This window comes from Plectropomus leopardus, chromosome 1 (assembly GCF_008729295.1).
Source record: "Plectropomus leopardus isolate mb chromosome 1, YSFRI_Pleo_2.0, whole genome shotgun sequence".
Classification (NCBI taxonomy): Eukaryota; Metazoa; Chordata; class Actinopteri; order Perciformes; family Serranidae; genus Plectropomus; species Plectropomus leopardus.
The window spans coordinates 27,033,222-27,104,978 of record NC_056463.1 but is presented as its reverse complement, the minus strand read 5'-3'; the positions used below and the strand labels follow the sequence as shown (position 1 = coordinate 27,104,978).

General features: G+C 39.1%; 5 protein-coding genes across 6 annotated transcripts in view; 4 read left to right on the top strand and 1 right to left on the bottom strand.

Moving 5' to 3' along the window:
* alpk3b (alpha-kinase 3b) overlaps positions 1 to 10,819 on the top strand; it is a 13,957-nt gene extending 3,138 nt beyond the window's left edge. For both annotated transcript variants that reach the window (XM_042511432.1, XM_042511510.1), the window contains 11 exons: positions 241 to 358; positions 1,164 to 2,382; positions 4,302 to 6,375; positions 7,278 to 7,425; positions 7,550 to 7,677; positions 7,784 to 7,819; positions 7,906 to 8,180; positions 8,395 to 8,483; positions 8,609 to 8,826; positions 9,502 to 9,550; positions 9,658 to 10,819. In XM_042511432.1, coding sequence (XP_042367366.1) covers positions 241 to 358; positions 1,164 to 2,382; positions 4,302 to 6,375; positions 7,278 to 7,425; positions 7,550 to 7,677; positions 7,784 to 7,819; positions 7,906 to 8,180; positions 8,395 to 8,483; positions 8,609 to 8,826; positions 9,502 to 9,550; positions 9,658 to 9,973 — 4,670 coding nt within the window. In that variant the 3' untranslated portion in view covers positions 9,974 to 10,819. The remainder of the gene's footprint in view (positions 1 to 240; positions 359 to 1,163; positions 2,383 to 4,301; positions 6,376 to 7,277; positions 7,426 to 7,549; positions 7,678 to 7,783; positions 7,820 to 7,905; positions 8,181 to 8,394; positions 8,484 to 8,608; positions 8,827 to 9,501; positions 9,551 to 9,657) is intronic.
* Positions 10,820 to 19,400: 8,581 nt separating this feature from the next.
* Positions 19,401 to 24,818, top strand: sec11a (SEC11 homolog A, signal peptidase complex subunit). Its single transcript, XM_042511314.1, has 6 exons — positions 19,401 to 19,580; positions 20,066 to 20,175; positions 21,656 to 21,805; positions 22,051 to 22,170; positions 24,220 to 24,277; positions 24,386 to 24,818. The coding sequence occupies exons 1-6, from the start codon at positions 19,530 to 19,532 to the stop codon at positions 24,434 to 24,436; spliced, it is 540 nt and encodes a 179-aa protein (XP_042367248.1). The 5' UTR covers positions 19,401 to 19,529; the 3' UTR covers positions 24,437 to 24,818.
* A 2,455-nt stretch (positions 24,819 to 27,273) lies between these two features.
* On the top strand, positions 27,274 to 28,336 carry nmbb (neuromedin Bb). The gene is given in 3 exon segments (XM_042513878.1): positions 27,274 to 27,595; positions 27,838 to 28,025; positions 28,132 to 28,336. Coding segments are annotated over 3 exon segments (564 nt in total). The 3' UTR covers positions 28,186 to 28,336.
* Positions 28,337 to 33,824: 5,488 nt separating this feature from the next.
* LOC121961244 (tetraspanin-3) lies at positions 33,825 to 42,271 on the top strand. Its single transcript, XM_042511194.1, has 7 exons — positions 33,825 to 33,897; positions 35,654 to 35,845; positions 36,049 to 36,123; positions 36,547 to 36,648; positions 36,858 to 37,010; positions 37,203 to 37,286; positions 38,833 to 42,271. Exons 1-7 carry the CDS (start codon positions 33,835 to 33,837, stop codon positions 38,923 to 38,925), a joined length of 762 nt encoding a protein of 253 aa, XP_042367128.1. The 5' UTR covers positions 33,825 to 33,834; the 3' UTR covers positions 38,926 to 42,271.
* LOC121961158 (proline-serine-threonine phosphatase-interacting protein 1-like) lies at positions 40,014 to 51,353 on the bottom strand. The gene is made up of 15 exons (XM_042511075.1): positions 51,159 to 51,353; positions 50,592 to 50,692; positions 49,697 to 49,771; positions 48,767 to 48,801; positions 48,549 to 48,655; positions 48,009 to 48,071; positions 47,776 to 47,868; positions 46,336 to 46,381; positions 46,102 to 46,181; positions 45,580 to 45,678; positions 44,283 to 44,379; positions 43,955 to 44,048; positions 43,573 to 43,655; positions 42,764 to 42,879; positions 40,014 to 42,535 (listed from the first exon to the last, which is right to left on the bottom strand). Exons 1-15 carry the CDS (start codon positions 51,189 to 51,191, stop codon positions 42,404 to 42,406), a joined length of 1,254 nt encoding a protein of 417 aa, XP_042367009.1. The 5' UTR covers positions 51,192 to 51,353; the 3' UTR covers positions 40,014 to 42,403.
* Positions 51,354 to 71,757: the final 20,404 nt, after the last annotated feature.

The window sequence follows — 71,757 nt, the reverse complement described above, 5'->3', positions numbered from 1 at the left end:
TCCATGTAGTATGCTTAAACAGATCGTAAAAAAAACCCTGAATGCACCAAATTTATCTTCAAAATACACCTGATATATGCCTGGTTTCAAGCATCTTTGGAATCTGAAAAATATTCAGATAGCCTACAAAACAAAGTCTTTATTTAATTGCAATACTGAAGCAGCGAAGCAATTATAAACTAAACTGCTAACTTTTAAAGTGTTTGCCGTGAAGACCACATTTTTTTCTTTTTTCCCCAGGATACCCAACTCCTCATGTTCTTTGGTATAAGGATGATATGCAGTTAGACAGATACTGTGGACTGCCTAAATATGAAGTATTCCGCAATGGACAAAGCCATTCCCTGCACATTTACAAGTATGTATGTTTGGGATCACTGATATGACACCTGACTTTACTTTTTTTTTTTTTTTTACCAAAATCAAACTAAATTAGTATGTAAAAACTTTATATAAAGAAATCTCATGGAACTCGTATAATATTCAGACCATTAATATAGCAGTAAACACTTATTTGCAATGTAAAGATATAGTGGCATGATGGTGCCCTGAATAAAGAATGAAGTTGCTGCCACTGTGTGTGTTGTAAATTTAAGCCTCTCTGTCTTTTGTTGTGGTAGCTGGTCCAGCAGCATGTGCATGTTAGTGCAGTTCAATGTATCCCACTGGCTACCTTATTGCCAATTGTGCTGTGGTTATAGCTAATAATGGGATGGTGTTGTTGCATAAGTGTAGCGCCCACACCATTAACGCCTCTCTCAGCTCTGTCAGCACTCTTGCTGTTGTTAGGACTGTTCAAGCTGTTAGCACTGTTTGTTTTGTTAGCACTGTAGCTTGCTAGCTGCCAGCTCAGCCATGTTGAGAGGTGTATGCAGGCAACTTCTGAATCATGCATGTGCTCAGAATATGGTAAAGAGCTCCTTTAAATGACAGCAAGGGGCACTCTGATGCAACAAAACTTTAGTGTATTATCTTAATCTTTCCGCTCTGAAGTAGTCCACTCTACTGTAACCTACCTTGACATTCTTGCCTAAATTGAGGAAACCTATTAGCCTATTAAGGGGCTTATCCCCGAAGCAGAGTTTAGCTTGTAAGAGGTTTCCTTGTTTTTGTCAGGGATCTATTTGCTCATAATTTGAACATAAATTGACTTTTCTTTGCAGTTGCACTGTGGAGGATGCAGCTATATACCAGGCCTCAGCCAGCAACAGTAAAGGGATTGTGTCCTGCTCTGGGGTTCTGGAGGTGGGTGAAATGAACGAGTTCAAGATCCACCAACGCTACTTCGGCAAGATCAAACAAAAGGCCGAGAACAAACGCAGAGAGGCAGAAGGTAAAGAAAACCAGGAGCCACCACGAACCATCAGTCCAGACCGTACACAGAGGAAGCGCCGCTCCACAATGGAGGCTTTTCTCAGTCCACCAAGCTCCACGGAGGATGAGGGCAAAGAGGAGAGTCATCAGGCTGTTGTTGCAGAGACTGAGGCCAGGTTACAGGTGGCAACTATGGAAAAATCAGAGGAAAGGCAAATTCCCATCACTAATGGAGCAGTGTCTACTGTAACTAATGGACAGACCATCAGTGAGAATGGTATCAAGAGTGGGACATACATGTATGACTCTTCCCAGAAGATGTTCATTGCACAGCAGCCGAAAACTCCCTTTGTGAAAAAGAAGATTAAAATTTCCAATATTACACCTGGAGAGCGGCCATCTGAGGAGAGAAGGGCAAAAAATGAGACTTTAACCATTGTATCTCCAGCCTGCACGGAGTCAGTAAAGTCTAAGGAAAATACAGAAGAGCTTATGGAAGTAGAGAACATTTCTAGCTCATCAATTGTGGATTCAGATTTCAGAAACATTACAGAACACCATCAGAGATCAGAGACAGAGGAAGTATTGCTTGCTGAAAGGCCTTTAAAGGATGAAAACGTATGTAGTGAGGTAACTGTGCCTTCTAAAAGAGAACAGCTCCCTGCCTCAGTATCCAATGTTGCTCTTACATCTACAAGTCTACAAGGTAAGAAAGCTGCAAAGCATGAGAAGGAACCGGGACGCAAACATAAAGAACAAAATTTTGGAACGCAGAACAAAAGTCCTCACATGGCCTCAACAAAGCGACCGTTAGGTGCTGCAGCAGCATCCCAACTACCCCAAAGAATAGTAAAGAAGGACATTTCTAAAACAGAACATGTTACAGTCATGGATGTTGACGAGAAGTCCAATCTTGCCACTGATGGATCTTCGATGAACACACAGTGTAAAAGCAAGACTGCTTCCCCTCAGCGTCCATGTGAACGTTCTCAAGATCTGCTGTCTGGGAGGGAAACAAACCCCTGCCAAAAAAATGTGGCTGTGTCTCGGCCAGCGTTGCTGAGTGAGGTGAGTGTGCCTTCTTGCATGAGCTCATGAGTACTTTGTGCTGCCAACACAAGCCTCATCAGTAACACAAGCATCCTGATGCTATTTATAGCTTTTACAAGTATGCCTCGCAGTGTGACAAGAATTAAATGACGCACATGTTGATAGATGCAACAGGTAGATTAAATCAGTGCATTTCATTTTGTTGGTTCCAAGGCCTGAGAGATGCAGTATTTAGTATCATATAAAGTTGGAGCTGTACTTAGAATTTGGCACTTTGTAATATTGGTAGGGTACGTGGATTATGCAGATTTTCTCTTTGTAAAAGTTTGCCAGTTTAGGAAATATGCTTTTTGCTTTCTTGAGGAGAGTTAGATGAGAAGGTTGATACCACTATCTTGTCTGTCTGATAAATCTAAAGAAATAGCCAACATCTGGTTAGCTTAGCTTAGCACTAAGACTGAGTGAAGACTAAGCTGATCTGGTTACGTTTAAATGTATTTGTTCATCAGCTAAGGTTTGGTATGGATTTAACAAATGTGATATAGCATGTTAATTAAGGGGCTTAACAGGTGTTTGTACCTTAACAGATTCAAGATAGCTGTTTCTTCCCCACTGTTTCAAGTACTTGGGTAAGGTTGCAGCTGCTAACTGAAGCCTTTAAGCAAATAAAGTGCAGACCAAAAAAAGCATTTTCATATCAGATGGACTTTAACAGACAGATTTGTTAGTGGTATTAGTCTTTGTGTAAGTATATTTCCCCAAAAATCCAACTGATTCTTTTAAAAGTGAAAGTGAGTGGAGGGTGTTTTGATAGTGACCTTATTAATGATGTAATATACATGCATAATCGCCAAGTATAACAAGTAAGTCCTACAAGGAACTAATGAGGGGTCATTAGGCAACATCAGAAATTATTACTTGTTTTGCTATTTGGATCGTGATTCTTTATTGTCCATTGCTTATGCAATCGTCCTGTCCTGAATCCCACTGCATGGCTGAATAATGACGGCACTCTGAGCTGAGACTGAACACTGCACAGCTGAAGCACCTCTTAAAATGATTCGCATTCCTTTCTGGCCACACATAAACATAAAATAGCCACCGTATGTGTGAATAGGCCTCCCAGTGTCTGAGATAGAAGGAAACAAAGGAAAGAAAACAAGCAGAAATAGGCAATTAGACATTGCTGTGCATGTTTCTTTTCTAATTACATTATATATTTCATTTTAATTATTTTGAGTTGCTTTTTGAAAAAACAGGGATGAAAAAGAAGATGGCCCTTGAGCTATATCATGGCTTGTCTCATCCATGATACTATGACACATGACACAGGGAACCTCTCGTGCTAATTTAAGCAGGGATTCAGCTCAATTAGACTTTGATGCTCAACAAACATAGTTGTTTGGCACAGACGTATGGAGCAGAGCAGTGGACCATTCTCACGTTTTATTACTGTATATATACCAGTCCAGATATATCTCACTAATGTGCAGTTTTTCACTGTCATGGCAAAAAAAGTGATGTCTAAAACAGGTGTGGATTAATGCACTGGATGTGGATTCTGGGTGAAGATGAATGTCAACATGGATGCCTTTAAATGTAAAGATATATCCTAAGATTTGTTAACAAGTCTCTCTAATCTAGTAACATGAGTTCAAACACTAATATGGCATGTCTTCAAGCTTTTGAACCTCACTGAGAGCCAAGTGCACATTGCAAATAGAACAGCTGAAGGAAAGGCTTTTTGTCCACTATATTTTATCTCTGGTTCATAAATTTCCTTTTGTTCCAAGGTCTTCCCATTCTGTTCCCTGTTTGTTGCTGGCTACGCTGTTGCTGTTTATAAAATTATATGTGTTTATTCATGTCCTGCATAGCCAGGGATAAGACAAAAAGTATTTACAGCATGGAAACCTCTGCTTGTATCTTGCCCCAAGGTTACACAGGCCCGTACAAAGATGAACAGGAATGATGCACCTGTCAGCCTTGAGCTTCCAACCAACCAGACAGACGTGCAACCACCACAAAAGACTCCACCAGAGAAAGAGACCACAACAGATGACATCCAGACCTCTTCTTTGCACTGTGGTCTTCAAGCAGAAATTTGCAAAATGACACAGGACACACCGGATCATTCCAGGGGATCAGATGAGAGCCATACAGTCCTTTTTACAGACCTACAGAAGTCATCCCTCCAAAGCCCCAGCGTTGGTGAGAACTCTCCAGGGTGTAACGTTTCTTCCAGTGCCCAGCAAAGCCAAGTTGATAGAGCAATAAAAACTGTTGGGGGGACAAAAATACAAGTGGATGAGAAGGTAGAGGGTAACGAGGTAGGTAAGTTATTATTGCAGTCTGACAGTGTGGCCCCAAATGAGAAGATATTTGAGATGGAGACCGAAAGTGCTGCTGTACATATCCTTGAGCACAATGAAACAGAAAAGACAAAAGGTGCAGAAGATAAAGACAAAGATGTTATCAATGCGGATGCATCTTCTACAGAAACTGAGAGGAACGATCATATATCAAAAATGGCAGAAGAAGCAAGTACAGCATTACAGAATTTGAAGACAACTATAATTGAACCTGCTATAGCACTCCTGGCAAAAACTCCAGAAAACACAAATGTACCCAAACTCCCGATCAAAGACTTTCAGGAAATTACAAAACCTGTAACGAAAGTCATATCGGTAGCTGAACTTTTGAGATCACAAATAAGGGCTCTTGACTCCACACTTACAAATTTAGTGACAACCATACCAGCTGGCTTTGTACAAGATCCAACCACAAATGTGTCAGAAACACGTGAGGAGTTAAACGAAGGAGTGAAGAAATCAGTACCGGATGAGAAAACTGAGATGCGCATTGAAGATACTCCTCCCAAAAACATAAGGGAAACTCTCATGGAGATCTATCATCAACTAAATAAAAATGACCAGGAACAAAGTCCATCTCAAGGTCCAACTTCACCGCCTGTTCAGACATTACAAAAACCTCTAATCCCACCTATCTCTGTCATAGACACTGGTACCAAAATACACACTGCAGAACTTCATGGCAGTGACAAAAACTATAATGAAGGTGTTGTCGACATTTGCAAGGAACCCAGAGCATCAACTCTGATTCCTCTTAAAGATTATCCTGTTGTTTCCCTTTCTGGGAGTGAAAATTTCACACAATTCAATTCTCCTTCTTTGACTCCAGACGATGAATTGACCAGAAAACCTCAATCTGAAACTGTCAGTCAAGAACTTGGGACTCCACTTTCACTGACGCCCACAAAACTTAGCAGTCAAGAGTTTAATAGTACAGTGTTGGAGCGTGCAAAAGCAGAACCAGTTCAAGGCAAAGATGTGGGAGTTATACAGAAGTTAACCCCAGAAACTAAACTCAACAGGAAAACTGAAAGCAGCATTAGTGAAATTAATGCCACAGCACTAGATCAAAGCAAAATGGAAAAACCTGACACAAAAAGCAGTTCTTTGCAGGATGTGACAAAATTTCCCACCAAAACTGTACCTGTCATAGATACACAGGAGAACGGTTTTCACATTATTCAGCAGGAAATTGTGGAATTTTCAAGGATTGAGTCATTAGGCAGTCTGACTCCTGAGGCAAGTCCATTGTTAAAGAAAAGAAGTGTTTCTCCCATTCCTTCTGCTACCCCACAAGAGCTGGCCTCTGGGGCAAGACGCAAAATCCTAGTGCCCAAACCTGAGGAGGCCTCAGAGGCCACTTCATGGACTGATAACCAAATTCAGAAAAAGGAAGTTCAAACAGAAGGCAGAAAGCTTTCCACAAGTCCTGTGACCCTTTCTACATCTCCAAGCTTGTCACGACGGTCACCTCTACTTCAGCCCCCTGGTGAGCAAGCACCTCCTACAGAAAGGCGTTCTCCACTCTTGAACAGAAGGAAGACAACATCTGAGACCCAAGCATCCAGCCAGTCACCCACTGAGGAGATCAAAACTGAAGGGAAACCAGCAGAGAAAGACAAGCATGACCCATTCAAAGGTAAAATATAGTCTTTGTTTGGAACAGTATTTTTAAATGTTGCTTAAATAATTGTTGCTTTGATAGACATGGTTAATTAATGAGACAACGTGGCAGAAATGTGTACCAGTTGCACACCATAAACAGTGCATTACGCTACAGGATACAATCAAAGGACACTAAAGAAATGACAGCATTCCCACTAAAATCACTACAGTGTGTTGTTGATTGACACTATTCCCTGTTTATTAGGGATGATTATTATTGGAGCTGATCAAGGCCTTTTTTAATTGATCTGTATCACCTAAATTGAGTCCAATCCGATCCTTCATTTCACGCCTGTCAGCTGTCACACAGCTTTCATACACAGCAAGACAGCGAGTGCAGTCATCTCTGCAGCTCTCTGCTGTCTGTCTCCCCTCCACTCTGCTGAGTTCTATGTGTGTGCAAGACCTCTTCCTAACATGCAGCGGATGTAGCGCAAGAAGGTTTTCAGATACACCACAAGCAACAACAATATTCAGGGATCCTATCCAAGCCTATACAACAGCAGGCTGTTATTCTACAAAATTGGTTAGAGGTTCATGAAGCTTCATCAAAATAAACTTGGGACAAGCGATTTTTCAAACAAACGACATGTCGCTTAGCCTGTTTGCTGACACTCGGAGCAGATTAGGACATCTTATAAAGAAAACACTAAAACAATGTGATGTTTGCTCGCTTGCTTGTTTGCATGGTGTCCTATTACTTTTACTATTACATATTTTGTATGCACAGGCTGTAGCTAATAAACCCTTGCTGTGCAGCATACAAAGCACATACAGTTTGTATGAGACTGAATGCATCAAAGTTGCTCAATATTTAGAACACTGAAAAGTGTTTATCTCAACCATGTTGTCTGTGTTGGCTCTCTTTCCTTCCAGCCCCTCAAGTTATTCGTAAGATCAGAGGAGAAAGCTTTGCAGACGCCTCTGGACACTTGAAACTGTGGTGCCAGTTCTTCAATGTTCTTAGTGACTCGACAATTAAATGGTACAAAAATGAAGAGAAGATTGCTCAGATTAAAAAGAAGTAAGTTCCCAGACTGACTCTAATATAAATCTGCCGTTTCACAAGAAATTGGATAGACTTTTAGAAATGTATTACTTCCAATAAAGCAAGAGAAATTTACTTTCATTATTTGTTTGTTTTTCAGTGCAGGGGATGAAACTCAGGTCAATCTTGCCATTGTTCAGGCATCGAGCAAAGACTCCGGTGTTTACGGATGCACAATCACAAATGAATATGGGACGGACTCCACAGACTGTCTTCTCAGTGAAGATCGTATGTACTCTTTTACCTTACATTTTGCTTAAAATAAACTTTTTCTTACCATACATTACTGGGCCATAACGAGTCTCGTTCTGTCTTCTCTCTCACTGTGCTGCAGTCTTGGCTGGAATGTCCCTACGTGAGGACCTTGGTGGTAAGAATAGATTTTAGATCATGTTTTTCCAGTGTCGAAGCCCAAATGCCTTTCTGACTGACATTCTTGCATTCTTGTGTATGCAGTTGGAGAAGAAATTGAAATGACACCCCTGATATTCAACAAGGGTGTGGCCGATTCTGGCGTGTGGGGTAACAAATTCTTTGGTCGTATAATGATGCAGGAATCTCATATTGGTGAAGGCTGTTCTCATAAAGTCTGGAGGGCAAAAGTCATCTATGGTCTGGAGCCTGTGTTTGAGTCTGGAAACACATGTATCATTAAAGTACGCAACCCCATTGCCTATGGAGGCAAAGCAGACAGCTGCCTAATAGACAGAAACTTGGATATTGTCAAGCAGGTATGTAATCAAGTTTTGATTTTGTAATTTTACTTGTGTGATCTTAAGTTTAAATAAGTCTTCCAATAAACTTACAAATCTAGCATTACAGACAGGTAATATTCCTGCCACCCACGTAGGATTACTGCAGCACTAATCAAAAGAAGATTAAATAAATACACTGGTGTAGGTGGAGCTTATCTTTACTGGCTATCCTCCAACGCTCTGCATACAGGAGTGTAAAATTCAGAACTTGGCTCGTGAATACTGCAAAATCTTCTCTGCAGAGGCAAGAGTGATTGAACATTTTGGCCCCTCTCTTGAGTGAGTACAATCATTTAACTTCACATCAACTGCCAACATCCTCTTGATCATCTCTATCATTTCAAGTACATGGACAATTAAGCCCTCTTAAAGTAATTCACTTGATGCCAATCTTTGTCACTCAGGGTGATGCCAGTTTACCTGATGTATCGACCAGCAAACCCTGTCCCTTATGCCACAGTGGAAGCTGATCTGACCGGAGTGTATCAGAAATACTCTGTCCTGGATGACACGGGCAGAATAGACATGAGGTCTGGATCTGAAGTGGAGCAGAAGTGCTGTGCCCTGCAGCACTGGATCTTTCAGTGGACCAATGGCAATCTTCTACTCACTCGGCTAGAAGGTAGACACTTCAACATCACATTCACACCTACTATTGTGACCTCAGCTTTTTCTCTGATAACTTAAGCTTCAGGTGTTCAGGAGGTTTTTAGCGGGAGCTGAATTATTTGCAGAGCTTTCCTCTCCAAAGCAAACAGACAAGGTGAATAAAGTAGTTTTGTGATTTTAAAAAATCTATTTTTTTTTCTGACACCAAAATACAAAAATGCGAAAACGTAATTAGCGTTAGTGTTTGGTTTGTACATTCTGGGCTACTATAGAAACATGGTGGTGCAATAGCCATCTCTGTAGACAACAACCCACTCCCTTTTGTAAATATAAACAGCTCATTCTAAGGTGATGAAAACACAGTTATTTTTATTTTCAGGTGATTATACACTAAAGAAAAAGTACATATTTTAAAATATTTAATTTCTGCTATTATATTCCCCTAAATCTTACACACTGGACTTTTAAAAATGAAAAGAGACTTGCACGTTGAGGTCTGCTACACACCATTTGTTTCTGTTTTGTTAACATTTATGATGAAATGAGAATTTGTATTTGGTATTTCTTTTGTTTTATTTTTTTAGTGCTGGAGTTACTGTGCTGACATTTCTCACTGCATTGCTGTCACATTTTAATATATTACCTGAACAACTGAAAAATAAAGTAATTGCGTGGTGTGATTTTGCAGGTGTTGTCACCAAGATCACCAATGTTGGGATTTCAGTCAAATCAACAGGGTCAGTATATTTGTATTGTGTTGTGATGTTGTGAAAGCCTAATTTTACAGGTAATTTACATTTATACTGATCCTGACTGCAACATGTTGTGTGTTGTGTTGCTCCAGGCATCTAGGTCTATCACTGGAAGGGAATCCCAGCGTTTTTGAGCAGTTTGTCTCCCAGCACCAGTGTAACTACTTCTGTGGTCTGCTCAGCCTGAGGTCACTAAAAGTCATGGACTCTTTGTTGACACCAATGAAGCCAAAGGGGTCCAGGAGCCCGTTACTTCAACGGAAACTGGTTGCTGGCTCCTCCAGCCCTCAGACTGGCCGGAAAGCTTCTGTCAGCCCCAGACTGCCCAGAAAGACTGAGCCAGATGGCAGAAAGACACCCACTACACAAAAAGATGCTGATGCTCCCAAAGTTGATAAAATGGAATAGAGAAATTAATACATGACAGATTTGAAGATTTTCTCAATAAGACAGTATTCTGATTAAATGATTTTCTCCATGATGAAGTCCTAAACCAGAAATGGTTCGCTGTTGAGTATCAGCAAAACAGCCCAGGAGGAGCTGGATAAAAAAAGTAGGCTGATGACACCTCTTTTTTCAAGACAAAACCCTCCAGAGAAAAAAAAATAATTTAAAAAAACTGACTACTTTACTATTTGATTTTAACAGCCACCATTCCTTGCCATTGTCACTTATTGTGGATTGATGCCCTCACGTGTTGTGGTGATAATTGTAGTCTACATTCAACTGATCTTAGGTTTGAAAAAACAGTGTTTTAGTGAATAGCAGCTTTCCTGGGTTTGTATTCTGTCAGTTGATGCACCATTGTAGGTCACAGATTGTGAATCCCAATCTCAGGTCAGTTTATTTGCACTGAACAAATGTGCATGACAAAAAATTTTTAACTGAAGTGGCATTATGTAGTCTAAGTAATTTTCAATGTAAAAGCAAAAAAAAAAAAAAAAAAAAAAAAAATCTTTTGTCGTCACTCTCCCTTGTGAGATTGTAGAGCAGTTATTATGTCAATGGAAGTAAAACCATAACAGATACACAGTGCAGCACATTTATAAGGCTTGGAGTAAACAAATCATATTTTTCAGTAACATTTCAAGCCCAATGTAGCCACACATGACACTGTTGTACAGTGGCAAATGGTGCTGTGTTTTTCTTTTGTAACCTGTCATGTTTACTTGCTGTTCTACATTGCACTGCGTTTTCAGAATCTGCACCTTTGAATGCAACTGGCTGTAAAATAAAAGATATAATTACGCCTTGTACGTTTGGAGATATTGTGAAAGTGCATGATGTGTGCTTTTTAAATTTGGAGTGTCATTCTTAATAGAGATTAGCATATTATGGAGTGGGTTGAATCACTGTAATGAAAGCCATGTCACTCAGTCTATTTGACATCAGCAGTCACTCATTATCACATATATTGTCAAGAGAGATAAGTAACCCAATGTTATCTGAGTGACTCCTATTATCTGAAAGGACTCCGTCACTTTTCTTTCTGTCATCATACTGACGTGCCCTCATTATTTATAGCATTTCTGTGAAAAAGATTGCCATATTTGGGCTGATTCATTCAGACAATTTTGGCAAGGCAACACTTTAATTTATTGGGTATATTCAGCTACATCAGAATTTTAGAAAAGATGTAAAGCTGATCTATTTTGAATTAGTGGTTCAGGGCAAAGTAATATTCTATGACAGGGTTGCTCAAAGTTTTGATAACTGAGTGTCAGTTTAGGAAGCCAGCACATCATTTTAGACTGCACATGTTCAGGACATATGCTTTTAGTCACTTTCACCAAGCAGTCCTCCCCATCACTGAACAATTTACTACACTTAGCAATATTGTAAGCTACCAAGTAGCTTACCTTTTCAAATGATTTCTGAGGACTGACTGTTGGGCAGATAAGTCTCACTGAAACTGTGCAACTTTTGCACTTTTAACGCATGAACTTGTTGGGGGCTTTGCGATTAGTCTCATAATGCCATTCAACTAACATTAAATTCCTTGAGCACCAATTCCCCTGTTTGAAGAGGAGGCAAATCACATTATCTTCCTCCAAAGGTCAATCCATTTTTCCTGAAACCTTTTCTCCTACAACGTTTTGCCGTGGGGGCTTTTCCATCTGATTTCCACATGAAATTGTTGAGTTGTCTGTTTAAATAACTCATTTTATTGAACAGCACTAGCAATGATGACTGAACGTGATTCCTGCGACACTCACAAGGCTAATTGCCAGGCATGCAGTAGCTGACATTCCTAACCTGACAAACAATTTTTGGGAAATAATTTTGACACAGTATCTGACTAGACTATTAAAGATGTTAAAAGTGAGAGTAAAATGGACAGCGGATGATTTAAATAATGCATGTACTTTATGTCACATTCACAAAATGTTTCTGAGGGCTGTCATTGGTCCGCAGATTGTACGTTTTCGCTACTATGTCCCATAGTATCATATTCTGTATCTCTTCATAAAAATCTACTGGAGCGTGAATGTACAACACTGCCATACTGGAACAAGGCAGTGGCATTTCTTCTCAAAGGGGGGCAAAGACCGGGTCATTTAAAAACTGACAGGTCTTAGGAGTTGTTAGCAAGTCAAAAGACAGATATACACAGATATACACAACAAAAGTGCACAAATAAGTCAAAGGCTATCACCAAAGATTAAAGCAAGAGCCTCTAGCCATGCTAGCAGCTCTGTGACTGCACTGTATAGCCTACGTATAAGTACAACAATGCTTTGAGCTAAAGATGCTAATATTTAGCATGTAATGGAAGTTTAGATAAGGTTTAGCAGGTCTCCATTTTTAGTTGAGCATTTAAGCTGGCTAACATTTGCTTTAAGCACCAAATACAAATAACAAAAACACTAAATATAGCTGAAGCCAAGGGTAATACATGTAGTCATTGACCAAAGTATCCTATTGGAAAAAGTTAAATTTGAAGGGATCACCAGAGTTATTATGATTCATCCTGAGGAAGACATAAATATGCAAACAATCCATCCAATAGTTGTTGAGACATTTAATTAAATGCTACAAATATCAGCCGCACAGTGGTACAGGTGAGGTCAGAGAATCACCAGAGTAAATGGGATTCATCCCCTGGGAAAAAAGGGAACACCGACTGTGTCTTGTGTGGCATGGAGTAACTGTGCCGGCGTTACCTTTTTTCCTCATGAAAAGTTTTTAAAGCTTTACACCTACGCACTGTGCGTACAACTATCCTTTTTTCAAGAATCATGAATGTCTGTCAGTACACAATGAAATGGCACCCCCCCCCCCATAATTTGTTTTCGTATCATTTGGAGCTAGAGCAATTTATAAACATGTAGAATAAATGCACTACATGGTTTGCCACTTTATGCTGTAGGATCTTATGAATATTTAACATAAGAAAAGATGTACTGTACATTAATGCTAGTGTAAGAAAATAAATCCCTCGTTTGGTCATTACATGCTTAACAGTATACTGCCACTCAGGAGCAAATCAGATTCCTTCACAGATTTTGCAGAATAAAGTGTTGCTCGCAACCAGTGTGTGCTTACAGGGTAAAAGGCTAACTACATCACGATAATCATTTGTGATTCCCAGTCATTAATGACTCATCGTTTATGTAAGCGGTGGCCTCACGCACAAGTGTGAGCAGTACTGGGGAGCCAAATGTATGCTTAATGAAAAAGTTCACTTAGTGTCACTTCTGATGTTGTCCAGTAGCATGAGAGGGCCAGATCCTGTCAACAGGAGGAAGAGATGACAGACTTTAGTGTGAGGTAGCTGATTCTTCTGTTATTTAGTCCATATTTGTTACACGCTACTTTGTTAATCTGTGACACGTGTTGGCAGCAGGACAGAAATAGAAAGACTGCCAGAAGTGATAACAGCCCTATTCGTTAAAGTTTTTGTCCTAAAGCTGCCCCTTAGGCTTGTGTTACTTTAATGATTGACACCTGACTCAGACTTCACATAGGCTTTCTGACAAGTATAACATATTAAAGACATTAATGATAGTTGAATATGTCTGTGTTCTAAAAGGCTGGGAAACACCACTTGAAAAACCAACATGCAGAACTGCTGCACACTGTAAATCTAGCACGGGTAATAATGGCATTGTTACATTTATTTATTTGTTATTAAGATTGCACTGTTGCAAAATAGCAAACTGTTTCATTCATTTATTTTATTATCAACATGAAAAAATTGACAGATGTTTTTAACATATTTGAATACTGTGTCCCCCAGTATATATTATAGTTACTGCAGTCAGGGCACCTCTAACATGACTAAAAACACAAGTGAAAAATACCTGTCAGCCTACACTACCTAACAATTTGTAGCAAAATGCACAATAGGTCTGAGCATGATATTCACTTCAGGGTCATAATACTACAGCACCCTCACAAATGATAGATAAGGCCACTCGCTGACTTTCCCGTGTGTTTCATGGACAGGGGTGAAGGAAACTCTCCTCGGTAACAATGAGGAAAAACCTTTATTTAAATGTAAATAGAATAAAATGGTACTTTGCCCACAGGTCTCATTGATTTACTCATTTCCAGCCCACATGGTGCTGAATCTGAGACACTCCATTCATGTCACTATTCAGAAGACGAAGATACATTTCAATATACATTGGAAGCCTTGTAGATGAACACTCTGGACATAGTGTAACTGAGGTGTGATAGCATGAAACAAGACACTCCTGCCACCTACTGTTAGTTCAATCACTGCACCTTTGATTAAAATAAGACAAGTGATTCAACTTAACTTGCACGTTCAAATTGTGTCCCTTTTTTTTTTAGTTAACCCTTTGAAACCTGGAACAACAACAGTTTTCTTGTGCTGCATTCAGATGCCTTTGACACACATTTAAACCTTTGAAATCTGAGCAAATTGTTTGATTTCTATCAAAAACATGGCTAAAACAGCAATGAGCAACTTGGCAAGAGATGTCTCTCAAATTGCAAGAAAAGGGGAGGTTTATAAAATGACAATAATAGCAACCCAGCAAAAAATGTTCTGAAAACTACGTTTATACCATTAGCATTGTAATTATGGTTATTTTTTAATCTATATATTAACATATTTTTTGTTTTGTTTGGGGTTTTTTTCATCTTTTTTGGGGGTTGCTGCTTTGTTTTAACAATTTCTGGTGATTTTTCTTGTAACACATAACTTGTAACTTCTCCCATTGTTTCTGAAAGAAATCAAGTTCAGGTTTTAAGGGGTTAACCAAAACCCTATATGGAGATATTGAGGTGAATATTTGGTTTATCCGTGAAAGTGGCTAAACACATTTTTCACTCTCTGTGTCACACCTGCCAATGATTAATACCACTGCTAATGTAGTTTTTATGCTAAATTGGAGGGTTCCATGACACAATTTTAAGTCACTAATTGGCAGGTTTCAAATCACAATTATGAGCAAGCACAATAGTATACAGGTGGGGTTACAGTGTTGTTTAATTCCAAATGGTGACACTCTTATCACAACACAAAAATACAAGTATTACACAAAACTATTGCTGAATGGGGAAAAAATATATATGTGAAATTGATATTGTTTTGGAAATTCACTCAAATAATCTCTCAGATAATACCTCAACAGATTCACTTAGATACAACTCTCTCCACATTCCTCTTTGTCTATTGGAAAAATAACATTTGTCTGAGAGGAATAATGTCAGACAATGAGACATGCCTTAATCCACACAAGTCTCCTGCAAGGCATTACTGAAAAAATTATGAGTGAAGTGCGGAAATTACAGAGAAAAGATGCATTGGCACAGCTCATCCTGCTGCACTGAGTCGCTCTGGCCAAATGCTATAAAGAGCACTGGAATCGCTCACAGTAATCTCAGCATTAATAACCATGATAAGATGCAGTAAATGAGAGAATTGTTAGTCCCCAACTGTAGAAATTTTGTGTGTACACTTAGGCCCAAGTAATTGCCATTTCATTTAATAAGACATAATGTTAAGTTAATGTGAAGAGCTCACATTCAGGGCCGAGGTCTTTAGCACATTAAACAAATTTGCAGCATTCAGTCTCACATTCTGGCTCATTGTGTGGCAACATGTAAAAATATGCTTCAGTAAAAGATGTTTTTTTCTATAGTTTGACAGATATTACAGTATAACCTCTTCACATCCAGCCAAACCTTATTTGTGCGTCATTAGTTGAGGATGCAGAGTCATAAAGAGGAGAAAAAAGAAGAAAACAGATGCAGTTAGAACCACCCTCTCAAAGGCTGCCTGTGATTGTGACCTCACATCGCCTGACTGACCTCAATTAGCATCGGCAGGCCAGGGTAGTTGTGACCATTTAGGCAGATTGTATGAATATGATCACACGTACCGAAATGCCACAGACTAGTTGGCATTTGGAAAAAGTTTTATCTCCAGTCCACCGAAGTCCCAGGCTGCCACTGGTCTCGGTGCGATCGCTAGTGCTGAGTTAATCTCCCATATTACAGCGAGCAACTGCTGACTATGAAATAATGATTTTCTGATGCATATCTCACGTTATTTCCTCTCATGGGTGAACATAAAGGCTAAATCTGAATAAAATCAGTGCTGTCTAAATGCTATGTATATGCACAGCTCTGTCTAACAGGGCTGCAAAATCCTCCTTTGAATTACTGCAGAGGAAGAGGAGCCTAAATCTGCAACAGATATCATAATGCTGCTAAATGGAATAAAAATCTGCTCTATTGTGTTTTGCAGAGAGCTCCCCACAGCCACTTCCCTGTAACACCTCGGTGTCAAGAGGAATCTCTACAACACCTGGACTATCACCTGTTACCAATCCAGATTTAGAGCTTCTCATATTCAAGAGGTATTGCGGACCTCTAAAGTGCTTTTATATGTGACCTAATAATGGTTTTATATCATCACTCATTACTCGTGGGATAGGGTTTACAGCAAAACAATAAAAACACAAATTGCTGTATTGTTGTTGCTGCATTGTTAGAATTGTTGGTATCACCTTACAACTACCACCCTCCTCTGCTCAGAGAAGATGGTTGTAGTAAAACTGCTAAAGTGTAAGCACCAACCAACAACATCCTCTGTGAGGCAAATGTAAGCCAAGATGTTAACAGATCACATCAGTTAGAGGAAGTAAAACAATCGTAGACCAACTATGAAATTCAGTTTTTGCATGCAGTTTTCACACTCTGTTTTGCTGATTCATGCCTAGATTAAGCATAGAAGTTCACATTCTTCCCTATACACACATATTTTATAAGTATATACCAGAAGAAAATGTTGAATACAGAGAGTATGTTTGGGTAAAAACTGGCCAAGATATGCGTTCACATTAATGAATAACTTAACTCCGCAGTGGGAACTTTACAGCTGTTCTGTAAGTGTCCTTGAATATTCATATATGCAGCACAGATAGGACAGAAGCACGTTTTGCAACAAACTTAGAAGTAAAATTTTACATTTTTAAATTGACAACACAAAACTGTAGCCTAGATGATTTGCAGTCACAATTACATATTTTTAAAAAATTAAACTCAGATGACAAACTGTATAAAATTCTTCTAAGGATAGTCTACTCCTTCAAGATTCAGTTTATTTGTCTTTTTTTAATGTATCTGCATAGATAAAAAAAAATGAAATGCTGTGCAACAGAAAAGAAGAAAAGTATATATGTCAGAATACAAAAACTTAAGTTGAGAACAAGAAATAAAAGTACAGGAGCAGCATACAAATCAGCACAGACATTTAACATTCAGATATTTAACATCAACTGTTGATGAATAGTCTTGTGTTACATGGCAACAATTAGAATTATTTATTATTACTATTTTTATACATGGATAAATCAAAACTTGACTGCTAAAAAAAATGTAGCACTTTTTATTTCAAATCATTTAAGTTACAATTTATGATCAGGCTAATTTCCAAAACACCACTTTAGGATGACACAGGCCCTGTCATCACTGACGTACACATGTGTCCCTGCAAACACGTGTTCCAGGGAAAACCAAACGGTGCTGGTGAAACACATTACATCAGGGAAACACAATTTAGAAAAACACACAGTATACACAAGCTCATGTTGTGAAATTAAACTGGCCTGACTTTTAAAACACAGGGGGAAAAGCAATTAAGTATGAGTCATATAAATCCCAACATAAAACCTGCCTTTTTAATGATGGCTCAACAAGTGCAACATACTAATAAGCCCCACAGGCTGGGTCAATACAAAGCGGGGGGGGGGGTTCCTCTAGGAAATTAGATGTGTGTGGTCTATGATAAAAGAAAGCAGTTAATAATTAGTGGCGGTGAAAGCTTCTCATTTGTTCTTTTTTGTAAGTTAGATTATTCAATTTTTATCAAGAGACAGTCCAGATGTCTATTAAGCTTGTAGTGGAAAGTAAACTCACCTACATTCACTTTATGCACTGTTTATTTGCAGAATACAGTTTACCCACCTTTAAAGGCTGCCATTAATATATCATAAATTATGAATTCAGAGTGATTGCTTTTAGTGGTGCTTGTTTGGTTTATGATACCTACTGAGTCATAATAACCATATCAGTGACTGAAAGCCTTACTTCATTTTGACTTTGTGTGAGGAAGAAAGGCTTCTCTGTTTGTACTGTGAATGTTACCAAAGCCTGATTTATTTATTTTTTAAAGCTGCACTGAATATTTTTTTTAATCAAAACAAAGGCTCAAATGACTGTATGTAATCTGAAAGGAGACACTGAGTGCAATATAATTGAAATGATCATAAACATACTGCATGTGTACTCTTACACTATACTTCAGATCTAATACTGTACATGTGCAACCCACTTAGTCTGATACACCCCCATATATTTTTTAAAATCCATCCAAATTGAAAATTGCACGTATTAATATATTTGGCTGCTATGTGTTGCATTTTAACTGGACGTTGCGCATGCACTTTGCTATGTGTGATAGTTCTAATTGTCTGCTTTTTTTTAATGTTGGAACTATGTTTTATGCTGCCCTCTTGGCCAGGTCATTCTTGGAGAAGAAATCTTAAATCTCAGTGAGTATATACATAATTTGGATTTGCAACTTTGCAACTGCTGCAAAGCTTTTTCCCGACCCATCTCTATTTATTTCCTTATGGTATTGTAACTCAGCCTCGTCTTTGCTGTCCAGCTGTACATGTGAAGTTTTCTTCACAAATTCAAGGTAAGACTGCATGAGTAATCGATATAGTCCTAAAAATGACAGTTTTGTGGTTGAAGTTTTCCTTTAAGTGACAGTATTAATACCACATTGTGAAAATACTCCGAATAGAAGCCCTACATTTATTTAAAAAAGGCCTTTTTGAGTTTTATCAGTCAAATTTAGGCTACTTCAAAGTATCAAAAGTATAAACTATTGCTGAAAATTGACCCCTGCAAATGTTTTACTTTACATAGGCTACTGTATTATTATAGCTGATACATTCTTTGTAATTCATATTTTCTGTTGTGGTCAGCTGAGGTAAAGCTGATTGAAACTCTGCTATTTCATATGCTGTTGATTTATAAATGTATCATGATTTATAAATGTATCATGACTCTGTCAGAGAAATGCAGTCCAATAATAAAACAGGCCTGTGACATTTAGCCGTGGAATGGAAATGGGTAACTCAAGTAAAGTACAAATGCCTCAAATTTGTAGCCTACTTCAGGAAAGTACCTGAGTGAACGTGCATGTGACATTGCATTGAAACACTCTTGAACAAGCACAGAGCCAGCGACACGTTTCCTTTCAGTTTTGCAGTTTTGAAGCAGCCTCTGCTCGCTTCCTCTCGTATCCTGGACTGACACCTCAACACAGCGCTCACGCGCGGGCGGGACTTCCGGTTGTGCGCACCCGGAAGATTCGGATGCAAGTTTCAGCCCTCGACCGTGCATCCATATGCTCGTTACTTTCAACGTTTTCATGTGATTTAGGTGCTTTTTCTACCCAGTAGTATTTGCAAAAATGTTATCTTTAGACTTTCTCGACGATGTTCGTCGCATGAATAAGCGGCAGGTATGTACCGGAACATTAGTTTACTCTGGTGTTACGGCTGCTTCTTTGTATGGTGAGAGAGCTGTGAGCTAACGTTAACTAGCCGTCGACCGCTTTTTAATGCTGTAGTCTGTCTGTCACTTGTTAGCAACCTAGAAAGTGAACTGTTTTGTGCACATGGATCTTTCAAAGGGTCCCCTTTATACTACAGCATAAAAGACGCCCGAAAACCTACGTTTAAACTGTAAATCTGACTTCGGTGCAAGTTAGCTAACGTTAGCTATTTTTCTCTTTTTACCTTGTATGGCACTGTTAGCAAATGTTTAAAGTCAGATTTGTTTACTTATGAATCAAAAGTAAATTCAATGTTATTTCAGACTTATGGGGAAAATGATATTCGACTAACTTACAAGTTTGTCTTGGAATAAAATCAGTTTATACTTGAAACTATGTTATTTATAGTTGTATAGGCACATCCCATATTAGATTTCTTTTTTTTTCTCCAGTTGTATTACCAGGTGCTGAACTTTGGTATGATTGTTTCCTCTGCGCTGATGATCTGGAAGGGGCTGATGGTTGTCACTGGCAGTGAGAGTCCAATTGTTGTTGTTCTCAGGTAAGTTAGCCATATGTGTTTGGATTTAGATTCTTGTTCTGGCCTAATTTGGCAATTCTAGCCTCTGCTGATGAGCATTTATTGTTTGCGAATTTAACTAACTACCCCTGTGTAATAAAACATTTGCTGAGCTGGTGGGTTCTGCATGGAAATATACATAAAAAATATGCAGTAATCAATAAGTACATCATCAAAGGCCAGTGCGTTTTTCATTCATAATAGGCACATTTGTACCTCAAGAGTTTGTATGATGGGAGGCGGTGGTTCCTATTTTCCCCGAGGATTGCGTATGTGCCTATTGTACAAGCACAGAATTAGATTTTGTTGGCTTTTTTTCTCCTGAAAAACCTGACTCTTTGAAAGATTACACATGCATCTCCATTTGGGATGATAACCTTGTTGCCAGTCCAAAGTCCATGTGTTTGGCTCCAGTTTTATCCAGCCATTCATGTTAGTTCATGAATTTAAATATATAGAAACCTCAACCTTTGTCAACAGAAAGAAAACTAACTACAAGTGTTGTCAAAAATATAGATTTGCCAGTTAATGTCAATTCTAAATATTTGAAACGCTTTCAGTACTCAGTCTTGATACACCCTAACCCGCTGGGCTTTCTAGCTCTCTTTTATTGTTAATGTTAATTACCGTCATACTGCTGTTCTCAGCTATTCACCTAAAAAAAGATTGTCTTTCTCATGGTAAAGCCTTGTTACATTTATCTTCTAATTTTTTTATTTTTTTTTTTAATGGCTTTAATATTAATTTTCTAAGCGGTATCAAATTTTTCTTTTTTTTTCAACTTTTTTTGTGTTAAAATTCAATTAAAAAAAACTTTTTTTTGTCCTATTTCAAGTCGTGGTGTTGAAAAGTAGATTTCATCGTGAAAACCTTCTTGTGCCTTCTTGTGGCTTTGCAAAGATGACTATTTGCTAAACAACACACTGAAAATGTGCATGTTTTTTTACTCAGTTTTTTTTTTACAGTTTTATTATTTGTCCCACTGAGCAATTTGTGTTGCAGCAAGTGAAATAAACATAGTAAAATACATAAAAGCACACAATATGACACAGAAACATACAACAGCAGCTAACCTGTGCACATCCAAGCTCCACAGGAGCAGATTAGTAAGTGCTGTTGTCATGCACACGTGTTGGCGCTTGTTGGCAAACCTTGAACGGCACTTTGTCTTAACAGTGATCATAATGGAGAAAGCTACCTCATAGCTTTAAATTGATTTAGAAATAGTTGAGGTTTGTAGTGCTTCTTGAGTTAGATTAGGGAAATCAGTCTCAGCCACAGTCTGTAGCCAGGAAGTGGAAGTTCAGTTGCTTTGTGCTGTCATCTCTCTTACTTCTTTTATGTTGTTCTCTCTCCAGCAAACTGTATTATACCGGTAAACAATCAATTTGATGATGAATGATTTAAATGACTCAGATACTACTAGCTAATTTTGACAGTGTGTATCCATTTTCCATTTCAGTGGGAGTATGGAGCCAGCTTTCCACAGAGGAGACCTGCTGTTTCTGACCAACCGGGTAGAGGATCCCATCAGAGTCGGAGAGATTGTTGTCTTCAGGATAGAAGGCAGAGAGATCCCAATAGTACACAGAGTACTAAAGATCCATGAAAAGTACGACTGCACGCTTTATTAGTGTTGTTGTCCATGATGAACTTGTACTTTCAGTATCGCTGAGTCCCATGCCTGAGAATGTCATTCATAGTATTGAACTGTATTGAAAACCTGTCAAAAAATGCACAGAGGCCTCTGTGATATTTCACACTCATCATGTATCCTCATCCAAGTCCTTCTTTCATTGAAAAAGAAGGACTTGGTGTACATTGTGGTCTAAAATCATGCGAATACTTTGTCCACAGGGAAAATGGAGACATTAAGTTCTTGACCAAGGGGGACAACAATGCAGTGGATGACAGAGGACTGTACAAGCAGGGCCAACACTGGCTCGAGAAAAAAGATGTGGTGGGACGAGCTCGGGGGTAAGTGCATTGTTTTGAGGGAAAAAAAGCGATAATAATACAGATATGTGAATAACATAACAGGACACTAAACTTTACCAACTATACTCAACAGTAGAGGCCACAAGTATCAGTACAATATGTTTCTGCCTCAAAGCTGGAGATATGAAACCACTAAAAGTTGAACAATCTAGCAGAGAATATTCATAAAAATGAAACAATATGAGTTGCAAAGGCTTTTCTACAGGGAATGGACACAATAAAAGTAACACATACAATCTAATGTGATCATATATGATAGCCCTGTTTGTCTTTGGTTGGAGACAAACTGAGAATCAATCAATCAAATTTTATTTATATAGCACCTTTCAAACAAATCCAATGCAGCTTAAAGTGCTTTACGCTTTGATTAAAAAAATAAATACAAAACAAGAACAATATATGAAATAAGCAAAAATGGGAAAAAAAGGATCTTAAAAAACAGAATAAGTAAAAAAATAAAATAGTAAGACCCTACATAAAAGCCAGACTAAAAAGATTTTTTAGTTTAGTTTTACAAGTATCAATATTTGCACCTCACAGTTCCTCCGACAGGCTGTTCCACTGTTTTGCGGCATAGTGGCTAAAAGCAGAATCACCAAATGTTTTAGTTCTGCTCTGTGAAACAGCTAAAAAAGAGGAGTCGGAGGATCTGAGGGGCCTTCCTGGTTCATAAACTAAACGCGTCTCTGAGATGTAGTCTGGTGCAAGGCCACGTAGTGCCTTATAATCTAATAAAAGAATTTTAAAATCAATCTGAAAACTAACAGGCAGCCAGTGTAACGTTTTTAACACAGACCAGACGGAGAGCACACAGTACGCCTCGTGCTGCAGAATTCTGAATTAGTTGAGAAGGAGAACGAGGTCATAGTCAAAAAACAGCAATTTCACATTGTTGCTGTGTAAGATTGGGGATTAGGGGTTGCTCTAATATCTTTCCTAAGTAATTCAGATTGAACAAGGTAGGATATAGGAATTTCATCCTCTTCATCAGTGCTTGTTGAGATGTGTGTGTGTGTGTGTGTGTGTGTGTGTGTGTGCGTGTGTGTCAGTGTTGTAGCAACTATCAAAAATAACAATTAGCTGCTGAGAGGGCTGGTGTAGGATGCTCCTTCCTCCACACAAAGAGCATGACCCCATAGCTGTGTTCTGGACATTTATTGTAGATTAGAAAAAGAAAAAAAAAAACCTTCACTTCACGTGACGCACTGTATAATGCAGTACTACATTAAAACTTAACAATACATCTTTGCTCCCTACTTACTTCGGTGCAAACAAAACTGATAACAAGCAGCTACACAAGAAATATGAATTGCCCACTACCATCATGCCTTGGTGATACACACACCTCCACACGGTTACCATCACTGACTGAGTGACATGCAGTCTCTTGCCAGAGACTTGAAACATCTGTTAGAGGCCCTAATTTGACTGAGATTGTTTCAATTCAAGCAGTCATTTTTTTCTGAGCAGTGTTTTTCTGGGGATGTTTTGGTTCCCAGATTTTACTGCGGAGTGAGTGATGTTGACCCTCACGCAGCTCTTAGGTACATGTGGCTGTAGACATGCACATGCAGGCAGCGGTATGGATGTAGAGAGGGGAAAGACCCGTTTAGAAGTGGTGAATTTACTCAAAGCAATTTAATACGAGTCACTAATAATTTATTATCCATCCTTTATAATTTGAGAGGAGCAGCTGCTGCATAGGTGAGTGAATGCAAACTTATAGACCCAATGCAATGAAGGGATAAATTTCACTTTCACTGCGCCTGGCGTTTGTTTTAGCCAAACGGGATATATATTCCACGAGTGCTCTTAATGAACGGTTCAGTTCCAAAAAATAGAAAATCAACAAGTGGCACCAGAAGTTGATTTTTGGCAGCCCACCACAAAACATAGATGTGTATGAAACCCTGAAAATTTTTCGTACAGTGACTTAAGCTGTAGACCTTTTGTGTGCTGTATGATATTTACAAGCTGTGCATCAATGAAATTACTTGATCATAAGCACTTTTTTTTGATCATCTCCAGGTTTGTGCCATACATCGGAATCGTCACTATTCTCATGAATGATTACCCTAAGTTCAAAGTAAGTAATTGACCCCATGGCACCAGTTTTAGCTGAAAAGATAATTTTTACACTTAAAGATGTCTACCATGACCATTTTGTTAAATCTCCCATGATTTCATTCTGCAGTACGCCGTTCTCTTCATGCTGGGTCTCTTTGTGTTGGTCCATCGGGAGTGAAATAACCCAAACTTCAGGACTCAAGAAGGATAAACTACGTCCAGGAAACCTCAGTCATGCCTTTCAAAACAGAATTAAGTTAGATTTTTGTCAAACCCAACTGGCTTTTTTGTACCATTTGTTTGAACATTTTGTAGAAATGTGGATAGGGTGTTTACATTTGAAAAATCCAAGCTTTAAAAATATTTTTGTGAGGGAACTAGGTTAGATTTAGTTTGAAATCGATCTTTATTTGTAATCCTCAGAATGTGAAAAAGCATTCATTAAGATAAATTAAGTCTTGTTTCATTTCTGTTGAATCATTGTCTTTGACAAATTGTGTGAAGTATTTTATGACAAGTGAATATGAATGATATTAAATATGAAATCTGGTTACCATCCACTATGGATTATTTTAATTATTTGTCTCACTTTTGGCTCCTGTTCTACATCAGCAACTGCTGCAGAGGATGTTTACCCTGCAGTGGCGGAATTAAAACCATTTTTCTCGGGTGATCGAGCGATGGTGATCTGGAAATGTGGAGGACATGTCACAAGCGGACTATTTATTGTGCCTGCATCTGGTTTTTTTTAATATACAGACTCAAAAGAATTCACATAAAAGTAGGTGTGTTTTCTGTCCAGTATTTGTTTTAGAGGGTAATAAGGAAAACATCTGATCTAGAAATCTTTTTCAAAGACCTTTTGCAGGAAAATTGTTACTAATCATATATAATGTTGAACAATGTTTTTTTTTATCTGAAGTAAAAAAAATACATGTTCCTGTTAACTGTTTATTACCACCTGTTTTTTTTACATTCATCAGTTCAAATATTCTTGTTGAAACTTTTCATGTTGGGGTTAATTTGCAGAGCTGTGCCAGGAATAATTTGTTGCTCACATGTTTTCTTCTAAATCAAATAGAGTAATGGCTTGTTTGATAACTTAACTATTTAAAGGTCACTGAAATAGGACACACACACACACACAGTCTCTATATGTGGTCTGAGCTTTTCATAAGTGAAGACATGCATTGAGTGTTAACCTTGACGCTGTTCTCTATGTTAATAGAATGTGAGCACGCTTAAAGTGTCTTTGCAATCAGTGTGAATTGAGGTATTCCAACAGGGTCATGTAATCATACAATAATATGGATCCACTTAAAACTTTATTGGGGTACTTCATTTTTGACTGAAATTGCACTTTGCTGCCATCTTCACTTGACCTTGATCGTGTTGCCTGTTAGGTGGCACTTTCTATAAATATATTTAGCAGTTTGTAAAAAAAAAAAAAAAACATGTTAGTGGTCACATTAGACATTATGACATTTTTATGTAAAACATAACCCCTTTTTTTAAATAAACTTTATATACTTCTGTTGGTACAGTGTCAGTTGTGGAATGAGATTCTACACAGTTTTCCATATTGCTGTGGCCATGTATGAACAAAGCAACCCCAAGTAGCAAGGGTGTTGTAGTGGGGCAGAAAAATGGGGCTGATGACTGATCACCTCAATGAGAGGGTGGGCATTGAAAAGCTTGGAATAAAAAGTTTGGTTTTCTTGGCACTTTTTTGATTTGTAATTATATTATTAAGTGTCATAACTAAATAAAAACTGGCTGAAAAAAACAGTCGAAAGAACTGAACTTTATTTAATAAATAGTAATAGGCATCTCTCACCCTCACGCACATAGGATACATATAAGTGCAGCTAGAGCAAAGTTGGACTGCTTATGCTGCTGGGGCACCAGCATGCATCATGTCTTTCCCTAAGAAAGGGAAATTGGGGTTCCAAATAAAAAACAAAAGGCGAAAGTTGCGTGAAAGAAACAGGGATAAGGCAGGGTTCGGGGGCCCAAAGATTCCTTACTCATAGGGTCAAGAATTTGGTGCTATGCTCCCCTGCCAAGTTACACTGTTAATTGTGTCTCTAGATCTAAGAATCAATTGTTTAGAGCCTGAGATTCGGATATCCATCACACCTTTTAGGTGAAATTCAGTGTTGCGTAAAACCATGGCTGTCTCAGTTCATATAATCTGTGAACTTTGTGAGAGTGATGCTGTGATGGTCAGAGAGTCTTCTAATTAGACTGACATTCAGCTGTGCACAATTTCTCAAATCACAAGTATGTGTGTGTGTAAATGCCAAAGGTTGTGAAAAGAGCAAGATGCAAACTGCAGCACCTCTGCTAAACTTGCAACTTTAGCACCATGAAGTGACAAAGAGCCAGTCTGTCTTATCGGCTCTAAATTAGCAGAGAGAATCAGCAGGTTTTCTTGTCCTCAGAGGACTGATGATGATCATAGCAGCATGCTGCAACTGGCCAAATGTCATGTTGCTCATTGTAGGTCCAGGTCTGGCCATGAGAGCAGGAGGGGGTTTGAGGGACCTGAGCAGCAAATTACTGTATGCGTTGCTTTAGAATGAAGCATTAGCAATCACCTCTGCCTTATCGTGGCAACCTGGCTGCACAATTTACACTCCACAACCTCCACACGGAGTTCATTAATGGTTGCACTGTATGTTGTGACAAATGATATTTAATTGGTTTGATATAGATATAGATATAGAAATAGATATGATTCACGTATTTTTCCCCATGTATACATATTATGTCTCTAAAATCATTAGTTTTTACCAGGGCAAGTAAATCAAACCTGAATTAATCAAACACCATTAAAATTTGCACACTGCTTTATTGCTGCTCGTGTACTTGCGTGGCTGGGGAGACTGTTTTTCAGCAAACATTCCCATCTACAGCGAGCAAAAGATGAATCGTGTGGTGCGTAAATACGCACAGCCAGAGGCGCGGTTCAACGAAATCTTGACAATGACTCGGCTTAGTACATTTCGATTAATGCAGCTGGCTGAATCAAAAGTACACGCAACATAAAACAGAGCCCACCCCGCACAGGAGCGCCTATAAAAGCAGGATACGCCTGAGCCATCCATGACCAACGGGAGACACTTGGAAATTTGCGCCTTGGAGGACAGTTCGCCGCTGCGCGCTGAGATGAGAGGGTTTACGCTCAATACTGTGTGCCAGTGTGGCTTATTTGCTTATCTCGTCTTATTTTCTTTCATGTCTTTCACTGCCGCAGTCAGTTTCGACTTGACTGAGCTTAGGAATAAAGTTGCAAAAATCAAAGTGAATCCAAGAGGCAATCTCTGGGCTACAGGTAAGAATCATCATCTGATCTAATAGCTATGGACCAATCGGTTACGTTTGCATCGGATGGAATCAATGAATTAATGAATATACTTTCATATATTTCCACTTTAACAATTGTCTTGTTACATTATCACATTTATGCCTCGAATAATGTCGACTTTTTTCATGTCTTCAAAAGTTTTTTTCTGTCCTCCAGATCTCACTTAAATTTTAAGTATATATTTACGAGCTTTGTCTTTGAATTGACAGGACATTTCATGGGTAAGAAGAGTGTGATGGATCCCCCCATGCTGCCCTCAGCTGATGGGCAGGGTGTCGGTGCGCTGGACGTCACCCTGCCTGCGGAGCAGAGCGCTCTTGTGGAGCTTTTCCAAGAGTTCCTGCGCGTGGCGTTAGAAGCGCAGGTGGACACACAAGAGAGCCGCACGAAAAATCAGGTGAGCAGCACTCATGTCCACTCCAAACGTTTGTTTATTTGTTTGTTTGTTTGTTTCCCACAAACTGAAATTTAGTCATTTAATTTTTTTCTGGATTCTGTTTCAGGAGGCGGACATGTTGATGAAGATTTTAGAAAGCCTCATCCAAAGCAGAAAGTGATTTACAGGATGTGTAGCGCGCATGGATCCGAGGTCAGCCGGCCTCATGGATTAAAATAAATACATTAGACACAGCCTACAGTCTCCTGCTCATCATGATTGTAATTTACTGTAACTGTACTGCAATACTCGTAAAAGTTTCTTCAATTTATTTTGATGATGATATTTCACGTTGTCTTGTCGTTTAAAGTTATTTATATTAAATAAAAATGATTATTTGCACTGCTGTGACTTTGATCTGTGGCAGATGAATTATCATATTGATGGATCATGTTTTGATTCACTGAAATCTTGTCAGAAGTTCTTCATCATGGCTACACCACTGGACTTTTTCTGTTTGCCTACACGAAAATGGAGAATATAGAAAAGACGTTATTGAAAATGCCATCGCCCTTTCAGGGAGACAGGTATGACTCACGGAAGCCTCAAAAGATTGTAACATGGTGCTAAACGTGCATAAATCAACAGTTTATTCATTATGGCTATAATCTGGTCTTGACTTTACAGTACATGAACACTGTAACACTGAATTTATACTGAGGTGACAGGAGTCATGTGACCTGTACAAGTCCTTATTTATAGGCCCAACAACCAACTGATTGTTCAGCATGGGCATTTTGCCTGCTTTTGTGCCTAAGGCCTTTCCAAAATAACACTTACATAAATAAAAATGTAGGCAGCTTATATAAATCACATTTTCTAGTTTCCTGAATATTTTGACATAAAATCAATATTATCTTTTGTACTTTTCCTGTCCTTTGCATAAAGGGATGATCTGTTCTCTCGATCAATAGTTGGTGAGGTGAGATGGCCCTCTCTTTGCCTTGGGCTACTTCATTGTAGATGACGGATGGGCTATTTCAATATCTCTCCCACAATGCATAGTGTGTTGCTTTACATCTGTTTGAAGGTGAGGAATAATGTGCTCTGTGTACAGAGTGGTGGGAGGAAACAGACTGTGTAATCAGGTGAGATTTTTGGTTAATGCTACAATTTTGGCCAAAAAGTGACTCAGAATAAGAAACACACACATTTGCCAGTTTATTAGGTACATCTATCTTGAATTAATGTATCAAAATACAGCAGTTCTGCTGTGAATCCTACATGAAGGTTTAAATGTTTCTGTTGAGAGGTGTTGAAACTAAAACTATGGTCGTCTTGGAGGATACAGTTTGTGGGGCTTTTGAAGTGTATTGTGTCACACTGAGAGGTGTTTCTAATAATTTGTCGAAGAGGTCATCAAAGTCAAAATGAACATTGAGTCTGTCCATTCATTTGAGCAAAGTCTAGAGTTCACTCCAAATAAATTTGCAGCACAGAAAAGCCTAATGAGGTCTTTGTTGAGAGTTTCACTGAAGACACAAGTCTGGGTCAGTCTGTTTTTCTTTATAAATACACATGTGAACCTGTCATTATTTTGCCAGACACCATTCTGGGATGCTGGAACTTTCAGGTGCAGAATATTGTACACAAGTAGGTTAACAGGCTAGAAAATTGGGTACAACTGTGATAAATATGTCCCTACAGAAAAGCAATCAAACTTGCATTCAAAGCTTTGGTGAAGAGAATGAATTTAAAATCATGTTCTTGAGTGTTCCTTTTTTTGGTAAAATGTTCTTCCTGTAAAAAGTGCAAGCTGTTCCCCAGTCTTTGCAGCGTCAACGCTTTTTAAGAGCAAGAATCCAGAAAATGGTATTGTTTTATAATAAGTCAGCCACAGCTTTTTTTTTTTTTTTTTTTTTTTTTTTAACTGATACACAAGTTGTGTCAGTCTGTATTTGAATACTGAGAGAAATTTCACCGTCAAATGCAAATCTTGTGTCTTTTGTTAATTAACTTGACATCTCAAGCAAGTTCATGCAGGCTGTTGCTTGATGTGTTTATAAAATAATTATTAATTTGTGTGTGTATGTGTGTGTGTGTGTGTGTGTGTTGGTGGAAGGGTGGGTGTGAATGAGTGAATCTAACTGTCCTCTCATGACTTACAGATCCAAACATGTTGCAGAGTGTTAACTGTTGAGGAAGGTAATGTCTCCACACAATTTGAGTGTGTCACAGATCACCCGTGACGTATGCTCTCACTCCTGGGGGAATGAGAGATTCAATTTAGCATCTCTGTACTAGCTGTTCACTTTGAATTTGCCCCATTGCTCCGATGAATGCTGCGCTCGTTTATACACTCAGATTTATCCAGTAATCCCTTATTCGGTCGACCTACACAAATGAACAGCTATGTGTCTGCAAATTCACAGGAGAGTTGATTCTTGCCAAAGATAAAAGACCATTTTAAATTCAAATTACGGAGAAAGAATATTTTATTCATGCACAAATATGATTTTATTTATTTTTTCCACTGTAAATTATCATTATTTTGTTGGCAGGAGTGGATCATTAAAATTTATTCACTATAAGTAAATAAATATAGGCTATGTAAATGGAAAGGAGGGAAGAAAGCTCAAAAAGTAAGAGAAAGACTTAAGTCCTTGAGACATTTGAGGTGTGGGTTGAACTGACATTCATAACAAAACGATATCCCTAATATTTTGTATATTCACTTTGCATTGAATTCTGTCTATCTATATTAATTCTATATTAATAGATGGTCATACAAGAGGACAGTAAACTCTGTGCTGTGATGTGATAAAACATATCACAAAAAAAATGTAATGCAGCTTAAAGACTCAAAAAAATACCAGTGGAAAATGAGTGTATTAGATATGTTATACAGAATAGCTAGTGGGAGAAATACGGCTTATAAAGAATTACAATGAGCAAAGAAGACTACAAAAGAAGATAAAAACTAAATATCAGGTTAGGTTTTAATGGCTAATCAGTTACATCAAGTTCTAAATAAATACAATCATCATCTGCCACAGACACTGGCCAGTTTGTAGATTTCTTCATCTTGAATATGTTAAATGGAAATTTTAATACTGATATTTTCATTTTCTTATAACAGAGAGACAAATGTTGGTCATCTGGCATGTTTTTATTGCTGCAATGTCATCCAGATCATGGTTTGTTATGTTAAACTGCTGCTGTGTGACAAATTTAGTCCAGTGGAATCAGTAATCCCTTTATTTGCTCATATTTTGGAAAGAAAAATAGTGACATGATTTATCATTTGTTTCTATGAGGGTGTTTCTTGGACAGTTTTGTCTTTCACTAATTAAAGCTTTGGCTGTAAATAGGTTTCATATGTCATGTGAGAGCATTTTAATTAGAACAGACAGTAGAAAACCACTCTGTTTACAAAAATTAATATCCTGTCAACGCAACTCAATTTGCATTTGTGATTTATGATCATTTTTCATTTTTGTCACTTCACTGAAATGGCAGTTCGAATTCACTTGCATGAAAAAAAAAAGTGATGTTCTGCCTAACATGTGAAAGAGAAGCAAAACGCGTAAACACAACCACAGCCATTTTTTGGGGGGTAATTGTAGCCAAGGTAATTTCACCCAACATTAACCAAACAGCCGTCACGCTTCATCTGTGTCCCCATCTCCAGTGTTAAAGCCAAACTCTTGCACATGTACTGTATATGCTTTTGAAACTTTTAGTATCCTGTCTTTGTTTCGACACAAATCTCCTGGTTTCTCTGTTTTTAATTTGTTCTGTTTAAATAATGTCTCAGTTCACAGCTGACAGGTAAACCTGATGCATAATTCAAGCTGCAGATGTATGTTGTGTCAACAGTAGTATCCTTGGCCTCTACTTGAATTTGCAAGTACTCAGTGTGAACACCAAAAGCTGACAGAGACAAACGTTGCAAGCTTTAACTCAATAAAAACCAGACTTTGGGCACCAGTCCAAGTTGTTATTGATTGGGTGCCCTGAAGGCACCAGTTTTGGATTGAGTAATCTATCTTGCCCTCATAAGAGATACAGAGATGCCACAGGTTTATGCAGAGATGGAAAGGGCATCTCACATGATTCTTACATTCACTCATTTTTACGAAGAGACTGTCCGGGTACAATGCGTATATTATTACCTGATTCAGGCCTGAGATTGAACATCTGAAAAATGTATGTAGGCATCATAAGGAATATCATGAGGTTGTAGAGTGTTTTACCAACTGATTACACCTGATACATTTTCCACTCAGTTAACGCCAGTGTAAAACTAGCAATGCTACACTGCCACCCTCTGGCAGAAAAACTGATACTACACATGAACATATCTCTGTGCTGATACTTTTTTTAGTGCAGTATACTTTTTTTTAGTACAGTATATGCTCAAAAGAGGAATCTACAGGAAATCCCTCAAACAAACCGTTGAACCAGCAGCAGTAAAAGCTATGCACTTGTAATCAAGAGATTGTAGCTGAGCTTTTACAGGTCTACACTGCCTAAATTCAAGCCCTTTCACTAAGAAAGCAACACAAACTACTTGGATAAAGTTAATATTTTTCAAAAAACACTCAGCTGCTGATCAGATAGACTTGGAGAGATGACACTCGATGGAGACAGCACTGGATGTAGTTAAGGTACTGCACTTTATTGAGCAGAGTACGGACGTTGCTGGGGTGTGGCTTTGGATTTAAAAAAAAAAAATCATGACCCTCCCAAAAGCTACAAATATTTTCCCTCAAGCCTCCCTGAGTTACTGCAGGAAGATGCATGACCCTCCCTTCATCATAAATAACCATATTTCATAGTTTCTGGCTATGATAAATGGTGAGTTTGGAGATGTTAGAGATTATGAAATGATATCTTTCAAACCCGCTTGCAGGTTTTGGGGCTCTGAGGGTATTTAAAACATACAAAACACAACCATTTAAAGTTAAATGTCCCTGCCCCGAGCCAAATCAAAAACCATAACTTCCTTCCCAGTGCTTAAAAAATATTGAAGGGCCTCCCCTTTTTGATCCCCATCAACACACACCTTTTTTCTCCCTTCTGTGGCATCATCCAACTGAATTTATTTAAAATAATTTTATGGTGTATAAATAATGCTAAATAAATTTGTAAGGCCTTGTATGAAATTGTTTTGAACAGGACAGTTATATGGGCTGTGTGTAATAAATGGGGTGCAGTATTTCACTTTTATTAAGTCAAAGTCAGCTTTATTGTCAACTCTGCCATGTCTGTTAGAATCGAAAATATATTTCTCTTCATACTAACGGTGCAAAGAAGTAGAACGACAAAATCAAGGACAAAAAATATATACACACAATGTATACACATAAATATGCTATATATATTTACACATGTGCAATATGGTGCAATGTGGTGGGAGCAAAAGGCAGGTGGATTTTATTGTACCGGGTAATATATTATATACAAGTATGGCAGTAGAAACAGAGTTTATAGTAGTTTATAGTGCAATTTTAGAGAGACAGACATCCGCCGAGTTAGTTACAAAAGTAATATTGAATACTCTTTCCACAGAATGCATCGTGTAACATGTTACTTTGTTTCAGGGCTTAATGCTCAAATATCCCCCATCAGACTGTTTGTTTTGAATAGTGACGTCATCGGGGCACGTGACCTCTTTTTCTTTGCAGCGCTGTGATTGGTCGAGCACAGACGACTCCGCACAGTGGGGCAGGACCACCGAAGCCATTTTATTATTATAACAGCAAAGGTGCAGGTGCATCTATATATTTTTTATAGATACAGTTTTCATTGTAGAGCTCAAGTTACCATGGGACAGTGTGGAATCACGTCATCCAAAACCGTCTTGGTTTTTCTCAATCTCATATTCTGGGTAAGAAAACGACGGCTGTTTGAACAATGTGCAGCAGCAGCAGCAGCAGCAGCAGCGGCAGCAGCATCCCACTGAGGCCAGCAGAGATGAGGGAGAGCGTTAGCAGGCTAGCAAACTGCGCCAGAGATGCGCTGTAGTCCGCAGTTTGGCGACAGACGAGCTGCTTTTGGATCCGGGATATCCACGGACACAGCGTCACTTTTGTAGTGATGGGCACTAACAGGAGAAACAATAATGTGATGGTTAGCCACGGTGTGTCGGCAGCAGCCGCCCACAAGTTGTAGCTATGACGTTATGCAGCAGCTGCCAGGTCCTGCTGAGTTTACCTGCAGTGTTTATCCGAGCCATTGATTATATCATGAAATTAACAGAGATAGATTCATATTTATTGAAAACAAGAAGGATAAACAAAGCTATAAAGCGTTTATCCTGGGAAAAAAAGGACCATATCATCTCCGAGGATGGCTGAATAAAGCAGGGGTAGCAGGTGGCCCAGTTCATATTGCACCAGTCTGTCTTTGCTATTATTCAGCTGGATCTAGATAAGAAGTGTTGCTTATGTATGAAGTTATGCATATTTTATTTCAGAATTATTTGTTTTTAACAAGTTTTTTAATCTCTTGCCATTATACTGTTCTGTATTGATCTTGAATGGCTCTTTAATGGCATGACCTTGGTTAAATACAGTGTTGCCAGAAGCAACCTGCAAAAGGTTTACAATGCAATCATAATCATTCTGAATGTGAAGGGGAAAAAAGACAAGGGATACTTTGAAAGATCCTACAACATGACAGTATGTAAACCTTCATATGCACTCACACATATGGTTACAACCCAAAAAATGCATCAACTTCAGAAAATTTGCTGAACTTCTTCAAGTGCTACATAGGAAAAAAAAGTAAGAGATTTAATGAAAAAGTGAAGTATTTTTTGGGCCTAGGAGCAGTCTGGACAGAGTAGGTCTGTGTTTTCAGTCTGCAACAGAAGATGTGTTGAGATTCTGCAGTCCTGATGCCATGGGTGTAGGTTTCAACTTTTGGGCTGACACATATGAAACGGGGCTGTAGGGTCCTCCCTCAGGAGATTTTGAGCATCAGACAATTAATTTCATGCATTCTGTTGAATTCTTCTGCACAAGTTTGTGCTTTTTCTGTATCAGTTCAAGTGGAAATGTCACATTTTGCCAAAATAAAAGTTCATTGCTACTTTCATGTTATTGTTTTGGAGGGAGACATTTTTGTGCTCTAAATACTGAACTGTCTCCTTTGTCTCCCCCTGAAATCTAAACCTATGCCTGACGCTGTAAATGCTGTAATAGCAGAGCATAGTGGAGGGCTAGTGTGTATAGTTTGACCATGTGCTGGATGTAGTGCGGTCCTGAGCAATTCACAGCACAACAGGCAAATACTAGTGTCTTTAGTTGAACAGCCACTAGTAGCCAATGCAGGCTGCGAAGGAGCAGTGTAGTATACATACAACACACACTGTAATACACTACCAAACTAAAATACTGTGCTGCATAGTAGATTATAATGAAAGGAAAAGTAATCAACAACTAATCATTTAACTAAAAAAAAGGAAATGCTTTATAAGCCATACGTAGTTGAACAGTTAAATGAAATTTTTATTTGAGACCCATAGAGCAAAACCATATATTGATAGTGTAAAAAAAGACAAAAAGAGGAGGCAGATTCTAAATATATTCTCTCACCGTCCCTGTCTGTCTAACTCCTGTCTCTCCATTTTCACTCTGCAGGCTGCAGCTGGAATTTTATGCTACATTGGAGCCTATGTGTTTATCACATATGACGACTATGATCACTTCTTTGAAGATGTGTACACTTTGATTCCTGCAATCATAATAATAGCTGTCGGGACCCTACTCTTCATCATCGGCTTGATTGGCTGCTGTGCAACAATACGTGAAAGCTCCTGCGGTCTTGCTACTGTGAGTGTGGACTACTTTGACTTTAAGATTAAACTGAGTTTCAGAGGAAGAGCACACATGCAACATTTCTGTTACATACTTAAGAGACCACAAAGACGGAACATTTTTCATTTAATGGCACTGAAAGCAGTGTGAAACAATCATTTTATTTAACTCACCGTATTAGCGAGCCTCTGATCAGTGTGTCTTTGTTGTCATTTCAGTTTGCTGCCATTCTGCTGCTGGTGTTTGTAACAGAGTGTGTGGTGGTGGTGCTTGGCTACATATACAGGGCAAAGGTAAACACTGTCTCACTGGAATCATTGGACTACACGAGTAGTTTCGCAAGTACTGGGAAATGAAAGTGGGGCTAAGTTTGCAGCATTTGATCAGATGCTCTCAAATAGTAACATTTGCATCTGTATGTGTGATTTGTTTCAGATTGTTTCACATAGAAAATAAAATTGAATTCATAGCATTAGGTTAAAAAAATATTGTTGCATCCTGTTATCGTTTCAAAACTTCCTTGGCTATGACTAATTAATGTTGATTTGTTTAAATGTGCTCATGTATTTCAAATCCCCTTTGTGTAAGAGTGTTACCTAAGGGCTTACATTGTAAATTAGTTTTATAATACTGTGAAAAACTGTCCCTTAGAGATAATATATGAAAATTACAGTCACTGAACAGGGACAGTAACAGCTGCTGTGCTTTTGCTTCAGGTGGAAGATGAGGTGAATCACTCGATCCAGAAGGTTTACAACGAATACAACGGCACCAACACTGATGCTCCCAGCCGTGCTATCGACTATGTGCAGAGGCAGGTGAGGAAGAGAGTCCTTCCCATCAAACATATTTTTTTCCCGGCTAAAATCCAAATGTGAACAGACATTTCAGTTTTGATGAAAACTGACATTTTTTTTTTTTTTTTAAAAGTATATTATTTTCATGTATGCATATTACAGAGTGTGAAACACATTTTTAATTGTAGTCTTTACTCTAGACTCTTTTTCTCTCTCTGTTCTTCTCTTAGCTTCACTGCTGTGGCATTCACAACTACTCTGACTGGAGGAACACGCGCTGGTTTAAGGAATCCAAGAATAACAGTGTCCCAGTCAGCTGCTGTCAGCCCAGCATCAGCAACTGTACCGGCACTCTTACTCGACCAGCAGATCTTTACCAAGAGGTACAAAAAAAAAAAAAAAAAAAAAAGATGCTCAAATTTAGGGCTATACTCACTAAAACCACAGAACTAAGTTTAAGTTATGAATGAAAAATGTATTTTTTCTCTGGCACAAACAGATGTAAAATGTAAAAGGTTGTTGTTTTAAGAAATGTTGTTATGCCTTTTGAAACTTGATTTTTTTTTTTGTCGTAGGGTTGTGAAGCTCTGGTAGTGAAGAAGTTAAAGGAGATCATGATGTATGTCATATGGGCTGCACTTACTTTTGCATCTATACAGGTAAGGAAGATACGGAGTGTGGCATGATCAGTGGGGGAAACAGAAAAAAAAATCTTAGTTGAACTCAGCAATGCAGCAACAAAAGTGGTCGGGACAGGTTTCAGAAGTTAAACAATCACAATAACAATAAGCCTCTTATTTTTGGTAGTAAATATACAAAGGTAAATATTAATAAAATTAAAGTTCTAGTGTGTAGAATTGATATTTTTTATCTAAAGACAATGAGAGGAACTCCCGCACAAAACAATGTAGTTGTTTTTCACTCAGTAAATATGTCAGCAGTAAGTGGGACAGTTTGTGAGAGTTTCTCTCTTTGTCTTTAGATTGTCCCGTCCTCCGACACACCTGTCACACATTCAGGTGTGCAGAGATTTTCTTCAGCAATTTCAAAGATAACTTTGCAGAAATGGATGACAATAGAATAAACATGATCTGTTTTCATGATCACCATGTTGCACCAGCATGTTTCTATAGTAGCCCTGAATGGACAAACCAAAAACTGCCTCTACAGAGGGCCATTTGCCTTTCCATTTTTATGTTATATTTATGATGAAGCCCCTCCACGACGAGCTGAACAGCATCAGAGAAACACAGATTTGTAACTGGAAACTGCTTTATTTAATGTTTTTACCAGTTTTAATTGCCTGGTCTGTTTGTGGATAATTCGGCTCCCAGTAAAAATCGCCTTAACAATTAACACAGAATCAAAATTGGGAGTTCCCACCAGGCACACGGGGGAAGTTTCAGCTGGTTGCAATTTGCACTCTTCACTTTAATACAAAATCCGATAATTATCTGTTTTTTACTTGTAAATGAGTGGTTTAAATAATACAGATGAACCGCGGATGCATATAAACCTGTCCAATTGTCTGACCGCTGTTCTGTTGTTGTAAAGCAGAAAACTGGGAGTCTGGAGTTGTTATAATCCAAATCAGTATGTATTTTGGAGGAAAGATGGGAACGCAATACTAAAACCAAGACGGGACTATAGGCAGGTGGAGTAATTTACACTGCGGGGGAATCATTCACAACAAACCGCAGCCTCATTGCAGAAAAACCACACATCTTATTCCATGACTGTATTTAAATTAGGCCAAAAGCATGTTTATTGGGAGCATAATTAAAGCAGCAGTCATCTTTGTTGGTACAAGCTGATCTGACAGAAGCTCTGACCTAATTGTGTCAAAGGATTTTTTAGTGTGTTAAACAGCTCAGCATGCTTGCCGCTGACCAGGAAACCCCTTCTCCCAAAGCAGCGATTAAGACAACATGGCCTATCATTTAATATTAAACTCAAGGATACTCATCATAACACACCATGCATCCTGGATGTGTGAAAAGATGATGGTCCTCACATTATTTGCTTACACAGTGTGAATTCCCATAGAAGCATCGAGTTGAAAAAAATCAATCATTCCACAAGATCAGGATGCTTTTTTTAGAGTTAGAATAGCATGTGATCAGTAGTTATTGCTTTTTGATAACATTTGCATTATTTCCTGCCCAATAACAGCTTTTCATCTGTTCCCCTCCTGTGTGCCTGCAGATGCTGGGCATGCTCTGTGCCTGCGTGGTGCTGTGCAGGAGGAGTCATGACCCGGCGTACGAGCTGCTGGTCACAACCAACAGCTATGCATGAAGAACGCAGCCCAACCAACGAAGCACTCGAAAAATCAAAAGGAGCGTCACCAGACATGTCCACAGTAGATTTCAGCTGTAGTTATATAAGCTCAAGCACACCTTGCACAATTCATGATAAAGTAGCGAACACTGATGATGTGGTTTGGGTGGGTGGGAGCTTCAAGGGGAAAACAGTTATTTATTGACATGCTTTGTAAGTAACTTTAAATGCTCTTTTTTTCCTCTCCTTACAAATATTGAAATATTTACAGAAGCCAAAGTTGTATATGGCTAATTGACATTATTGATGTTGATGCAGATTTTTTTTTCTTTGAATTGTGGTTTTGTAGAATTTGGGCTCATCCCCAGTAAGGATGATGAGAAGTAAATGAGAGCAAAATGTGTGAAATTATGGATGGGATTATTGTATGGAATGTATTTCCTGGTGTGTTAGTTTGCACTACGGCTGGAGCTCTGGAGATACTGTATTTCATGGTTGTGAATGGAAAATCTATACTAAAACAAACTTGTACACTGTTCTTAAGAACCCGGTTTGACCAGATTTTGTGAAAATGTAAAAATGTTTTACCATAGACAGATCAGATTCAGTGTATTTTATCTCAGTCATTTTTGTTTGCGGATCAGCTCTGCGTTTTGTCTCTCAAAGCCATGATTGGTAGAAAGACTTCTTCATATTCACAAATATTCAGGTTGTGAATAATGTACAGTCTGTTTTGGTGTGGATAGTCACTGAATCAGGCTTCAATAGTGAGGCATCGCCAATTATATAAATTGTGGATGAACCTTTTAGACTTCAGTGCTTTTAGTAGGAGTATTACCAGTGTTATCGGAAGACCTGTGTATGTGTAGACTCAGTTTGTTACAGTCAGAGACTTCCCTCTGTTTAGTTTGTCAGTTATAAACCTGCTATAAAGAATTACAACACATTATTTTATACATTGTTGTGAAATTGTGCACCGTTTTGATATTTTTGAGCTGTTAAGTTGACCCCTAGATATTTAGCTGCTGTAGTGCCGCAGAAAAAACAATGATGAACAAAATTGTGTATAGACTGGAGAAGAGGCAGGGGACAAATAAACTCATACATTTCAACTGGACTTGTTTAATTTCCATTTTATCCACATGCTCTTACATGAAAGTGAACATGTTACCAGTTAATCCATACTAACAGGCAAGGATTTGATAGTTCATCAGTGACATGAAAATATATATTAATTTTTAAAAACATTTTTAAACAAGTAGCTATGACATCATTTGACAGATGTGAAAAAATATTTTCTTATATAAAGGTAATTTTTGTATTTTGATCTTCATCAGCTGCTACCACCATACAGCAGTAGGCCTCTCTAAGCAGCTGAAGGTCTACCCAGTGGCCACAGAAAATTCTTAATGTGCAGCAGACATATAATTACTGGTATCTTCCTCAGCTCACAAACATACAAAGAAGAAGTAATTGTACATGCTGAACCTAAGAAACAAAAACAAATGAGATGCAAAGCACCGCCTGCTGGCAGCAGAAAAACCGAAGTGGTACTCAGGAATTTAAAATCAATCTAATTCTCTATCTGTTTTTTAAATTTGTTATTACTACAATTTAGACTCAGTCTATGGATAATAGCTCGAAGTTTCTAGAGTGTGTTTTAAATGCGCTAGGCTCCAGAGACCACTATAGAGCTCAGCTGTCTCGCAGTGTCACCTGTCATGACCATAGGTGTTTAAATGGAAATACCCCATGTAGGAAAACCACAATGCGCATGCGCAAAGCCTGCCAATTAGAACGAATGGCACGCATTTGATGCCAGGTGGGGCTGATTACCTGCTGCCCCGCTGCCTCGTAGTTTGCAAAAGATTTTATGTCTTCAAAATAATTCATACCATGAATGATGAGGATTATCTGCAGCACACATATGGCATTCTGTCTTTTGAAGAAAAACTTGGCATTAAACTCCTCGGTGCTCTCCAGCCACGGGACTTTGTTTACACCAAACCAAGATTTAATTTACAGGGTCGTTGTGGAGGAACTAGCCTATAAGCTAGCCAGAGAAGACGTCGTTTTTTTTTTTTGTTGTTTTTGTTTCCCGTGTGTGTTATTCGGAGACACTAAAAGGTTTTAAGGATCTCCAACATATTTCTCAGAGGATTATGAGACGTGAAAGCAGCAGGACAATGCTGTAAAGTTGGGCGAGTTTAACAGCGCAAACATCGCTACTGCAACGGACAACGCAAACTGGGACTTGAGGAAAACAGGTACGTGCCCTGCCGGGTTAAAAGGCTGCCTGTGTCGAGCTGTGTGGGGAAGTTGAAATACCACAATATGTCAAAATGTAAGTGTGTAATTATCATGCTTTGCATCCGTCCAAAGTAGCTGTTTCAACATGCTACACCATTTTCCACCTCAAAACTCTGCCGCTAACGCCATACGCGCTTGACTTCATTTAATGCTAACTTATGGATTACAACATCAAATTGTGCTAAACCAAACAGCTGGGCCTACATTTTCTGAAACTTGTTTTTGCTTGCTTTAGATTCACGCTGGAAATGTGCCATACTGTCAGAGCAATGACACTGGAAGCCATTCTAAAACATACTAAATGTTTCAGTTATCCATCGAAAATTTCAGCACCAGATAGTTTCTTTCTTCTGTCCGATGAAAGTGTGCTGCACAGCATGAGAGAGCATCAGGAGTTTTCCAGCTGTGCAGTACATTAGGTAACAGCAGCAATGTAGCCTAATATATTTTTATGACAAGGTAATCATTAATAAATAATAGTCTCAGTTTGGATATCATTTGAGAAAACTTTACTGTGTTAAGAAGCAAGGAGTAATTTGCTCAATTAGCCTCTGCCTACCTAAGGATGCCAGCTTTTCAAGTCATGTTCAGAAATCAAGTTACATGTTTGGGCATTATCTCACATCTTTGAAGGATCAAAAATGTGAATGTGTTGCATATGAACGAATGGGTGAAGTGGTTTGTGTTTATGTTTATTCATGTGCCTGTGCAAGCTTGACATATGATGCACACTTGCATGTATTTCTCAGCATATGTTTTGGGGTGTAACTTAGTATGTGTTGTAGAACTGTGATAACTGGTTGATTACTCAGTTAATGGAGAGAAAATTCAGCTGAACCTTTTTTGATCATTGAATAGCTGATATTTGCCACTTGTTGGTTGCCTCCCACATGTGAGAAGGTGATGTGTATCTTGGTCATACATGATAATAAATGCTAGTAGCTTTGGACTTTTGGTCTGTTGGTTGGATAAAAAATACAGTTTAAAGACATCATCTTTGGGCTCAAGAAAGTTACGCTGCATTTTACATGATTTTTTAACATCAACGAATCAATCGAGAAAATATAAGATTATTGATAATAAGAATAATCGTTAGTTGCAACCCTGGTGCGCGTCATTCCTCTGTTTATATGTATCTGTATTTCTTGTTTTTTTGTCTGTATTAAGATTTCCTATGGTCTATTATTCAGAATTGGCCCAGATAGTTTCCTGGCACCAGTCCAGTCATCCCGTTCCTCTCCACTGTCCACCAGCCATCATCTCCTCGTTCCAACACTTGGACCATGTCCCCTCTACTGACAGACAACTCATCCCCTTCCTGACCATGCAATATGAACAAAGATAATAAATGTTAGTTACAACCGAGTGACACTAACAAGCCCATCATCATTGAAATCTCTTCATCAAACCTGAATACCTACATTGTCTTTTTAACATACTGTACAATCAGAACAATGATTTTCTTCTATTGACAAATTTGGTTACATGTCTAGCCATAAATCTTAGTATTGCAAATAATACTAAAAAACATCTTCTTAGTAATTACCTGTGCAGCATATTCATATAGTACGATGTAGATGTCTTCATCTGCTGAAACTGTGGCTGATGATGCTGCACGCTGGAGGCCTGGTAGGGGAGCATACCCTTCATCTGAAATGTCAGCTGATGCCAGAGATATTTCAGATTCAAAATTTGAACTTCTTTGAGAAACAAAACTTCATGTATGAAATACATTGTATTGCACATCCTTTTCAATATTTGGAACATGTGCATCCCCCTCAATAAAATGTGAAAACAGAGGAGGACTTTTACTTTAACAGAACTAGAGACATTTGCACCATAAATTGATGCAATAAAGGCACAAAGTGGTGCATAAAAATTTTGCAAAATGCAGGAAATGCAATGTTTGATGCTTAAAGTTCACTGGCAGAGCGCACCGTTACCCCCTTTTTCATAGGTGGCCCCCCAAAATGTTGAAATGAACTCTGTGCCCGTGAATCCCATAGAGTGTATGGTGTTTTTTAAGCACAATAGACTGAATACTACCAAGGAAAGAAAAATGTTCTTTTTTTTGTACTAAGCTTTAGTTTATATAATTTCACCTTGAATTGTGTAAAAAGGATTTATTACTGTAAGTGATTTTAATTTAACACACCTAGCCTTTTTTTTTTATAAATGTTATGTTCAGTGTTGAGGTTGCTAAAAGGTCAAATTTGAGCTTGAATTTTAAATATGTCAATCTATATTCCATCTTAAAAGATCTGCTATAGGAACATAAATTGGCTAAAACATGTATTACTCTCCACAATGAGGTGTAAGAGAGATCTAAAAAGTGAAGGCAATACTTTCACTCACCAAAAGGTGTCAGCACTGATTGTGAGTTGTGAAGACTGTCCACACAGATGCTTACAGGACTTGTAAGAAGGGGATCCGAGCACCTAAGTAATTCAGATCAGGGGAGATATTTAGGATACGCACAGAAATGTTCTGATTTACAGACGAATAGGTCTGAAAAATCAGCTGCACTTGATTCTTTCAGATGTGTAGATTATCTTTTTGGAAGTGTTCAAAACAGAAAAAGGCACTGAAGATAGATGAACCAGGAGGAGACAGCATTTTTTTTGTCTCACCACATCAACCTAGAAGTGTTCACGTGTTATACCCTTAACCCTGGCAGATTGTCCTGTAACAATGCTGTCTCCTACTGATTCCTCCTTCGAGGTGGGTTGTGTCAGACCTCATCATCATCTCTCCTCCTCCTGAGAAATGAGCTTGGCCATTGTGGTCCCTGGACATGTCCGTCTTGTAGTAGCTCTCAAACAATATTGGCTCTGTGAGAGGAAAAGAGAAGTTGCTAATTTGAGATGTGAGGTTAAGACTTGCTCTCTGCTTGTGTGTCCACGGAAAGATAGGTTAAAAGTTGAGTACTGAAACACGTTCTTTTGTAATGGCAACTTTTCTCACTTCTCTCCTCAAATTAGTGGTTTTCTCTTAAGGGGAAAGGACAATCTAAATGTTGAGTAGACTCTTTGTCATTAAACACTTTACCCACCATGACAGCTCACCTGGAGGCCTTGATCCGGTGCTTTTCATCCCTATGAAGTAATTGTTGTCTGTGGTGATGTCACATTGTTCCAGTAGCTTCCTCACCTCCTCGTTTAACTGAAAACAAGGCAATTTCCATTGAAGTCACAACTGTACACAGTTCCGCATAACTCAATTGGTCAACATTTCTATGGTGAGAGACTTTCATTTCAACTGCAGTTATTTATGCTTAAATGAAATAAGGAACTCAACATGCATGAAAGGGGCTTTTGCAAAATCATCTACTAAATGGTTGGCAACATGTGCTGGTCGTTCTTGCTATCAAGAAAGAGTCAACATATCCACAGCCACACTAGCGCCGGACTGTGCTAATCTATATGCCAACACCAGTATGCTATCATGCACAGAGTGCCAGACATAACATGTCAACATTTAGGAACAATGTTTACCATATATACCGACTCAGTTTGGTGTGTTAGCATGCTGACTTTTGCAAATCAGCACATCCTCTTGGGACCATGAAAATATGTATAAAATTTCATAGCAATTCATTCAATAGTTGTTGTGGTTGTTGAGATATTTCAATCTGGACAACAGTGGTGAAGCAACCAACTAAGATTGATATCCATAGAGCCATTACACTACATGCCTATTAAAATTAAATAGATTTGTTTAGGTTAAGCTTTTATAATAGTCTTATATAATAGCCTTAACCAATCTCAATGCTTCTAAAGTTCTAATGATAAATTACTACTAAAATTACCTTTGTATTAGGGGTGTTATGATACATAGATCTGGGTTGATTTATCGATTCAGCAATCCTATGTCATAAATGCAAAGTGTAAACATTGTTACATGTTATACTCTTTAAGATATGCCTTTATTCTGAAATTCCCATGCCATGTATGTGTCATCTCTGTTCAAGCATACCTCTGTCCTAAACAGTCAAACAGTGCGAGTGGCCTAGCACGAGGCATTAAATGGCAAGCCAAGAAAAAGACAATGAGGATATTTTCTGACATTTTCTCATATCAGTTGCATGCTGCTCAGTTGAATCAGATTAAAATCATATTGTTGCAGACTTTGTGATAGAGTATCAGCAAATACTGTTTCATGGTCCAAAGAATCAGTAAACTGTTGTATCATGATGAAAGCTGTGATTGAAATCCCTAATTTTTACATAAGTTTTTAGTTGTTTTTTTTGTTTTTTTTTTAGCAATGCCTGAAAACCAAGCATTTAAGTGAGACACTCACTCCAGAGGGTTCATTTTAGTTTTTATCCATTTAAAACTGAATAAACAAAGAAAATGAGCTCACCTCATCATCTTTGACACATTGCATGGAGAAATGATTGCAGTGGTCCCAAAGAGCACACCTAAGCATGCTGATGCGATCTCCCTCCAGCTGCTGGAACACCTGAGAAACATGTACACAGCAATGATTTCAACAGTATCATTTCCAAGATCATACCAGCAAATTAGAAACTTGACTATTCTCTATTTCCCCCCTTGTCCTTACATCTCATCCTGCTTCATTACTGCACACTGGCAGTATCATCGCACTGTATTAGAAATGCCCCATATGCCAAATGTAACACACTTTGAAAATTGATGATAGATCTTGACTTGTATGATGAAGTATGTTACTGCTTGACTGTTCCATTTTTAGCAAGATCAATGCAAGCAAGATAATGTGTATTTACTCATTGGTCAGGGGTAGGGAGGTGCTGTGAGACAGGATGTGGCATGAGGTCTAGTCTGTGTGGTTAGAGGCCCTTGCTCTGGGCTATGATTACCTTAAACAGCAATGCATGTTGTAAAGCAATATAGTCCATATTACCTCACAGGTGCTTTTGTGTGTTTCTTCCCAGTCCTGACGAACACTTTCTAACTGAACAATGTTAGTGGAGTACAGCTTCTCTGTGAGAGATTAGATTAGTATCATTATAGATAGTTAAAGTTAGAAATGAACCACAGCATTGAACGCAAAGAAGTGTCTTCATTGAGAAATATCAGTCAAATACGCAGGTTAAAAATAGAAATAAGAGATGTGAAACCTGATTCTGGGTCATACCTGCTTCATTGGCTGCCTGTCTGCATTGCTTGGCTCTAGTGCGTACCTGCGAAACATATTACACAGGAAGTGACATGTATGACCATTTTGATAAGCTCTCATCAAAAACTGGAGAGAGTTCATCACATTGAAACATCATCATCATAACATCATAAGGCCCAAAAATGTTAGACGTGTTGGAAATGTTACTTTGGCACCTCTTCTGAATATACAAACATTTGTATATAATGGGGGTCCTTTGGGGATATGTGTAACGCTGAATGTACTTTAAAGGAGCTGTATGCAACATTGAGAGCATATCTATGATTTAGAGTCTGTGGCAGATTTCACACAGTTCTCAGCATGGAGATGGCTGAGCCAGCAGTTAGTGGTGCTAACTCCATTAATGGTGCTAACAACAGCAACAGTGCTTAAGATTGTTAACCTGGGGGTAGAGGTGGGTGATATATCAAATGAATGTTTCACGGCTTGTTCCATGTGGGATGTATAAAATGATTATATCACATTGAGAATTATTTTTTTTATTTTTTTAAGCTAGTGGCATAAGACTAGCTTCTGTGTTTCAGTTCTCTTGCTTTCTGCTCCCACTCTCTATCTCACACACACACACACACACACACACACACACACACACACACACACACACACACACACACACACACACACAAAGAAAGACTTATAAACAAAATACCTCTCACACACACTCCTCTGCCCATCCAGATATCTCTCTTCTGGGTGATGGTATGAGCAGGCGAGATGTGTGTTACACAGCTCCAGACCACTGAAGTTACTATTAAGTTGCATTTTGCGATCATGGAGCACCAGTGCAACTTGCAAGTTCTATTAATACATGAACTGGAGAGCTGTTAGTTAGTTTACAGCTTACATGAAGTAAATCCTCATGCTTAATTGTGTCGTGGTTATAGTTTAACTTTTTGCCAACCACTATCATCTAACTGTTGACTGGAAGCTTCAAGTCCATAGCAAAACATAAACACTTCTGGCCTGAGTTTTTTTAAAGCACTAGTGCTGTTTGAATTAAACTGAATAGCAGGTGGCACCTTGTATGGCAGCCTCGACCACCAGTGTGTGTGAATGGGTGAATTTGACATGCAGCGCAAAAGCACTATATGAAGTGGGAAGACCAGACAATTGCAAGTCCATTTACCATACAGCTCCTCTAAAGGAAGTGACAATAGCATATACACATTCTTTATACTTCCTCCCTGCTAGATGTTGCATAATTACATCACTTAGCATAATTGCAGAAGAATCCCATCACTCATGTTGACCTGCTGATGGACCTGTTAACTGAAAACTTGAGGTTTGGGGTTCAATGCCAGATGTCTAAATTGAAGTTTGGGGTTCAATGCCAGATGTCTAAATTGAAGAATTGAAGTTGACAGTACTTTCGTGAGGTAGCTCATTTCAATATTGTACCTTTTCTGAGTTTTTGGGTGTAGCATTTGTCTTCTCAACTCCCTGTTCTGCCTCATCCGCTTCCCTGCATCTCAGCTCGTAGGTCTTCTTAGACTGGGAGAGACCAAAATAGAAACCAAAAACAATTGAGTTCTACCAAGGACTTAAAGACCTGCGTAATGTTTGCTGTTCATGTTAGTGACGGAAACATGCATCAAATCACAAAGTGAAAATCAGTCCTGTGTGATTACTACCTCCATGGTCCTCTTGTACAAAGAAACCTTTTTCTTCTGAACCTTCTCCATGATGCTTTGAAACTTTAGAGGGAAACAGAAGGGACAAAATTAAGACTTCAAGATTACATGTAATATTTTCATGTACTGTTACTTCTTTTGATACTCACAGTTCCTAAAATGCTGTAGAAACTTCAAACAAAAAGTCCTAGACTTATTCCTAACTTGATATAAAGCAGAAATGCTACAATAACTTGTTGAACTTTCTGTAGGTATAATTTTCACTAATGACTAGAATGTTATTATCATTGTAGGAATGTTAGTCGTCCATGCTTTTTTGGCCATTAATAGGCATTGCAAATACTTATTATCTTATTCTTATTAAGGATTTAAATGACCATAGGCTTACAATAGGTTTACACAGATAAAGAGTAATAATCCATGTATGCCTCAAGTTAGAGTAAACCATCAAATCTAACATTATGTTCATCAGGGCAGTGGAACCTCACCTCTATATGTTTACAACAAGTCAGTTGTTAAGCAACACAGATTGCCCAGTACCTTCTTCCTCTGCTCTTTCTGCCGTTCTCTGAATGTCTCAATCTTTTTCACCTCCTCTTTCAATATATCAGATAGTTGGATGTGAAAGTTACCGATGTTTTCGATTTCTGCAGCAATAAAACAAAATGAATCAACTCTAAACTTTGCAAAACAACAGTGCAGAAACAAACAGTTGCAGCGGTATTATGTGCTTTGGTTTGGATTTCTCCATGACTTACGTGATTTTAATAGTTCAAAGGATGCTCTCAAGGTGCTGGAAAAACAGTGCACATTTAAGATCAGACATAATGTAGTGCATTTTCTGTAGGGCACAAAGAGGAAAATGATCTTTGCAAACTTAAAACAAACAACATTTATCTCCCAACATTTTTAAATTCCCCCAGGGCTGTTACTCAGCATCTTATTTTTGACTAATGTGTTCCTTCCTATTTCTTTCCAAGAACACATACACAACAAATAAGTTCAGTACAGCTTTACTGTCTATATGCTGATGACTAAGCAGCTACACCAGCACAGTTAGGGAAACAATACCATCAAGATCGCCTTTCTGGTATTTGCTGAAAGAGTGTAAACTGTGGCTCATTATTTTACAGACAGCATGGAGATTCAATCCCTGCCATCCAGACTTTTTACCTCAAAATCTCACAGAGCTCTGAAAAAGCCTTTTGCTTTTAATGTCTAAAATAGCATTTCTTTATGTTAGAGCCTTTTGTTTCTGTTGTCACTTTTAGAGTGTAATCAGCTCTGTGGCAGGCGGCTGACACGACAGAGACAGGAAACTAGCTTCAGATAATGACCTACTGTATAGTGAGAGAGGGGTCGCTTCTGTAGGTGCTAATCACACACACACACATACACACATACACATACACATACACACACACACACACACACACACACACACACACACGGCCTGTCACAGACAGAAATGTGTTTCCCCTAAAGAAAATATGACTCACAGACGCCTGACTGATGTGTTATATTATGTGTTGTAGGTCAGTTTTAGCATCAGCATTTAATGAATCACATTGTTCTTCAACAAAATTAATGCATAACCCTTGTCACACTCATATAGAAAGGATATTGTATGTGTGTAAAGTTATTGACCTCATAGCCTTGAGACTCTGAATGCCAGTCGATGTGTTTACCTGATCTCTGTGTGTCCTCCAGCTTTGCGAGCAATAGTCACCAATTCCTTCCCATACTTCTCCTCTGCTAGAGCCCTGTGTAGTATGAACAAAGATGCATCACACTGCAGCCTGGAATTTGTGTTTTAGTATTTAATATAAAACTGTACCATTTTGTTCTTGTCCTAATAAGCAGCACATTCTGCATCATTATATCTTGTCATTATAGTTTGCACAGATACCATTATTTGCACCTTTCACTCTGTTGCTGTGGAAGCTTTTGTGGCTTGGCTCTTTGTCATGAAGTTACATTCAGTTTCCCTTTACAGTTCAATGTTTTATGTCCCTACAGATCAATGAGGTAGTAGTAACATAAATGTATTTTCCCTTGATGATACAATGTTCTTCAATGGCATGATCTATCCTTTATTTTGTCCAGGACCTTGTTCTAGATTTTAATACATTAATCCACAGTTATAATTTACTCCTCGTCTTAGTTATCAGCCTTAAGTGGTGGTGCTGAGTATTTGTGTCTCACAGAAAGAAGTCTTGTCATTCATTGACGCACTAAACTTTAATTATAGGAGTCTCTTAAAATCAGCTAAATAGTTCATCTTTTGTGATGCAAATGAGTTTGGGATTACTTATAGAAATGAAATATGCTTTTCGGGACCTTTATTTAAAGATATTATCATCCAAGCCATACTGTCTAGGGATGAAATTTAAACTTCTGTTTTGTCATGATAATAACAAAAACTCCAGTAGCCTACTAATAATAGCCTGTATATAGAGATATTCATCTTATTGTTTCATGGTGTCCACAATACCACAATTATCACAAATATTTGCATTGGTTGCTTTTACAAAATTTCCACAAACCCCAAGTTTTGGTTTCAGTAATACACACTTATGCTACCTCATCTTAAAAAGGTCCTCCACATCTTTGCACATTTGCCTTCCATCTCGTAACCTTTGGATCACAGCGTCATACCCGGCATGACAAGTGAAATCAGACCCCTGTATTAGGAAGAAATAGAATAAGCTTAGAGAAATACTGCGATGAACAGCATTGCTCAACAACTGTTGCAACACATCCTTGAGTCAATCCTGGACACACTATGCGGTAAAAATGCAGAACTAGCTCTACCAAAAATAGTTGTATGCGACATGTTAACATACACCTTACTTCATAAAACTGCCCTTATGAAGACAGCAGTAGTCTGAGACAGCACTGTAGCTTAAATACTGAGGAAAGACTTGTAGCACAGGATAGAGACAGTTTGTGGAAACTCAAGATTTCAACAATGATATTTTTACTTTTTGATCCTTACACTCTAAATTTGGGCTAATTTAGGACTACAAAAAAATGTAGTTTACTTCCCATGCCAATTCTACATAAATAACCTGAAGATCAATTACTGTATGATTGTGAAGATACCAGATACAACTTCAGCAAAGCACGAGACCACAGAAATAGACTCACCCAGAAAGCATCTTTAAACATCAAAGGTGTCATCTTAGTTGTTACTTCCTTGACCTGAACACAGTTGCTTTCTTCAATGTGAACTCCTCTTACAGGACTCCTCTCTAATGTTAATAATTGCCCATCAGCAAGTTAAATGTAGTTGCTGGTATACTTGGCCGAATAAACTATGCTTTAAAACTGTGAGTGGCCTGAACGTCCGGAGTCATATTGAATGAGGAAGAGCTTCTGTCCCATGATGTCACTGACCACAGTCAGCTCAGCCCATGTGAGACTGTATCTCTTTCACTATCGCTTATCACTTATCGCAATACTGGGACTTGTGGCTGATGGCTTACCTGTGTTTAGAAAGTGTCTATAGTTTCCTTGTTGTATAATGAATATGCCCCTTATTATGTCTTATTATTCAAATAATTATACAATATATATTACACAATATACAGTAATACACATGTATTTGCATGTGTGATAAATGTGGTATTTATTATTTGTCTGATAGCTTTTCTTTCGTTTTGATTCATTCTTTCATTTTTTCTGCACCTTTAGGTGGGTTACAGGATCCAAGTATTTCTGATCATAATTATGATGAATCATTCTTCATTATTTTTTTCTCCAAAACTTTGTTGCACAAACATTTTAATCCCACTGTTTTGCACATTCATGTGTTGACCACAAGGGAGAGACACAGACCTTTCTAAAACAAATATCAAACCAACCGCAGTACTTAAGTATTACTGGGATCAAACCCTCCCATCACACAGAGTCAGTTCTTACATCTCCACAGGGGTCAGGCATAAAATCCAAAATCTCTCGATCCAGTTGTGATGAATACAAATCTGTGCCTCGGGCATCTCTCCAGGAACACATGGAGACACGTGAATGAGCACACAGAGGCTCATTATTGATTTTCAAAGTGAGGAGAAGGACACACTGTGGTGTCTCTCACCAGTCGCTCAATGAGATGTGTGAAAATCTTTGACTCTTTCACAAAGCTCGGGGATCATTCTGTCACACACCTAACGACATGTTAAAGGGACAGTACAAATCAATGCAGCCAACTGAGGATATTGAAGTGTATTTTTTTCACTGTTTCATATTTGTGCTTTTTACAAAATGATAAAGTGCTTTGAGTTGCAATTCCGCATGAATTGCACCTGCCAGACATATTTGTGATTTATTGATTGACCGGCGAATTATTTATTCAAGAGCAATATTGCGGTCCTGTGGAAACCATTACCTCCAAACTATAACCTTTTCATGAATTAATTAAAAAAACAGTTCTTTTGTTTGAGACACACCACCCTCAATAAAAACATGAAAGTAGCAGAGGACATTGATTTTGACTAAATTAAAGACATTTACACCATAAATTAATGAAGAGGGGGGCATTCTGATAAACTGGTATGCTTGCAGTATCTTGGAAAAATGACAAGGCCAGGTTTAGAGGTCCAGTGTGTAGCATTTAGTGGCATCTAGCGGTGAGATTGCAAATTGCAATCAACTAAAACTTCTCCTGAGAACAAGTGTGTAAGAAAAGTATAGTGGCCGATGTGACAATATGAATGGTCCTATCTAGAGCCAGTGTCTGGTTTTTGATCATTCTGGGCTGCTGTAGAAATGACATGGCGTATTCTGTGAGAGAATACAGGTACTTGCTTTGTTTGTAGATAAGCAGCTCATTCTAAGGTAATAAAAAGACAATGATTCTTATTTTTGGATGATTATACACTAATTAGGAATATTTTATTCCACTTGTGCCAAAACGTAAAGCCACTAAAATTCTACATACTGGACTTGTGCAGTGTAAAGTACAATCCACATGTTTACATTTTACATTGTCATTAGAGTAGTGTATCCTTTGGGCAGTATCCCAGTATGTATCGTGTGTAAGTATTGTGTGTGTAGTGAGCGTGTGGTCAAGCGAAAGCGAAGGAAAGCGATGGTGTATACGATCCAAGCAGAGGACAAAGTTGCAAGTAAAGATTTTGTATTTGGTACAAGACTGTTACTGACTGGAGATCAGTAAAATTCATATTTCTTTTTCATATATTAATGTACACATCAGGCCTGTTCTGCAATGCTTGGGTGTTTTTTTGGTTTAGATTATATTTGGGTTAAGTCATGATCTGCATTTCACATGTTTACAAGCTTTGAAGTTATCAATATTTTACTGTGATTGAATGTTTTTTTACCAAGCTAACAAAGATGTGTAATTCTTATCTAATTCCATCATAACGTGCAGGCCTGGCCTAAATGAAAGAGCAGTTTATATGTTGACTGCATCCAACGGGGAGTTGGTCATTCTATAGAATGATTTATTAATTGCACAATGAATTGCACAATTGGTCAAAAAATTAGCAGTTAGATTGTTTCCCATATTGTTCTCCCATAGATCACAGCCAACTTTCCCACTTGGAAAACCCAACATCAACCAGTTAGAGCAAAGATAATCCTCCCGGGCCAATGCTGCAAGTTTTTGAGTGGAGATGACAGAGTCTGTGGTGCTTGGCCTTCGCTGTGACCCCGTTTGAGGCCTCTAATGGAGGGACAAGCGCTGGGAATCAGCTGTGCTACCAGGGTCTGAGCACACTGTCACACAACAGGGTTTCCACACACACACACACACACACACACACACACACACACACACACACACTTAAGTTTCCTACCCCTCTCTCACTCGTTTTCTCTCTCTCCCTCACACTCCCTGGAGTGGCAGTTATTGAACTGTGACAAACGAGCCGTGTCAGACCAGCCCCCCTACCTGGGGGATTGGCTAAATGACCTTTCCATTACCCAACCACTGCTGTATTCCCCCTCCACAGATAGAGTTACACACACAGCCACAAAGCCCATTTGCCAGGACCAGTGTCACCGTCACTGCCATTAGCCACTACATCTTTCTGTGCTTTGTTTTTTCTTTTTCTTTTCTTTTTCATTTAAGCCTGCAGATAACTGTAGCTGCAACGCATACATATTTACGTTTATTTTGTGTTTCTATATTCCTGTCGGCAGTTATGTACTGGACCATGTGTGCATGCTAAGTGATGAACGGGATGCCAGCTTGTATCTGGTTGCTTGGGTTAGTGCACATGTGTGTGTGAGATAGAGAGAGCCTCTGGCCTGCAGAGTGTGTGACTTAACTGGTTTTCACACATTCTCCAACCTCCATTCTTGCTAATCCCTTGTTGACCATTGGCGCTAGCCCTGAATCTCACCAGCTACTTTAGGGAACAAGTCAGAGAAGAAGAATGAGAGGGGAATGAGAAGAGTGGGAAGGTTAAACGTGGATGAGGAGTGGAGAGAGGGTGGCAGAGGACTGGCAAAGAGGATGCAGAATCAGAGGGAATGGGATGAAGTGAAGGAGAGAGGAGTAAAAGTCAGGAGCAGGACAGTGTAGTCGTCGGCCGACTGCTGCTGCCTGTTGGATAGGAATGCAATGAAGTGAGTCCTTGGCCACATTAGTGGGAACCTGTTAGGAAGCTGACAGATGGAGAGCTAATGATGTGTAGGCACAAGGGCAGGGCCTGTAGTTGCTAGTGAGACGATCTGTAGTGGCTGTCATAATACAGCTGAAAACCAACAGCTGAGGGAGGCGGAGGAGAAGGAGAAGGAGAAGGAGAAAGAGGAGGAGGAGGAGGAGAAGAAGGAGAGGAAAGAGCAGAATCACACCAACCCCAGAGAGCAAGCATGGGGCCTTTCTCACATTTGATCTACGTCTGGCTTTGAATGAAACATTTATTAGCTGTCCTAATCCGCAGCATTACTACTAAGAACTCCAGTGTTAATCAATTTGATCCTCTTGTGTCCGTTATTCCCTGATGTGGTTCTCTGGACGCTGGGATGAAGACAATATGGACACAAACACACACCGCGCATGTTTGTGTGGCTTCTTCTTTTGTATAAATATTTAATCAGCAGTGATGTCACATAATACGATCATGGCCATGTTTCTGTTTATTTGATGATTCAAAAATGTCCATTGATGCCTGCATGTAGGTGCATGTATATTGGTTTTATGTATGTATGAAAGATTCGTGTGTGAGGGCTTGCATGCATGTGTATCCGTACATTTGAGTTGATGTGTACTGGTGGTGACCCCTGTAAAAGGGATGCGTGCCACAGGCAATACCACCTCAAGTCCCGCTTCTCTCTCCTTCCTCCGCATACTCCCTTCAACAGACTGGCTTTTGGTGTTACACTAATTTGCCCAGCGGCCATTCTCTCCTCAGGGACAGGCTCTGTCCTCCTCACCTGCTCCCACGTCCTCCCCTTTTATTCCTCGCTCTCTCTGCTTACACCTCCTGACCATCCTCCTCTCCTATCCTCTCAGCTTTTTCACCCCGATACTTTCTTTCTCCCCGTGTCATCATCCTCTCACCTCCCTCATGCTCTCCACTTCTTTCTCACTTCCCCTTTTCCTCTCACTCTTCTTCTACATGTTTTCAGTTCTGCTGGTCTCTCATGACCTGGCCTTTTACCAACCCATGCCGCTTGTTTGTGTGTGCAGATGTGTGTACTTGTGCACATACCTGTATGTATGTGTGCTTTTATGCACTTGCAATGTGTCCACATGTGTGTTAAAGGGAGGACTTGTAATTTGCTAAATGGCTTCATCCATCTGTCAGAGGACAGAGATTGTGCTTGGCTTCACTCCTCTGATCCAGGCCCAGATGCAGGCCAACACACGCGGACATGTCGTCTGGACCAGCTCCTTCTCTGCTTTGTAGTTTCCCTTCAAAGAGTACAAATGGATTTTTTTAGTGTGTCTCTGTGTGTGGGCATGCATGAAGGTGTGTGCAGGTTTGGTTTATGTTTGCTCAGTGGAGGTTCAAAGGGCTATAAAGTGGAAAGTGGCCTGTGATTTCACATCCTGATAAAAGGTATCGGGTTTGTTTTGGGTTGTGTATACGTTCCACCTAAAGGTGTTCACCTCTGTCTCATTCATACAGGCAGCTTCAGTGGCAGATCTGCCCATTGGCAACACCCAGGGAACCACTCAGAGTGCCTCTGAGACAAATTTGATTTGTGACAATGGACTTTATACATAAAATGTACTTGATATGACTTGACTCTCTCAATGAAACTACAGTATAAGTAATTGTATTTGGTCAGTTCAAATATAATTCTTTGTTTGAAATGAAAATGGTATAAAGAAAAAAGAAGTATTTATTATTTATTTTTAATGAAAGAAAGGAAAAACTTATCAGGTGACAAAAGTTCGTGGTAGTTTGTTTGTAACTTGTTTGGAAAGTATTTTTGAATAAAACTATAATATTGAGATTTTGCCAGTTCACCTCTTCAGAACTGATATTAAAATGCTACTGGTTTTACTTCTCTCATTTAGAACTGGATCTGTCAGCCAGAAAACTGTATCCTTGTATGTATCAACCCATTCTGAACCATTTGCTTTAGACTGTTGGGTAGAATTTTCTGCTGATTTCTACGGCAGAATAATGAGCCTGAGGATATTGGGATGCATAAATCAGTTCTAAGTCTTAATTTTCACGACTTGATTGAGTTTTAATAGGGCACTCTGGCAATTTAGTATTGAACTTCCATTAAATTGGGGGAATAACGAGACAGACTAGAAACAAAATAGTTAAAATCAATTCAGCAGAGACCAATATATCCTGAGGCTCAAGTAAAAAAAAAAGAATACATATATATATATATATATATATATATATATATATATATAATATATATATATATATATATATCCTACCCTTACTATTATGTCGTTTGATAGTGTATTTCGTTAGACCTCCTTGCCTCTTGCCCAATTAAGTCATCAAATTTTACACCTGGTTTTTTAAGAATGGCTTTCTGTTAAAAAAAAAGTCTTATGCCAAAGCTAAATAAAACTAATGACATAATTATTTAGTTTTAAATATTTTCAAACTTAGGAAAGCTCCCTCCAGAGCCACAGAAAACAGAACAATAATGTTTTCATTGGTTGAACCATATTCCTCATGATATTAAAAGCCTAGCTTCATGTGTAAAATTGGTGACGTGACCTATTGACTTAAGTAAAACTTTTTTTTTTTTTCTGCTTTGGACACTTTGCATTGTCCTTTGTCATTTTTTGTGCCGCCCTAAATGCTGTACACCTTGTGCATAGTGTGAGGGAGATGCTGGGCTCTAATGAACTTAAACCCTGAGGACAGTGAACGTTTGAAACAGCAGGTGGTGCTGTCGAGTTTTGAAATTTACTGTTTAAGTTCTGTGCCTTCTGCTTCTCTCCTTCCACATTCCGTTTGATTTCTGCTCAGTCTCACTGTTAATGTTGATGCCTTCTGAGGAAATTATCACTGACTGCTCGTCCACCGCACATGGGGCAAGCCGATGACCCAGAGTTAAAACTGCTCACAGAGAGTTGTCAAAAATCTGTGAAATAAAAACAAAGTATAGAGGACACACACTAAGATTAATGAATTCTAATTAATGCATTATTAAAAAAATACTTTTTCAGACTTCTCCATCACTATTTCGTTCATACCTTGAAGCTTCCCATTGAAATGATTAACTATCCATTGTTATAAACAGCTTCTTGCAAAATGCGCCCAAGTCCTCGGTGAGGTTGTCCATGAACGGCATTAATGGGAATCTCAGAATACATGGTGAACAGTAGTCTTTTACAGTCATATTGCATTCATTTTTCTATACACTGAGACATTAAATATTCTTTATGATCTTATATTAATTAATATTTCTGGAGACGATCTGAGGTCTGGCTTTGTGAAATATCTGCATTTCAGTCTGATTTTTTTCTGTATACAATGGAGAGAAATTGTCCCAGTGATCATACTGTAGCAGAAGTGAGCATCGGTCACAACTGTCTGCATTTTTTGGTAATTTTTCAACTTTATATTTCTTGCATCAGCTGATAGTTGAGAAAAAAATAGAGCTACATTAAAGTTCAGCTCACAGCTTAATGTTGGGACTGGGCTGATGGTGCAACAGCAATTTGGTGGTGCACACAGATGTAGGACTTCTATAAGGTTTGCATCAGTGACTTTATGTGACAGTTTGTCTTTGATGTTGTGTTGCTGTATGCCGTACAAGGTTGGTTGTTGGTGATCCATCAGATATTTTATTGCCATGGTAAAACTGAGGACAGCACAGGTTGCCTTTTACAGTATTAGAGTTACCTCAGAGATGTTGAGCGTTTTTTTTTTCTTCTCTTTACTTCTGTCACAGGCTTATTGCCTTCCTCTTTCCGGTTTGTTAAGATGGCAAAATATATGACTGTACAGCTAATGAATAATGAATGCTGTGTGCATGACTGCATGATGGTATACTTACTGCATGTGTTTTGTGGCAATGTAGGGTATTAGAGAGGTTCACTCAAAATTACAATCTTTAAAGAACTGTATGACTATTAACATCTTAACTTAATATACACTAATTTAACATTACATTTCCAAAGAACTAATTGGTATGTTTGAGTGTGCAAGGCTTCTTTAATGACCATGGCATGTCAAAACAGTAGTTAATGTAGTCATTTCTAATCAGTTAAACTGCTATGAACTTTTCAGCAACGGGAAAACCAGCAGTATATTTTTGTTTATTCACAGCCAAAAAGAATGCCTTTACTTATGTACTGCCTCAACAATGCAGCAAAAAAATCTTGCAAATCTCAAGGCTTAATGAGGAGGAAGGAGCAAATATTATCACGTACTAATGACAAAGAAATAGCTGTGCTGTTTTGCAGTACTGTTTTCTGCGCTGTACCAGATGCGTAAAATACACTAAACATTTAAAAAAATAAACTAAGGCTCACACATCTGGCTGACGAGGCCTTTCTCACCACATAGTCGTACAGTTTATGAGAGATCATCTTGTCCTGCCTCATTTTATGAACTCACACACTCGGGGTGTCTTCCAGCAGCTTTAAACTCACATGTGCGGCATAAACTCTTCGAACAGTAAGATAAGATCAGATATTCAATAATAAGTTTAAAACAATCTCCATTTCCACATGATGCATTACTGTTAGAGTGAGCGTGACTCCATCCAGGCGTGTTTGTTTAGGCAGGCAAGCAGGCAGGCCCAGGCATTGCAGTTACAGTGGTGTTGTGCTATGCGGTGGTGTGCATGATTATCGACCAGCGTGTCATGCAGGATAAGGCCCAGTGTGCCTCTGTTGACTGCTTTGCGGTCAGCACTGCAGGGAGCAGGATTGTGGTTAGCCTACAGACAGCCAAGGCTGTGTAAGAAGATCAGCTGCGTGAGAGTGTGTGTGTGTGTGTGTGTGTGTGTATGTAGGGTTTGTCGTCTACTGCTGCTGTGCCCTTTGTGTGTTTCCGTCTTGCTCTGTATCTGTCTGCGCATAATTTATATCTTTCTAGTTTACCTTTGCATTTGTTTTTTTTTCTTATCATTCTTCAGTTATTGTTCTTCTCTGCCGTTTACACACACACACATACACACACACACACACACACACACACACACACACACACAAAACTTACATACATGCGCTTTTACCATTGAGCATTTGGGAAGTGCCTTAGGCCTCAGACAAGCCTCTTGTACTAATGGCCCTACTGCGTGAGAGTGTACGTCTGCCATGGTGCATACTTTAATATGCACAAGATGTTTTCAACTAATCACTAGTCTTCACAGACATCAAATATAATGTATGAAACTTCAACGTGTTCACCTTGTTCATCTTCACCTCCTTATCTGTCTTACATATTATTTTATTTGTTTTTTTTTTTTACAATTTGTAATCTTCCCTCCTATACACCCAATACAAACAAACCACACACACCCTCTCACCACTGCAGTGACCGTGTATGCGTGCAGGGCCCGGGCCCTGTGGCTGGAGCTAATGGATGGCTCTCAGAAATGGCGGGAGCTTTGCACGGGGGAGGCAGAGATGCCGTTTTTTGCCATGCTCTGATTCTCCCCCGTCCCGATGATAGCACCATCCCAGAGAGCTTCATCAATTCTTCATGGGGCCCCAGCGCTAAACACAAACAATATCTGACGGAGATTTGCCACAGGCGTGCTCCAAGCACCCTTCCTCTTTCTCTGTCCCCCCTCAGTTTGTTTTGCAAGCTTGAGCAGTTTTGATACAGCCGTGGTGGAACAGGGACATCTCATTCAACATCAGGTCGATTGTTTGATGTGATGTATCTAACCTTGACTGTGGCTGATTCATGTCAGGACACACTGGAACTATTGATTGTGGTTTTGTTAGTGTTATTACACTTTTGCAGGATTTTTTTCAACATACATGAAGGTAGGAGCTCAGCCAATCTGGGTCATCAAGATGAATCTAGGCTACATCTGTGTGCACTCACCTCTGAAATACAGATGCTGATCTAGAAGGTATGAACTTAATCTGTACTTAATTTACATCAAACCATGCACACTGACAGTCACCAAATTTACATTTGTATTGGACAAGCAACTTGCATGCACACCTTTTTTTGGACAAATCTTGGTGTCCACAGAGAATCTATGGGTGATCACAATTCTAAACTGCTATATCATATGGTGGTACGGTTTGCTGATTTGTAGGTAAAAGCTATCACAATACAGCTCACATAACATGAGCTTGTTTATCTTTTCCATTTTGAATACATCCTAAGAAATTGGATGGTGACATTCAGTTTGTGTATTTTGACAGACACACCTAAATTACAATAACATGATTAAAGAAGCAGTTTATAGGATTTCGTGGCATCTTCTGTTGAGGATTGCAGATTGCAACTAACAAAGCGTCTTTAATGCGTGAACTTCTGGTTAAAATTCCTTCAGTGTTCATCATTCAGGTTTTTTTTTACTGGGAGCCAAGTTATCTGCAGAGGTCTCTTCCTTGCCAACACAAACAGATCTGGTGATTTAAACTAGTAAAAGCACTGAATAAAGCAGTTTCACTGCTTGGCGGCCAAAGCAAAACCATGAATGGCCCCATCAAGAGCGGGTGCTTGGTTAGTCCTTTCTGAGCTACTGTAGAAATATGGCGGTGCAACATGGCAGACTCCATGGACAAAGACCTGCTCCCTTTGTAGAGAAAAACATGACGTTTTCAAGCAGCAACATCCGTGGCAGAAAAATGAAGCCAATGCTGAATTGCCAAAAACAGTTAAACTGAATGGCCACTTTAGGCAGGCTCCAAAACGGTCGATCCCCAAAGACTGCCAGCAGAAATAAACATGTTTGGTTTCTATAGCTGATTTTAACGTCCATGACAAATTTATTAAGGCCGCAAAGTTACCGAATTGAAGGGTGGCACCTCTGCAAGGTGTTGCTACCGATCATGGCAGTCTATGAGTCAGATCCAGCCACTCATCCAAATATGGTCACTTCTGGCTCCATAACCCAATATGTTGATGGCAAAAATGTTGAACTCAAAGCTTCCAAACTACAGGCGACAAACCAGTGACATACTTGTTGTATTTATTTTTTGCCAATATATCCTCCTAAAGCCTACACATTTGACCATTTACTTCATGATAGAAAATAACGGAGCATGAGCTGTTAGAAGCACAGCTGAACTTATGCTGACATTTTTGCTGATGTTACTGAAACACAAAGGACATTCAAAACTATTCGTCTTTCTGACATCTACATCATGATTAATTAATTTGTATGAATAACACCAAGACCCCTTTAACCCAGAGCATAACTACCTAATTAGTTTTTCTCCTTCCTTGTCTTTATGTATGTCATTTCATACATTATAGGACGCGAGCCGCAAATGCTGTCTTACAAATGAATGCAATTTGCGTAATTTCTTGTCAAACATATCAGGGCCTGAATGGAACAGAACTCGTCCATATTCCTCAGATTAGGAAAACTTTTGTCTGCTCTGCTAGATTAGTTTATTTTCATAGTTCTTGCTTATCCTAATAACAAAGAGCGTCATGCCAGCAGTTGTCTCATGGTGAAAGATAGCATCAATATCGATTTGAACTCTCCCGTGGTGATTTTACTCATCTGTCTGTGCTGTTGATGGCTGATGACGAGGAGTGCGGTGAGATCAGATGTGTTGCTCATTTATTTTCTCAGATGAGGAGGCCATTAGTCACTCAGGCAGGCACTGTTTCTAGTTGGCTTTTATTGAACATAATTATTAAAAACTGGCATATTGGGGACTGTGTTTAACAGAAAAACATGAGAAAGCAGAACTGCTGTTGCTCTTATACATACTTTTGAAATAAAATATTTTTAGCTAAGGCCTGTAAACCAGCCAATATTACCAAACAATTTTTGGCAGCTTTCTTAAACATAATGGCCAGATGACCATTAGGCCTGAATAGTAAATCGAATACTATCTTGTCTTCTGCTCTGTAGCTGACACAGCCTCCATTTTTTCTCAGCATGGCTCTTCATTCATTTCCTGATGAGTGCTCAGTGGCACGTCCCCGTTCCCACTGTTAACCAGCATCCATAATAAGGAGCGGTGGTGGTGCAGACATCTTTCACTAGTCGACTTGTCATTAACTAAAAGCCTTGTGGAGCTTTACTCCCAATTACCACTCCTCTCACTGCCCACATAAATCACACATTGTTGTCTGTCATGATCCGCACTGAGTCTCTCTCATTCTCTCTCGCTCTCTACAGCCCACCGTTGCCCACTCACCCACTGCACTTTCTTTCTTCACCCCGCAGGGGATTTTTGACCAGCATGCTCTGTGTACGTCAGTGTAGTGCCATTATGAGAAGAAGTAACTTTACCTCCCAACCTGTTCCACTTTATATTGAGTGCAAATGGTGGTTTGATTGCAGGAGGTTTAGGCCAGAGCAACAATAGAGACCTCATCGTTTAAGCTGTTATGATCTTTTGATGGTCTTCTATTACTGCATTGGTGTCCCAAACGCCAGCAGTCACTACAGCAGGCTCTGTCCTTTGATATCGCTTTCATTAAAAGGAGGCCAGGATCATTTGTAGTGGCATCTAAGTCATTTGTTGAGGGTGTGTGTGAATGTGTTTGTGAATGTGTGTGTGTGTTTATAAAGGAGACTATCTGAGGTGCAGTGTATTTTTATCTGGATCATCGATCTGTTTCAGCCTCCCCTCCTCTGCTCCTGGGTGTAGAAGCCTTGACCTTCAGTGTGGGAGGTATCAATGAGCCATGTGACCTCCGCACTGGGCCACTGCTGCTACACCGTTCTGTCACACTCGCCACTACACACACAAAGTCACACACACCTGCTTGCACATGCAAAAATGTACTTCCGCAATGAACTGAGGATAAAAATGATAAAAAATGCAGGAAAGTCTAAGTTTAAGGTGTAAAGTTCCCTCTCCCCCTCAACTGCACATACAGAAGAGGCACATTATTTTTTTCTTCTCTCTTTCCACATAAACACACACCATCCATGCATGCGCACACGCACACACACACACACACACAAACACACACACACACACACACACACACACACACACACACATACATGGAGGGAGTCAGGGTCTCGAAACACAAGATTTCTGTTGTCTTTGTTTGTCGTCAGCACCTTCTCAGGCAGTTGAGGTTTCGCCTTCTCCAGAATCAGCCGAGCGCTGCAAGGGGGTCCGTCTGTGTGTGTTTGTCTATCAGAGTGTGAGTGTGGGTAAGGTATTGTGTGTCTAAGTGTGCGTGTGAGCAGACTGTCTATGTGTTTTCTGTGTGTGTGTGTTGAGGAGGAGGACTCAGTAGCTGCAGGGCCCTGTATTGATGTCCGCTGCCTCTCCCCGAGGCACAGCTCTGTGGGATAGTGTGTCAGTAGGACAAAGGCATGGCGCCATCCGTCCTGCTCCACGGGCCAGTAACTAGAATTAATTACAAACCAATCGAATCCGCTGCAGCCAATTGGTAAACTAATTGGTAATTTCAGCTGCCCATCTAGTCATGGATGGGCACTAGCTGTGGCCACTGGTGCTGGCATTCTTGGTGGGAGTCCCTTAGATGGGCTTTTGTTCATTGGAGCTATGCCCAAACAAAGTGGACCTTTTGGCTTTAGGTTTTCAAAGCCCAGAGCTGTGTTGTTACAGGGTTACTGAAGCTATTTAAGACTCTAGTGGTTTCCTGTGTTTCATGAGTAAAATTTGCTTAAATAAACAGGCAACCAAAACAAATCAGGCATTTTGTTTGATTAAATACTTTATTTAAGAATTGTGCCAACATTTGCCAATGCCAGATTTACCCAATGTTCCAGGGCCAGTATGATTGGGTACTGAACTCTTAAGGATAGTGACCAAATAGCATTGGTGCTACTTGGTATTGATTCACGTTTAATCCATAGGTGCCACAATTTGGTACCTGAGAGTGCATCTTAAAGAGAATGGTGAGTTTAGACAAGAGGCAGAAGTGCCACAAAGGCTGGAAGCCAACGATGGAGCTTCAGCGTTGGTAGTGTTGCATCACAGAGCCATTAGGTTCAACTTCAGAAAAGGGTTGCAGCAGTTTACCAGTCGGAAGGTATAGCGTGGTATGAAAACTGATGGCTGTTATACTGTGTGCATTTACTTATTTATGTTATTGATCAAAAATTGCCACCAGTCAGAAAATGTCACCCTTATTTGAGTGCAACCTACCTTCAGTTAGGCTTGTGAGAGAAGTTAAAACCCTGCTTGCTCTCTCACATTTGGACACCCAACTAGTTGTTGCATTGAGTTGGTGTGAATGTCAGATTTTCAGTTTTGAAAAGTTAGCAAAAATTATCGAATGTAATTTCAACTTTGGTATGATTATGTCTGTTTTCAAAGGCTGTTGAACCATACTGACCCCTTAAATATGAAAATATGTCTTTGTAAATTGGGTTAACTAATCCTTTAAAATAGTCCAGACCCTCGAAATCTCATCTTATTTCAACAGAGAAAACTGATCAGGACACGTTTCACTGGCTCATGTCTGCCCTGCTGCTTGTTGCTTGCATTGTAGATAAAAAGAAGAGAGCTGGTTTAGCTGGTTTAGAGTGGCAAGGCGTAGTAGGAGAGTGGTGTTCCCATCAAAGAACACGGATACAGATGTCCTGTTTAGGGTTGATTTGGCTGTGGTCTGTAATAGCAATACAAATAACAATCAGTATAGTAAACACCATACATAATACGCAACAAAATAAGATAAGTAACGTAACAAAGGACTGTATTCATCGCTCAAATATTATATGAATCATAAAACTTCAACGAATCACCTCACACGAGGCATACAGACAGCATGAATTAGCGTATTAGCTTTGACCACGCATCAGCATAAGATAACATTAGCTTATATGCCCAGCTAAACAAATACACATTAACACAATGTTAGCATCCAACTTCTACAGTGTAATGTCATTAGACTCACCTTTTGGCATTTACACACAACAATAAACCAGCAGGGTACAAATGAATGACGGTAAAGGCAAAGGAAAAATCTATCCACCGTTGTATTAGGAAAGAAACTTCAGGGCACTGCATTTCACACACAGGTGTGGTGCATTCAATAGCGTCAGAACAACTATGGTGTGTTCAAGAGCGTGGGACATATGAAAACGTACAGAGAAACAAATTAGTAGTGAATGAAACTTAATTCAATAAACAAGTCAACAGCACATTAACAGTGTGGGCTTTCTAACAGTAGAGGATGTGAGGTTCAGGTTACGCCTCACCTCAACGTGGCCTGGTGATAGGCTTCCTCACAAATAGCACCATTAGCTGGGACCGTTGCCCCTATTATTCCAGTCCATTCAATGATACTCTCGTCTTTTTAGAATTTCTCTAACCTCAGTCATAGGTAAGTTCGGTACCATGGATTGTGGCAGATAAAGGTGTTTAGGACAGGCAGTCATTTCTTGAGAGACTTAACCACTTGTGGTTTCCCCCTTGTGATGCAGTGTCATCCCTGCCTTTGCTGAAAAAAAGTCCTCAAAAAGGACAGTTGTCTGTGTTTCAGTGAGCCGTCAACATGTCTGGCTCTTGCCGTTTGGGAGGAAGTGCATGAGGGAGGATGAAAGGCATGTCAAGGTGCCAGGTTTCTAGAGGAACATCAATCTCCCAATTAGGCCTGAAATAACCTGGCCTGACCTGACACTTCCTGTCTGCCAGAGCACCAGAGAGGGAGAGAAAGAGAGCGGAGTGGGAGGACAGGATGGCAGAGGGAAAGTGTGAGAGACTGAAAATGAAACCGAATGAGGATTAGAGAGAGGCAAAGGACCCGTGAGTGGAATTGGGGGTGAATATCATGAGGTAGTGCATTTGCATTCAAAAATACAACAAGCTTTCATGGACCATGTCACGGGTTTGACTGTCATTTGTTTTTCACATAGTAGAATTGTGACATCCAAGTACCAGTTGTTAAGGCAACCAGGAGTACCAAAAACTGCAATTCTGAAAGAGGCTGGCTCCAGACGCCAGTCAATCCCCATAGACAACCATGTTAAAATACTCAATTTTACAGCAGAACTAAACGTAGTAGAAATCATGGTTTTGACCTCTATAGCTATTTTCCCCATTCATGACAACTGCACAGGGGTGAATTTTTATCTGACTCACCTGCTTGCATCTTATTAAGGCTTATAGTTAAGCATAATGACTGGTGGCTGATTTAAATAAAAGGCTTTCTGCTGATAATGTCCTCAGCTTCTTCAACAGAGCCACCCTGTTGAGGCATGTCACAATATGTGAATGACCAAAATTTGCAAAAGATGTTAGATGAACCCTATTACAGTTATGGTGTGAGTCAAACAAAACAACAAAAAAGAAAACCCTGGGAAACAAAGCAGGTTTGAGTTATTCTAGATTGTTTGAAGAAAGAAAGCAAAGAAAGGTATGTTTTCAAACAAAGGAATCTAAATCATGAAAGAACACACATTTAGAAATATAAAATATAAAAGCACTGTGGATCAATCACATTGTGATTGCAGTTTTTCTCCAGCAGCTTGTCTCCATTTTTCTAACTGTGACAGCTGTAGTTGCAATTTAAATGTGCTTCTTTAAAAAAAATGAAAGTCTACAGATGCTTTACAGTTGCATGCGTTTTTTTTTTTTTTTTTTTTTTTTTTTAGAAGGAGTGTTGTTAAGTAAACACTCTTTTTTCAAAGAGAGAGTGGATTGGTGCTCAGTCAGCAGCTCCTCTCCTCCTTCTGCTTCTGACATGACTTGAAAAGCTCCTTTTGTTGCAGCGGGAACTCCTCATACCGGCAGGGGACCTTCGTCTGTGTTGCTCGATTCTCTTTTGAAGAGTGTCCACAATCTCAGTGGCTTCAAGTTCATAGTTTTCTGACTGGACCCTCAGAGCCTTTTCTTGATAAAGCATCTCAGTGAGCTCCACAATTTCTTGAGCAAGAGTTTCCTGCTTCTCTTCCTCCTCCTTCAGCTTGTCACTGAGCATCTGCCTTTCAGCAGAAAGCTTGTCTGAGATCGTTTGGGCCTCCTCCAGTTTTTGGAAAAGTGCCTCAGCGATTTCTACTGCCTCTGCCTGCAGACTCTGCTCTTTCTGGAGCCGTTGGTCGAACTCTTCACAAACTGCCTCCTTGATCTTTAAGTTCTTGAGGTTTTCGGTCTCTACCTGTTTCCTCAAGTCCTGTTCTTTAAGGAGAGTTTGCTGCAGCTCCAGGATCTCATGGTGAAGTACGTTTTTTTCAGTATTGAGCTCAGCTGAAAGCAGCCATCTCTCCATGGAACGCTCCTCTGAGACCCCCTGCATGTCTTCCAGTGTCTGGAAAAGAGTCTCTGCGATCTTGACAGCCTCCAGTTTTTCCGTCTCAACCTGGATCCTCAAACCCTTTTCAGTCTTGAGTTGCTGGTTGACATCCTCCAGCTTCTGATTGGCCACAGAGAGCTGGGTGACAAGCATCTGCTTTTCAACAGCGTGCTTGCTTTTTGCCTCCTCGAGTTGTTGGAGAAGTTTCTCCACTGTGAGGGCCCAGTCCACCTTCTCTCTGCTCGTTTGGTTGTTGATGGCTTCAGCTCTCTCAAGCTCAGTCTTCAGCTCCTGCATTTCCAGGAGCGTGGCCTCTTGGTCTGTCCTCTCAGCTGAGATCAGAGCTTTGTAGTGGCGTTTTAGCTCTTGTTTCTCCAGCTGAAGGGCCTCAACACATTATGACCTTATAGAATTTTAGAACGCAGTGATGGCTGCACTGGTGACTGCTGTATGATAATTCAAATAATAATAAAAAGTAAAATAGAATTTTCAGTAAAACAAATAACCAGTCCAACATTTTTCACATGCAGTGATTATACAACCATCATTATGCCTAAAATCTCCCCCCACCACACACAACTAAGTGTAACTGGATATTTTTTAAATTTATATTAACCCTTTGATGAAGTAGCTTGGCAGTAATGTGTTTTGTAGCCAACTCACAATAATAAGCTATTCATGAATGTTTTTTTTATTCATATTCGGTTGACATTATAGGTATTTGTCAGTTAAAGAATGTTTCTCAATGCATACATGTAAGGAATTTAGGGATTTCACCATTTATAATCCATAATTTAGGCTAATAAAAAGATTCAGAAAATCCAGAGAAATATCTGCATTTAAGGAGCAAGGCTCAAAACCAGTATTTACTGACCATCTTCAATCTCTCAGCATTGCATCAAAATGATGACCGTATGAATGATTGAATTAACAATATTACTACATGGACTCAGGAACGCTTTGGGAAACCATTATCACTACACAGAATCCTAACTTTTAGGAAATGGGGTTGTAAATGTCCCACAATAAAATTCATCTTATCAGCTTGGTCAAAGTTATCCATCAGATGCGGAGCTGCAAGTGAACCTCTCTGACCCAACATGAGCAACCCAACAATGTGTTTACAGAAACAACCCAGCACTTTTTTGAGTGTAGCTGGTCAATGGGCTAAGCAGTATTTCAAGGTAATCCACTAGTTTATTGGCTTAAACAGAAAGACCAGTACACCCATAAATTGATTAAGACATAAAAGTGCAGGCTTTTAAGTGTGTACCCCCTTCCCAGATTTGTGCTTTTAGCACAGACTGTACATTGATTGGCTAACTAGCACATTGCATGGACTCTGGCCTTTTTGTCTCCCATAAGGGTAATAACTCAGTTTACTGATGTAGAAATGTATTTTACATGAGCTGGTTTTTAGTATTACAAAGATTCCCAGTGGAGAGAGGTAGTAACAGGGAAGTCCAGATCACAGTAACCAGTGCTGCCTCTCAGCAAAGCTTTCTATAGATGAAATATATTTTTTAACTGTCCTTTTAAGGGAAAATCCACCTTTGAACAAAATATATGTTTTTTGTTTCTTTGATCTTTGGGTGTCAATCTTGTATTGTGAACTCAACTCTTTCCCACAGTTAGAAACAAGGTAGCCAAAATCTGCAGGCCCATGAACCCGTTCTTGATTAACAGTGCTCTGCCCTGCAAAACAGTGACCTGACCCACAGTAAATTTCATTAAAGCACTGTCCACAGAGATGTCAAGGAGGCAAGCCGGTTTTACAGGTTACAGTTAATGGATTTTAGAGAGTTGTGTTCACAACTGAAAAACTTCTATTCTCAGCACAATGCATGAATTTTGTTTTTGGGTGGATTTTCCCGAGCTCAAAGTAGCAGTGAGATCAAGAGTTTCCACCTATTAAGTTAACACTGCTGATCTGTGCAGGATAAACAGGAATTGCAAACCAGATTAGAGGCACATTCCCTTCTCAGATGCCCAGTCTGAGCTGTTAGGATCTCCCAGTTAGGCCAATGGAGCAAGATGGATGATCAATGGCTTGCCTGAAAATCATTTGTTTAATCTGATTTGTAGGGATTTTCTCTCCTTCAGCAACGGAAACGCTGGATGGCTGGGAGAGAAAAAACTGTGGCGGGAGTCTGCTGAAACATTGGTTCAATATGGACATTATTCTGAAACCTGACACCACAGGAAATAGATATTGATCATGATGACCATTTACTCACTCTGTGGCTGCATGTGGGGGGCAAAGCAAGACCCACCAAGACGATTCTTAGTTGTATAGAGATGGCACAGCTGCCTTTTAGGCGTGTTGGAGACAACAGTGTGTGTGTGTGTGTGTGTGTGTTCTTAAAAGTATAAATCAGATGATATTTGTAATTTGCAACAACTCTCATGAAAAAAACAAAACCATCAAAGAACTGAACTCGTGGAAAACATAGCAGAAATATATACATTATCAGATTAAATAATTTATGATTGATCTGAAAGTAAACAGTGGAGAAAATGACAGACTATAACACTTAACATGAGCCGTTTTGAAACTGGAGAACCCTTGTGCCATGACCTGTCTAGTAGGACGGCACATATTTTTCTCCTACATGCCATCAGCAGGAGATGTAGCCACATCCTCTTTTTCTCTGAGATACTTGTGTATCTCCTCTCTTCTGGTTTTTACATTATTCATATCCCAGAAATCTGTTTGCCCAGACAGTAAAGCCTTGGCTTTCAACTTCTGTTAGTGTCTGCATTTTTTTTTCTTTATCAGGCTCCTAAAGCTACCTGCGATGTTGAAAAATTAATTGGAGGGGCCACATGCACCATCTAGTCATGCATGGAAAAAGAACAGGCTAATGCCCTTTCAGAATAGACAAGTTAGCCATGATAACAGCCAGGCTGGCTTCTTGGGTAATATTTCATACGGGTACTGCTCTCAATTGCTCTCATACATCTGCCTCTGTGAATCTGTCACTTTCTCACTCTGTGTCTCTGTATTATTTTATATTTCTGATTATAGCTGCTTCCTCTGTGTGGTTTAGCTTCATTCAACTTGCTTTGTGTAAATAAACAGTATAATGTATCTCTTCAGCTGCACTGTGCTGTAACTACAGCGTCACTAACAGGGAGCCACCTTGCTGGCTGAAGGTCCTTAACCATGGTTACTTGTTCCAACCTAAGCTCTTCCAGTAATTTAAAAATGATTTTAAAACTATGTTTTGCCTCGAAGAGTGTAATCTTAAACTTCTTACATACTTACAAATAAACTGAAGCGTTATGGACGTCACAGAGCTGTCTTTGTTACTGTCCGTTATGAATGTTTTCATTTACTGCACTGCATTTTGGGATGTTTATGACGGCATGCCCAGTGTTTACATACTGTTATACTTCACCAGAAATAGTATGCAATTTGCATACATTTTGTTTCACACTAAGGTTTTGAACTTAAAAAAATCACATACATTTTATTTCTTACTGAACAGCAAGTTAGTTTGTAATTTTGGACACAGCCCAGCTTTAAGCGTGACAAGACAGAGGTGACTGGGTACAGAGCCTAAGTGAAAAAAAGCACGTAATCAAGACTATAACGTTATAATCTTAAAGTGTAATTATCTCTGTATAACCTTATGATGAAAAAAAAAAGTTCAATTCGCACAGATTAAAATAAACTAGTTTACATTTATAGTTTAGAATTTGAATTTTTACCTACGTTCACAATCAAAAAATATGATAAGATTTGGGTTCGTGACATTTTTAAAGATTTCTTCTTTTTTGGCTTTTCATCTTTATTTGATAGGATAGCATAGAGTAAAAGGGAGCAGAGAGAGGGGATGACATGCATCAAAGGGCTGGGGTTGGAGTTTAACCTGTAGCCGCTGTGGCAAGGACATAGATTTTGTACAAGAGGTGCCCACCAGTTAGAGCTACATAGTGCCCGTCTTTAAAAAAAAAAAAAAAAATTA

Bases quoted from the DNA above. Each gene is read 5' to 3' on its own strand.
- sec11a (XM_042511314.1), top strand. From the start codon at position 19,530: ATGTTATCTTTAGACTTTCTCGACGATGTTCGTCGCATGAATAAGCGG. The intron at 19,581-20,065 runs GTATGTACCGGA...TTTTTTCTCCAG, and splicing joins GTCGCATGAATAAGCGGCAG to TTGTATTACCAGGTGCTGAA. The intron at 24,278-24,385 runs GTAAGTAATTGA...TTCATTCTGCAG, and splicing joins ATGATTACCCTAAGTTCAAA to TACGCCGTTCTCTTCATGCT.
- LOC121961244 (XM_042511194.1), top strand. From the start codon at position 33,835: ATGGGACAGTGTGGAATCACGTCATCCAAAACCGTCTTGGTTTTTCTC. The intron at 36,649-36,857 runs GTGAGGAAGAGA...TTCTTCTCTTAG, and splicing joins TCGACTATGTGCAGAGGCAG to CTTCACTGCTGTGGCATTCA. The intron at 37,011-37,202 runs GTACAAAAAAAA...TTTTTGTCGTAG, and splicing joins CAGCAGATCTTTACCAAGAG to GGTTGTGAAGCTCTGGTAGT.
- LOC121961158 (XM_042511075.1), bottom strand. From the start codon at position 51,191: ATGACACCTTTGATGTTTAAAGATGCTTTCTGG. The intron at 48,072-48,548 runs GTACTGGGCAAT...TTCCCTCTAAAG, and splicing joins AGAAAGAGCAGAGGAAGAAG to TTTCAAAGCATCATGGAGAA. The intron at 42,880-43,572 runs GTGAGTGAAAGT...CTCTGGCATCAG, and splicing joins ATCAGTGCTGACACCTTTTG to CTGACATTTCAGATGAAGGG.